The following is a 72,089-nucleotide window of genomic DNA, read 5'->3' as shown; positions in this document are numbered from 1 at the left end:
TGGCTAGCTTACGCTTTATTGATGAAAAACCGTACATATGTAACTGAGGCCGAACCGTTGGCATAAGAGCTCGAGACTGCGATGGATCCGGGGAGTGACCCACACGACATGTGGCCTTATTTGACTGAAGAGGAACTCGTTGCATTGAATTGATTACTGATTTCTCTATTTCATTACTTAGGATTTATATTTATTCATTTTAGATTATTTTCTATTTAATTACCATATTTGTGGAATGGATTGTGCTAGACATGAATTTACTGCTCATTGAATTGATGATTGATAGTTACATTGGAATAATGACCTCAGATGGGTGGGTCTTTGAATGGTTATAATTGTTTGGAATGAATGGAAGATGGTTCTTATTTATTGTGTGTGAATGATAGTGAATGGAACTTAGAACCAATATAATCAATGCCTCTGAATAAATTTGTTGGGTTAACTACACGGTGTATGAGCCGCAACATGGAACTCAGTTCTAGGATGTGCGCTCGGTACCCAAATTTCGGGTTGTGACTTTTCATGATGCTTCTTTTTCTTTTGCTTATTTGACAGATGTTTGGAATCATTGAATTGTACCAACAATGTGAGTGCAGGACTTTTATGTTAACTTCAGAACAACCCTTTGTCAAACAACCATTTACTCCAAAAGCTTAAGCTGTCAGATTGTGGTGTATCAATGTATATCAAGGGACTTTATTACTTCAACACTCCCCCACACGTGCGGGGTGGGAACTCCGGCTGACAAGGGTGGAGGGATGCTCACACCATAAATAGGCCAGACTTGATTTCCCGGTCCCTGGGCCGGACCTGATTTTCCTGATCCGCACCCCCCCCCCCGTGAGAATAATATATTAGCGAGGCATATTTGCTGTTCTCGACATTCGAACATAAGATCTTCCGCTTTGATACCATGGCAAACACCCATTTACTCCAAAAGCTTAAGCTGTCAGATTGTGGTGTATCAATGTACATCATAGGACTTTATTACTTCAACATCATGCATGTGGTCAGAGTCTAAATATGAGTGGGCAGAATTCTTACAATTTTCTGTTAACAAGTCTATATCTCATTAACTCTTTATGATTTATTCAAACTCTTTCGTTCGTAGAGACCAGATGCTATTGCTTGTTTTAAGCTTATACATCTAATCAAGTTGTGATTTCTGTGAGATCTCTGTATTTACTTTGTTCTAATGATGGGTTCTCTGTCAGCTTCCTGAAGAACGAAAAATGGACTTGCTAAAGAACCTTGCTGAAAGTTCACCTTATACAACACCAAAGGATTCATGCCAACTTTTTCCATCTATTGTTCAGCTGCTAAAGGTAGAGATATGCATGAATGATTTCGAGTAATAGGTAGAAGCATCTATTTATGCCAATGTTTGTGGACTGTGAACAAATTGCTTGTGAGCTTGCAGGCTCCATTGCTTTTACTTTTTGACATGCTTGGATCCTAGTTCTGTTAGTGGTTCAAAATCTGTAGCTATTCGAAGCCTTGTACCTGTCTCCTGCCTGTTCTGCTTGGAATTCATATTTTTCCATGCACATCCTCCTCCTAACAGCAGTTGAATCCCTGGGCAGCATCTTTGCTTCTATTGCAGATATTTTAATCCCTGCTCCATTTGTGCTAGTGTTTTTATCTACTGGAAGCTTTACATCTGTACATCACCTGTACTATCATGAGTCTGTAATTTTCATTGCTAGCCTAACAGCTACATTGTTTTCTCTGTTCCTCTTTTTTTTTTTTTAAGAAGCACATACCTCAGAGAAAAACTGGAGAAGAGATAAACTTTACTCACGTGGAATGTTTATTATATGCTTTTCACCAATTAGCTTACAAGGTTATTGAAATTCTTCCTCTGCCTTTTCCAGCTATATATATATATATATATATATATATATATATATATATATATTTTAATGTTAACCCATGTGAACAAATGCTAAATCATGTATGTGTTGCAGGTTCCCAACATCACGAATAGTCTTTGTGGCTACAGGATTGTGACTGGTCAACCATCAGATAGGCTTGAAGAGGATTTTTCAGACAATTATAAAGATTTCACTGAGAGGTAGTTCATATCAAATGCCATTTCTTTTCCATTTTTGATTGGTTGGGTGCCAGTGAAGTTTCTGTAACTTTCATCCAAAAAGTTATATGAGTTTCCAGTAAAAATTGCCTGTATTTTCCTTTTCTTGTATTCCAATGAGAAGCCATATCTTAAAAGTAGTAATCTTATCTTAGAAACCATTCCTTAAAATGCGAACTGTGGATCTTCAGAAAAGGGGGATGATTCTACCCGATGTTTAATTGTTATGTGGGGCTGATTCGGAATTGGTCAATCACCTCTTCATCCATTGCCTGTTTGCATCCAAGGTGTGTTATGGTGCCCTATCCAGATGCAATGTCCTTTGGGTCATATACTGTGTCCTATAGGCGAATTGTTAATGGCCTGGCATGGTATGGTTGTGGGGAAGGATTTGAAAGCTTTGTGGTGGCTTTGCTTGTTGGCAGGCCTTTGGGTGATTTGGGAGGAGAGAAATAGAAGGTGTTTCAGTGATGTGAGCCACATCGTTGAGTGGGTTGTAGGGAGAATTTGTGGCTTTGTCAGGAAGTGGGGCTGATGTAATAGTGGGAAGGAAGTGCATGCTGCTTCTTTGCTTTTGGGAGGGAGGTTAGCTGTTTTGTGCTTTTCTATTCTTTTGTCGCCCGTTGGCATTTTCTCAATAAATTTTTTGTCACCTTTTAAAAAAGAAGAAGAAGAAGAAGAAGAAGAAGTTAACAATCGTTGTGTTGGTATCTGATGTCATAATAATCTCTTCCAGAATGTGTAGGAATGATACTGTTATTATGCTATGTCTGTGTGCGGCTGTGCGCGCGCGTGTTAAATGATATATTTTAATGGACTGCATTATTAGTGGTGCAGTCCATCTCACTGGGACACTTGGACAGTCCAATTGACTGTTATACACAGTCCATAAGGCCCAACATACATTTCATGGGCTACAATGCAAAATCATGCCAATCAGACCATTCTAACTATCTCATGCCTATGAAATGTGCATTTATATACAAATATGCCCAATTAACAATTTGAGCCATGTGTTTGTTGGGGGCTCATCAGGTACTGCTTATGTTTCTAATCATTTATTTTTATAAGACGTTCATAAGCATCTCAATGATGGCTTGGAAAATGGAAGACCATAAAATGGAAGGCCAAGTTATTATGGATTGGATCATTTGATGGGTGTGGTTTTTTGTGGTAGCCTAAGAAATGCATGCTGGAACTAATGGATAGTCCAGATCGGTTGATCGGACTGTCCAATGTCCTGGTGAGGGTGACTACACCACTAATAGGGGTTTCGTCGACTATTTGTGATTGTTTCCCCTAGAGACATACACCCACACGGATGCATGTACACATACACACATAGCTAATGAAGGATGGTATTTGTTTCATCACAAATGGATTTTCCTTTGCCCTGAGCTTTTTTTTTTGAAATGGCTTGTCTACCTTTCTAGTTTGTCTTCTGGTCTCTTTGCTCATATCTTTCCTTCTAAATAAGCTTCCCTTTTCTAAGAAAAAAAGATTTTTGGGATCTCTTTTCTCTAAGTACCTTTATCTGATTAAATACACAATCTGATTCAAGGTGCTTGATGTGACTCCGTAATTAACATAGTGTGTGCATGGATAAAGGAGAAGAGATCACCGTCTTCTTCTAAAAAATAGACCTTGAATCCACATGGATAGAGAAATCCCTAAAAGCGAGAGATAAAAGTGATATTATTGATGAAAAGGCCCCATGATATGACTTATATAAACCCTAAGCCCTAAATTCATAACTTTTCCAAAATAGTTAACTTCCCTAAAATAGAAAACTTTCTGAAAAATAGTAAACATCTTTTAAACTGATTCAAACTCTTTCTCATGACTAGAACAAGGACTTTAAGCTATTATAGGACTCTTGAAACCCTGAAATATTAACCAGAACTTACTGAGCTTGTTGGTAGCTTTTCAATGATATATTATAACCAATTGCAAAGTTATGGCCATAGGAAGCTACAATGCGCTATGCCCTCGATCAAACATTTTAGCCCCGATTTCCTTTGATCCTTGCCATCCATGAGATGGTCCTTGACTTTGTCCTACATCAATAATATTTGGTACACAAAAATATTATGGAGTTTGCTGATATTTCATGATTAATCAATCTAATTTGGTCCAAAACATCAAGAAATTTCATGATATTTGCTACAACCAAATGCACTCTTAGGTAAGAATGTTCCTCTTGGAAATGTCACTTTATGGACCTTAGCTCCTATAACACTAGCAGCTATCTATTCCACCATGCCCGTGCTGAAGTGTTCCAGACACTTCATTGATATGAACCTTGCTCCAATGCCAACCGCCTTGACTTCTTAGTTCGGCCTTGGTTAGACCACCATAAATCAATAGAATAATTTTAACCGAAACCTATACCTAGACAATACACCAAAAATTGGTGTGCTAGACACCCAAACCATTCCAAATCCAACCATGTGCTCGTGGATGGAGGATGGCTCTGAGAATATATTTCTCTGTTATCATACCAAGTCTTTACATTTCCAAGGATTTGAAGAATATGCTTAATTAATCTTGATTGATTTCACCAATGGAATATCTTGGGAGAAGGGCCATCCGACCGCATGAAGCTTAAGTTTTATGTCTGTGATAATGCACTAATTTTTGGGAATCCTTAACAGCTGCCAATCCAACCAACTCATGCCACTCGATGCAGCCTGTGTTGCAGTTTTGGAGGCTGGTGGAATGTTTCAAGAGTAGCATCAATGATATTGTTGTTGATGGCGATGCAGGTTGACTAACCTTGGAGATCTAGCTGAGGCTACCATGAAGAAACTCACTCAGGATATGGCAGAACATGACAAGGCGATGGCCAATGCTAAGACGGATGAGGCAAAGGCGAGCATTGTGAAAATTTCTTACAGTCTCTCCATACACCTACCGTTAAACTATTGATTTCTAGCTCATTTTTTTATGAATATGTTACCTGCCCTGCAGCAAATAAAGAAGCAGAATACTATGACTGGGTTGCGGGCCTGCAATAATATACTGGCAATGACACAGGTGAAGGAAAGAAAGAAAGAAAATGATGGAATGTCCAATGTCGTTTTGGTTATGTTACTTAGTAACTAATCTCATGCATCCCTTTTTCTATTCAGCCATTGCATTCAAAATCTCTTTCATTCATTGGGGAAAAGATAATCACTCTTTCGTGGAGACCAGCCACAAAACCTTCACTGGCTTCAACAACTGCTGCAGCAGGGTAGGAAAAACGCTTCTATCCTTGTCTTGTTCAGTTTGTGTTTCCCCGATTGCTCATCTCATATCTGCTTGATTTCTAGTGACAAGCGTACTGCACCTGCTAGTTTTGGTGCAATGGCAACCAAAAAGGGACGAGGCGAGGGCGGTAAGAGTCATCTTGTAAACAGAGCATTTGAAGACTCATATCATGGTGGTCGGAATGGTGCATGGGGTCGAGGTGGCCGTGGAAGAGGACGGGGCTACTATTAGCTTCATCTCTGGACTCGTCCATGAGAGATGAACACTGTAGCAAAAGAATTGCTGAACATAATTCCTCAACAATGGTAAAGAATAAAGAGAGAATGGCCGTATGCATCAGTTGGCTTCTCTGCTTGGATTGATCTCATGCAGATTGATTTACATATGATGCAGGACATGGAAAATTAAATATGATATGCAAGATTGCAGGCTTAGATCACACCAATTCAGAAACAATCACACAAATTCCACATCCCACATGAAAATCCAAACATTCAATTAAAGGGGAATCTATGCGGGTCCAAGCCGACACAAGCTAGGACTGGACCAATAAAATTATAAACCAAACAATGTCAAAGGGAAATAAAATCAACTACTCATGCATAAAAATCAGTCCCTAATCCAAGGGATTCCCTAATTTCAATTCAAGGAACCCTAAGGTGATAAAAAGGGGCAAATCAATTAAGGATCATGTAATATAGGGTTAGGATTCATGAAAAAAACGGCTATGAGAGGATAAAAGAAGATAAAAACCTGAACCAAAAGATGATCCCGCGTGTGGACAGCAACAATGGTCCAGATGGACGTGTGTGTGATCCCGGCCGCACGTGTGTGGGGCCCACTATTCAGAAAAAGGCCACCTTGGCCCTGGTCGGCCAGGGATGGACTCCAAAACCTCTAAATTTCAGCTCGATCCGATGTACGGTTTGTGCGTGGTGCTCCGCCGAAGTTTCAGCTCTCTGGCCGAAATCTGGAAACCTGCTTCAATGAAGAAATCTGATGCAACAAAAGGACAAATTCGAAGTATGGATGGTGGGGGAAGATGGAAAAAAAAGATGATGGAAGATGGGGGTGAATTGGGATCGATGTGGCTTCGCACCACGGTAGTTAGCCCTTCGAAAAGGGAGGGCTTCACACCCACTTTTGAATTCTTCCACAACTCACGAAGAGAGCAGAAAAATAAAGCAGGAATTTTTTTATTAACTTCAATGAATGAAAAGAACTACAAAGGGTGCCTATTTATAGGGAGAACCCTATACCCAAAAACTCGCACCATGTGCGACACCTATTACTTGGCGATGAAGTAAACTAAAATAAAAATCAAACAAGGAAATCTAAAGCGTTCACGATGTTCTAAATAATAACAATAAACAAAACTTAAAATATAAAACCAATCCGACGAGTGGGCCACGATCATGAGATCCCATGGTGGGCTTTTCTTGACTATCGGGCCACTTTTCTGAACCAAAACTTGTCATCTAACTAGGAGGCCCTCCCTGGACGTCGTCATCGAGGCAGATCGATGGTGGGGTCCTCCATCTACGCACATACGTGCGTAGGGGTGGCGGCGTAAGTGCGCGTGTGCGCGTGATGTCCCCATCAATTCTCCCCGGCTGCAAAGATTTCGCCACTGGAGAAATAAAACTCCTGAACCGCTTCAGGATGTCAGGATCAAGTCTCTGAAGCTCCTCCTCAGTGAGCCACGTGCTGCCTGAAGCTGGGCTTAACTTCCATTTAACCACGTACTTCTGAAACCCGCCGTCCGACGTTGAAACTATCTGATGGTCCTGGATATCCTCTATTTTCTTTTTAGGTATGTGAAGGTTAGGTATGGGAGATAGAGGCTGGGAAAATGAGTCGGGAATGATAGGTATGGGAGGTAGAGGCTGGGAAGATGGGTCGAGATGGGTAAGTATGGGAGGTAGAGGCTGGAAACATGGGTTGGGATGGGTAGGTATGAGACGTAGAGGCTGGAAAAATGGGTTGGGAAGGATAGATATGAGAGGTAGAGGCTGGGAAAATGGGTTAGGACGGGTAGGTATGGGATGTAGAGGCTGGAAAAATGGGTCGAGAAGGGTAGGTATGGGAGGTAGAGGCTGGAAAAATGGGTTAGGACGGGTAGGTATGGGAGGTAGAGGCTGGAAAAATGGGTCGAGAAGGGTAGGTATGGGAGGTAGAGGCTGTGAAGAAAAGTTAGGAAAAGTAGATATGGGAGGTAGAGGTTGGAAAAATGGGTTGGGAAGGGGCCATGGTTCAAGGGATAAATATGAGGAATCAGGATGGGTGGGCGAAGGGCCAGACAAAGTATCGGTGGTCCTTTGAAAAGTAACTAAATCCTCCACATCGGATGTGAAACTAATTCCCATGAAAGGTGGAAGATCTATCTCATACACATTGAGACCGTTTCGTTTTATAATTTTGACGGGTCCAGCGCTACACGCGTGTAACTTACGAACGGCCCTCGAAGGATACCGCTCGGGCCTGATGCAGACCATCACAGAGTCCTCAATATTGAATCCTTTGAAACATTTATACTGGTCTGTATAAAATGTGCAATGTTCATTATTAGTCATGATCTTCTGCCTGATTTCTTGATGCCATGAATGAATGTGATGCGCAAAAGACTCTGCAGACTCTGACGGCCTATGGGACAGTGACATAGGGACAAGATCAATAAGTTTCCTAGGTTTATAATCAGTAACGACTTCACAAGGACTTAGACCTGTGGACCTATCGACAAACTTATTCAACGTGAACTCGGTTGTAAGTATTACGATGTCCCATATTCTGGTGTGCTCTATATCCTTCCTAGGGGACTCATCCGGTAGATCATCAGGAAAGATATCACATAACTCATCCATTACCGGAATGGCCTCAGTGGGTAACTCTACACTAGCCGTTGGTACACTCTCTCCAGCCACAAGGCCACACATGTTGTACCCCTCAAAATAGTGGTCTTTATATCTCTCATGGGGTGGGTGTCCGGGTGCACACCCATAATTGATTCCTTGACCAACTCCATTCATTAGTGTATCCTCCAGGCCACCTGCTTGAGATTGGACATCTACCCTAATGGTGGGGTTTGTCCTAGCGATGGTCTTTAGTCTGGTAATGCGTACATCAAGCTGTTCACAGCATTGGTCCATTTCCAAGCGCTTAATCATAGACTCCAACGTCTGAGATATCTTGTTTAGTGACTCTTGCAATTGTTCCATGTTTAGTATAGGGTGCAAACCGAAACTGCGACCCGTACGTGTGGGCATACACTGACTTGCTCAACCTAAGGACCTGCTATGACAACTATATGCGTCTAAAAACTAAATGACCCTACGAGACTCTATATGAAGGAGACTACACACTGTTACTAAAATTCAGCTATATATGATGGACTGAATGCATGAAGGACTCAAACAAACTAAACCCTAAATATGTGGTGAATTCCCCTATAAGAACCCTAGGCTCTGATACCAAATTTGATGCAGGACATGGAAAATTAAATATGATATGCAAGATTGCAGGCCTAGATCACACCAATTCAGAAACAATCACACAAATTCCACATCCCACATGAAAATCCAAACATTCAATTAAAGGGGAATCTATGCGGGTCCAAGCCGACACAAGCTAGGACTGGACCAATAAAATTATAAACCAAACAATGTCAAAGGGAAATAAAATCAACTACTCATGCATAAAAATCAGTCCCTAATCCAAGGGATTCCCTAATTTCAATTCAAGGAACCCTAAGGTGATAAAAAGGGGCAAATCAATTAAGGATCATGTAATATAGGGTTAGGATTCATGAAAAAAACGGCTATGAGAGGATAAAAGAAGATAAAAACCTGAACCAAAAGATGATCCCGCGTGTGGACAGCAACAATGGTCCAGATGGACGTGTGTGTGATCCCGGCCGCACGTGTGTGGGGCCCACTATTCAGAAAAAGGCCACCTTGGCCCTGGTCGGCCAGGGATGGACTCCAAAACCTCTAAATTTCAGCTCGATCCGATGTACGGTTTGTGCGTGGTGCTCCGCCGAAGTTTCAGCTCGCCTGCGGGCCGAAATCTGGAAACCTGCTTCAATGAAGAAATCTGATGCAACAAAAGGATAAATTCAAAGTACGGATGGTGGGGGAAGATGGAAAAAAAAGATGATGGAAGATGGGGGTGAATTGGGATCGATGTGGCTTCGCACCACGGTAGTTAGCCCTTCGAAAAGGGAGGGCTTCACACCCACTTTTGAATTCTTCCACAACTCACGAAGAGAGCAGAAAAATAAAGCAGGAATTTTTTATTAACTTCAATGAATGAAAAGAACTACAAAGGGTGCCTATTTATAGGGAGAACCCTATACCCAAAAACTCGCACCATGTGCGACACCTATTACTTGGCGATGAAGTAAACTAAAATAAAAATCAAACAAGGAAATCTAAAGCGTTCACGATGTTCTAAATAATAACAATAAACAAAACTTAAAATATAAAACCAATCCGACGAGTGGGCCACGATCATGAGATCCCATGGTGGGCTTTTCTTGACTATCGGGCCACTTTTCTGAACCAAAACTTGTCATCTAACTAGGAGGCCCTCCCTGGACGTCGTCATCGAGGCAGATCGATGGTGGGGTCCTCCATCTACGCACATACGTGCGTAGGGGTGGCGGCGTAAGTGCGCGTGTGCGCGTGATGTCCCCATCAACATAGAGGAGCTGAATGAATCCAGTTCGGGTAAGATGGCTCTTGAATTCAATCCTTCCGCCTGCAGCTCAGAAGGGACTGCGCTTTCCACACACGATCCCGTTGATTTTAAACCATCTAAAGAGTGAGACTAGTGTAGCTTACTTCATAGTTGAAAGGTTCAACGTTGCGGAACTCTTTGGATGGCCATTACTGGTGCATCCATTTGCAGAGCTACAAATCTTCATGCTGTGATGCATTTCGGCTTTTATTTAATTCATCAGCCTCAAACACAGAGCGATAGGGCTCATTTAATCAAAGCATTGGATTTTCGATGTTGCTCTACTGGACTATGCAGAGGGGTGCAAGATTTGAGAGCAAGACGGAACAGGTATGGTCTTGATCTCTCAAAAAACCATTATGTTCGAAAAGAGAACTGATTGCCTACAGGAAAATGGCACAACTTTGTGTGGGAAATGGGTAGCATAAAAACGATAGGGCCTTCCATGTCGATCACCCTTCTTGAAAATTAGAATGAACTGCTTGCTATGTTGGCCAGACCTGCATGTTGAGTCACATCCATGGATTTTGAACTCGTCCACGTCAACTCGCTTTCAGTTGAGTCCGATCCAGTTTCACACCATGAATCAACATCCAAAACATGCCCCTGATCAGCCTTACCATTTGGAGATCTCTGATGAGTGAGACTTTCATTTTCAGACAACTCATCACATACTGCTGGTTGTAGTCTTGGCCAACAACCTTTTTTTTTTTTGGTTAGCTTGTTAGTACACCCCACTGTCAGTTAACACGTCACTGTTAGCCACCCCCACTAGGGATCGATACCAAGACCTCAGTGTTGAAACAATGTATCTTTCACTCAGTCTACGGGCCCCATTTTTACAAGCATTTTGCCCATGGAAATCCAATATTTCAATGATAAATGTTTTAAGATACATTTAGAAACAAATGGCTAGTGCACGTGTGACCGGTTCTAGGCAATCCGTTCTCATTTTTAAAAGCTATTTTCCCTCAGAAAGGTGCTTTCAGGGGTTGTAGCATGGAACGGGTTGTACGTATGCTTTTAGAGATGCTCAGTCCTGAGTTTAGTCACCACTCGGCCTTGTCGTGCCCAATCACCCACCCATATTTTCAAATTCTTACTTGTGGTGCTGAACTGGATGGAACTTGACTAGGTCCGAGTCATCTCCGACGAGACCCGGGCTAGTCATCAAACCTTGGTTGTATATAATTATTCCTCTGGTAGGATATGCTGATTTGTGCGCATGCACGCAACCAACTGCATGACAGTACCTGGAACTAAATCAGTCAAATAGTACAACCTGTTTTACTTTGATCATGACCCAAAACTCAGGGATAATCCAAACTTGCTGATCACGCTTCGGACTGTCCATTGATTAGAGGACATGATCAATCTAATTAATTTTTGGGCCATGTGCTACGGGCGGTGGATGTTGTTGCAGGCTATCATTTTTGTTGCTGCCTCGAGACACCCAACAGTTCCCAACAATCTAATCCCAGTAATGTGGCGGACTCGTAATTGCACGTGTAGACGAGTTCCTCCGAGGGCACAGTGCACACGTGTAGGAATTAGAGGCCCCACCATGAACCGGCCACAGTGCAAAGATCAGACGCACATCTGACGATGGTTAGAGGTACAATTACGTGTTCTGTAAGTGTATTGCAAGAAACCCCATTATACACCGTATATACAGTATCCAGTTACAATACAATACCTCTAACATGCACCCATACAGAACACTATCCATTGCTGGTGACCGTATCCTGCGGACAACATTGATCTGCGTTGTTATGCTCGACATCGAGGCCATCTTCTCAGGACCGTCGATCCTTCAGCAGGCAGTCCCTGAGCCCGAACGGCCGATGGGAAGCAGGATCCTGGATTTCATACAGTAGGAAGCGATGGGGCCTAACGTGCACCTCCATAACGTTGGATCCACGACATCATGGAGCTCCAAAGCTGCATATACTTTGGGAGACGGCGGCCAAGGTTGAATACAAGGAGTGCACCAACACAAACACTAGTTACAATGAGGATGAGGGCCCACAAGGCACTCACACCGAAACTGTGTGTATTGTCTGCGACGGAGGGTGAGATCGAAGCACTTGGAAGAGGAGAGCAGTCCTTTCTCTAGCTCCTGCATCTCTCCGCTCAATGCTACTTGTAGGATTGCCTTCGAGACATTGGACACACCAATGGCGACCCCTTTGGAAACACCTATGGCGTTGGATTGAAAGGAGAATTTGGTAACACTAGTAACACTTACAAAATGGATTTTGCTTACCTCAAAGTTGGGCCATTGCCCAAAAGTCACCTCCATCGAACGATCCCGGTTGACTTATTATCTCTAACCATCTTTTTTAGTTACGCTGGTGTGCCATAATCGATACAACGGCTCGATTCAAATCAATCAACTTTGACCCAAGTGTACGTTTAATTTAAATGTATATAATAAGATTATGGGAATATCCTGTTATGGACAAATGTCTTAAATCTGTCTGTTGGTTTGTCGATGACATTGAAGCCAGTCGTCGATGACAATAAAGGTTGCTCAATGCCATCGATAATTGTCGAAAATTTTCACCCGTAGTCGTTAGACAATTTTGGTCTGTTTTCGATGACATCGAAGAGTTTACGTAGATTTTCTGTGGAAACGCAGATTTTGCAATTTTTGTTTACTATTCCGATTCCGTTTCTTTCGAAACTTATATAAAGGGGTGTATGCGGGATTGAGAGGTATTCTAAGGTTTTCTAAAGGAGTTCTAAGGGTTTCTGAAATGATTTTAGGGTTTTTAAAGGGTGTAGCAAGGGTGAGATTCAAGGTTGTTCGAATCGGGTAAGTCCTCTCTCTTTGTAATTAATGCTTTCATAGTGGAATTCTGTCGCTTTGTGCCGTGATTTTTTCCTGAAAGGGTTTTCCACGTTAAATCTACGTGTTCTCTTGTGTTTGCTTGGTGCCATTGTATTGCTATTCAGGATCTAGATCTGTGGGATTCTGCAGCACAAATCCCCAACAAGTGGTACCAAAGCAATCGTTGAGGTACAGATATGAATCTATAGGATTAGTAATAATGGCGAGCACTAGGTCTAAGATTGAGAAGTACTCAGGAAAAAATAATTTTGAGTTATGGAAGATCAAGATGATGAGTTCCTTAATCAAGCAAGGCGAAGATGGTGCTCTTGAGGAGCGAAAGTTTACTATGACTGATGATGATTGGAATACTCTTGATAAAAAGGCTTTATCATCGATTCGTTTATGTCTCATGGATGAGGTTCTCTACAACGTCATGAGGGAGAAAACTGCGACTAAGTTATGAGCGAAGTTAGAGGATGTCTATGTGAAAAAACTCTCTGAAAATCGCCTACACTTGAAGTGGCAGCGGTATAACTTCAAGATGACAGAGGGTGGAGATCTGGAGGCTCATGTCAGCAACTTTAATAAATTGGTTTGCAAGTTGCTGGATATGGAGGAAGTGATGAAAGACAAAGAACAATCATATATGTTGCTGAATTTTCTTCCGGCATCGTATGAGTCATTCAAGGACACTATGTGTAACACGAATAAAACCCTAAGTGTCGACACCGTTATCTTAGCCCTTCAAGGAAAGGCTATGAGAAAGCTAAATGGCGATATGAGAACATCTTCTGAGGAAATGTTTACGAGGGACAGAAATTCTGAGCAAGGTACAGGTTCTTTAGATTATAGATCGAAATCCAAGGGCAAGGACAAAGGAAAGGTAAAGCGTTGGAATTGTGGGAAGGAAGGACTTGTGAAGAAGGATTATGAAAATCCTAAATCGAAGAGAGAAGATTCCGAGGCTTTGTACAGGAAGGCCAATGCTGCCACGTCAGATAGATCGAGTGGATGTGATGGTAATGTTTTGTATGTGTCTACTATCAAGCGGCCATACGATGATCGTAAGGACGAGTGAATGTTAGAGATAGGGGCATCTTTTCACATGACTCCTCATTGGAGTTGGTTCGCCAGCTAAAGGGAGTGCGATGGTGGATAGGTGTTTATGGGCAATGGCTTTGCCTGTAATGTTGTGGCTATTGGTACGGTGCGCATTAGGATGTTTGATGGGGAGGAGCGTACCTTGACTGATGTCAAGCACTTTCCTAATTTGAAGCAGAATCTGATTTCTTTTGGTATACTTGAGGCAAAAGGATGCAAGTACATGGGTATTTATAGTGCTCTTAAGGTATTTAAGGGGGCACGGGTAAACATGAAAGCGCAACGACTCGGTAACTTATACAGGTTGATCAAGAGCACTTCAACAGGTGGAGCTGCAGTAGATGCAGCGGATTCCACCTCTGCATGTGTGTGGCATGTTGGGCATGGCCACCTGAGCAGGCAAGGCAGGAAAGCTGAGACGCGCGGACAAAAATACAGAGCCGGTAAAGCAGCCACCTGTGAGAAGAATCACACGGCATGATCGCAGGATATCAGCGTGGTACAAGGACGACTCCAATATCGCAGGGGATTCATCTTCTATTCTAATGGCTCTAGGTGAGCCTGGTGCTAAGAAATGGAATGTGACTATGGTCAATGTGATGGATTCGTTGTACCAGACCAACATATGGGAACTGGTGGAGCTTTTAGTGGGTCGGAAAGCAGTTGGATGCAGGTGAATCTTTAGGAGGATATAACATAGATACATAGCAATATTGGTAGCGAATGGTTATGCTTAGAGAGAAGAGATCGGCTTCTTAGAGATATTCGTGCTGACGGTATAACAGGTGTCTGTAAGATCCGTGATTGGCGCTGGTTGGCCAATATGATCTTGAGCTGGAAGGATAGATGTGGAGTTTGCACTTCTGCAAGGGAAAGTGAAGAGCAGATCTATATGAAGCAACCGGAGCGGTTCGAAGTTAAAGGGGTTGAGAAAAGACTTTGCAGGAGGTCGTGGTTCGACCTATCGCCTAGGCAATGGTTTGATTCCTTCATGGTGAGTCAGGAATTGATGACATATAAATCGCCAATTATGACATGTCTGAAATCAATGTACTGAAGACTTGGTTAAGTGAGACATTTAGGATAAAGGATCGGGGGACTGCAAAGATGGTTCTTGGCATTGAGACTGAAAGAGGAACAGGCTTTAGTAATCACAGGAGGAATACCTTGTGTGTAGGTATTGATTAAGGATGTGATGGGCCAGGTAAAGCCAGAGAGCCTTCCCTACGCGTCTCTCCTCAAGTTTTCCTCAGGACATGTCTCAAAACAGATGAAGAAAAGTAGGATATCTCATGAGCCTTATTCGAATGCGGTTGACAGTGTATGCCATGGTCTGGATTAGACTGGTTATTCTACAGGCTATCAGTGTTGTGAGCAAGTACCCCGGCAAACAATATTAGGTAGCGGTGAGATGGTAAGAAGACTACGTCTTTCCTTTTGAGAAGACAGGAACAAAGATGGTTGCGTACGTGGATTTTGATTCGACAGACATGCTCACCTAGATCGTTCCTAAAGAGAAGTTCAAGTTTTGTGCAACTTCTCTAAGCTTGACGATGACATAAAAGAAGGACGGAGTATCCACGAGAAGCTATGATGTGATGTAGAGATAAGAGAAGAGGTTAAGAAGCTACATGGATGAAGATTGAAGACATGGTGGATATTGTTATGGACAGATGTCTTAAATCTGTCTGTTGGTCTGTCGATGACATCGACTAGGTTCGATGACATCAAAGTCAGTCGTCGATGACATCGAAAGTTGCTCGATGCCATCGATAATTGTCGGAACTTTTCACCCCTGGTCGCTGGACAGTTTTGGTCCGTTTTCGATGACATCGATGGACCTTCGATGACATCGAAGAGTTTATGCAGATTTTCTGTAGAAACGTAGATTTTACGAATTTTGTTTCCTATTCCGATTCTACTTCTTTCTAAACTTATATAAAGGGGTGTATGCAGGATTGGGAGGTATTCTAAGACTTTCTAAAGGAGTTCCGAAGGTTCCTAAAAAGATTTTAGAGTTCTAAATGGTGTAGCAAGGGTGAGATTTGATGTTGTTCGAATCGGGTAAGTCCTCTCTCTTTGTAATTGATGCTTTCATAGTGGAATTTTGTCGCTTTGTGCCGTGATTTTTTTCCGAAAGGGTTTTCCACGTTAAATCTACGTGTTCTCTTGTGTTTGCTTGGTGCCATTGTATTGCTATCCAAGATCTAGATTTGTGTGATTCCGTAGTACAAATTCCCAACATATCTGTCACTCAGTCAGCCACTTATAAAATTTGATAATAATCGAGTGATAATTGGAGGGTGGGGTTCTTCCTTTGCTTCGTGCCTTTCACAAAAAAGAACTTTTTAAATATTAGTGCAAATCAAATAAAAGGAAAAATTGACAATCGATTACTAAGAGCAATTGCAAGAATGCATCTCTTGAAAAAAAAAACTATTTATATTGGATAAAGGACAAATATAACATATGAATATTGTTATTCTGAGGATAAGCTGAGATAAAGTAAATTGATAAGATAAGTTTGTTTGAATTGATTGAAATTTTGTTTGGATTCATTTTTCGCTGTCGAATTCCTCTACTATTTATAGATTTCCGTTGTATTTTTTCCAGATCCTTCTTCTATTATTGTAATGGTTATAGCAATACAAAAGTCTTTTTAAATTGATTTCTTTTCTAGATCACTTTTTTAGCATGTTTCTCTTTAGATGGTTTCACTTCCGAATGTTTCTTGGCTGCTTATTTCACTTTTGTCAACAAAAGCTGGTATCAGTTGCCTTTTATACCTCAAACAGATCAAGTGCGCTTCTTGTATATTGATCACAACACTCCCTCGACTATCCACTGACAAGTAAAACTTAACTTATGCCAACTGTAAGCAAACAAAAATTACTTTAAATATCTGAAGATATTTTTTATTAACTTCTTGTTACTCATACAATGCCACATGTCACCTTTTTATAAGCTTTCCCAAAATTACTAGAAATAGAGTACAACACCATTATATTTCAAAAAAACTGGGACAAAAGCGAGTCATTTGACTCAACAGACTCGCCAGACCTTTCAGTTGATTCAAGATCTGGAGTTTTAAAACCTTGTTTCAGGTGTGCCCGACAGCGCTTGGTGCATACCTTGAATGTCAGCTCGATCAATCCAATTGAATTCAGGGTTTGAGTTGAGTAAATGCCGGTGGGATTAGGAATAAACACGAATATTTGGTTCTTAGTGAGTTGGATCGAGTATATCGGGATGGAAATCTGGCCAGGTGGGGTTGTGATTAGGGAAAGTGGATGGGCCCAGGTCCCGGCCTGACACAGCCAGATTTTATTAGTTCATGTGGCGCTGGAAAGTATGTTTCACCCAACCGTGTAGGGCCACATTGATGTATTTGTTGTATATCCACTTCTTCCATCTGTTTTTCCATTTCATCTAAATAAGCGTTTCCCTCACCGTAGGGCCATTTTGAAGTATGTGCTGTATAACCATGCCATCCATTAGTTTTTCCAGTTCATTCTAGGGCATGTCTCACAACCAGTCATATCCAAATCTCAAGTGGATCATACAGTAGGGATTGAATGTTCACTGTTAAAAACTTCTCGGCGACGGTAGAAGTTCTGGATAAGATTATAGTTATGTTTTACTTTTGTCACCCATGTGTGACCTTATCAACAGTTTGGATGTCCAATAAACATTGCTGTGAGCCTTATAAAGTTTTTAACGATGGGCATTCAATGACCACACTGTAGTCTACTTGAGATATAGATTTGCTTTATTTTTGGACCATGCTCAACCTCAAGGTGTATCACAGGGAGAGAAACGTCCACTTTGGAGTGTCAGCCTCACCTAAACCATATGGCCCACCTTGATGTGTGTATTGTATATCCACTCTGTCCATCCATTTTGGCAGATCATATTATAGCGTAAGCTTAAAATGAAGCCTATTCAAATCTCAGGTGGACTAAAGTATAGGAAAAACTAATGATTAAATGCACATTATTAAAAACTACCAAAGGCCCTGCCATAATATTTATTTACCATCCAACCTCTTGAGAAGGTCACACAGACCTAGATAAAGGGGAAAAAGCAAAATATCAGCTTGTTCTCAAACTTTCGCGGCCCATAAGAAGTTTGTAACGACTAATCAACACTTTTTACTGTGGTGTGGTCCACCTGAGATTTGGATCTGCTCCATTTTTTGGTTCATGCTTTAAAATGAGCTAAAAAATGAAAGGACGGTGTGGATATACAATAAATACATCCAGGTGGATCCCACTGCCAGGGCTGCACCTAATATGCTCTCTTGAAAGTGGTTCCCACTGTTTCTGCCCCACTTGAGACTCGGATACGGAAAAATGAACAGATGGTGTGGATTAGACATATAAATCATTACGGGGCCAAGGAGATTCCACATTTCAACGCTCTGGGTTTTCTTTTGTCTTTCCCTGACCGAATATGCTGCCCCTCGCCACAAGCAATGGAATTTCTTGACGCGTGGAATTTATGTGGCCCCACGTGACCTATTTCTTAAGTTATATATGCATCTAAATTTTCATATCATTTTAGTATATTAGCTCAAAAACAAGGCAGATTCATAATTCAAGTGGACCATAGTACAGAAAATACTAGAAATTGGACGCCTACTGTTGAAAACTTCTTGAGGCACCAAAAAGCTTATCAAGTTGATATTTGTATTTTCCATTAATCTAGGTTCGTGTAATATTATGAATAGGTTAGATGGTAAATAAATCTCATGGTTTGGTTTAGAAAAGTTTCAATAATAGTTTGTTCAGTCTCCATTGATTCAAGTGGTGTGATCCAATTGCACTTTGGATGTACCTGATTTTTGGGCTCATGCCCTGGAATGATCTTGAAAATTTGATGTACGGTGGTGAACAGAAAGGCTCAATGTGGAAAACTTTCGAGCACTTCTCCATCTGTACGACACTATATCAACGGTCTTGATCACCAAAACACGAGATTCATAATACAAAACAGACACAAAAGGGCATCATTAAGATGCACGAGGACCATATATTTCATCATGTAGGTAGGTTGCATTAAGTCGGATCCTTATCTTGCTCCGGTGGTAGACTATCGGGAGTTTCAACATCCGGTCAAGGGTTCAAGTATCCATAAGTGGTGAAATCCCACTACAGCGTGAGTGGGTGTGTGTGTGTTAAAAAAAAAAGTTGCATTTAGCCTGGAAGAAACACATACATCATGATGGGGCCCACAGGCTAGCGTCAGTAGCCAAACCGTGTCCCAGAGAGAGCCGTATGCTAGAAAGCACAGAACCGAAAAGACATGGACGCCAACAAGCTTACAGTCACAGAAAAGAATTTAAATTAAATGGAGAGAATCCAACGGCTGGGCGCCTCTCTACCTGTGAAAAAAATGCCAAGGAGTAGCACCCAAATAAATGGGAACCCACCACATCTTTACAACTAAATAAATAGGTATCCTATATCCACAAGGAGGAACACAGCAAAATGCAGAAGCACATCTGCAAACGCCAAACAGATGTACACCACACGTGCTACCTTTACTCACTTATAAGAGACCTGGTTGAAGGCCTCTAGACAGTGTTGCACCTTGTGAAATGGGGCAACTCAATCACCTCGCTGTGTGGGCCATGATCATCATTGTTGTGGATCTTCCTGGGCCCCAAAATCTTCCCAACTCTCTGTCCCACCGATTGGATCTGAGGGTAACACTTGCATTGCCAATTCTTACGGAGTCGGTTTATAAGAAATAGAAGAAGAGCCAACGTCGACATACCGCCTGTTACTACGAAGAGGCCCCAAAAGCCATCTGGGCTCAGTCTGCCATTTTCGTCATCATCTTCAGGATCCATGCTTAAACGCTTGTGAGAAGAAAGTAGATTCTCCTCTAGTTTCCGCAATGTCCCATTTTCCCTCAGTCTTAGAATCTCATCGGAGACCTCTTCGACGAGATGTGAACCCTTTGGGAATACCTGAAGAAAGTATTCATGGCAATGGCACTGTGTAAGTTTTCTTTCCTTCATCTTACTATCTGGGCTTTTGGGCGCAACCATCTGTAACTGATAATGGGCCTCAATTAAAAGCCCAATTAATGAACTTCAACCCGTTAATAAGGGGATTAAAACCCAAATACGAGACTGATCCAACAACTTCGATGGCCTCGGTTCGTTTTCAATGGTGTCCATCCCATCCGACTGTTTCCTGCTGTGTGGCCCACTTGAGTAATGGATCGGTCTGATTTTTGGGTTTCACGTCCTAAGACAGACTGGCACAAATGATGGATGGAGTAGATGTACACACACATCACGGTGGGAACCACAGAGATCTTTCGTTGCGCGCGCTACCTTGGTCCATTGAAATAGAGGAAGGGACACGTGTGCATCAGCACATTTGCAATCGGGGCACATGTACACGAGATCCAGGCCATTCATCAACTATTAAGCATGCCCTGGCCCATAAATCAGACTGGTCCACTTATTGAGCGGGTTACACCCGGTGCACAGTATCCAACATACACGTGTTGGGCACTTGATTAATGGACAGGCCTTATTTCTGTATGGCGGTGCACGATCATAGTGCTCCCTACTGATGAATGGCCCAGATTTGACACGTGTGGCGCGAGTGACTAACGAGGGAGCAGTACACTTACAAAGGCGTATCCTCCAATTTCGTAGGTGGGCCCAGTGAGAGCAAAACCCTTGGGGTTCTCATCAAGGAAGAGTTGAATGGATGGGATTTCAAGGAATGCAGCTTTGATGGCCCCACTTGAAAGTGCTTGTGCGTACTGATCCGAGTTATACGTGTCCACGCATCCCGCGCTAAAGCCCACCACCTCTTCCAAGTACTTAGACATGAACGACCCAACGTCGCACCCCACCCTTGCTTTGCCCTTTAACAAGGACTCAACATCCACCACACTCGGTCTGAGTCGCCGGACAGTGAGCATTGAGGTGAGGCTAGCCGTGTAGCTCTGAGTCAAGACCAATGCCACGAACAGCCACACCACCATTGCCATTTTAGATAAATTGCTACGCAGCTTCTCCCCTGGAAGAAGAGAACAAGATCAATTTGGGATCTGGATTACCCTGTGGGACCCACCTAAAATAGCATGGAAACGCAACTGAGTCGTGTTGAATCGCTGAGTTTGAGTTTACTCGACTGGGATCCAGTTTACTTACCCAAGTTCTAGCTGATTCAACAAGGTTTAGAACTATTCTGCAGGCAACTGTACGTCCTCTTCTTTTGTAGATGCCATGTACAAAACAAATGAATGGTTAAGAAAATCTGATCAACCGTCTAGATTTTACACGTGGTCCACCAGAAGTCTAGATCAGCCCATTTCTCTTATGCATGGCATCCACACAGCGAGCTAACCAGATGAGCGACTCCAAGTTTGCCATTTCCATTTATGAGCCAGTACAAGCGGATTCTCTTATTGCTCAGCAAAGAGCTCCTTGATCCGTCCACATCCTACATACTCAATGCAGACACGTCCACTTAAGCTTCACCAGTAATAGATATTCCTTGATGGGCCACCTATAATTTGTGGTCCACCAGAATGATATGGGTAGATTCGTTTGGTTTCAGTGATCCCATTGTAGGTTGCACCTAACAGTGCATCTGATGCCCTTTTGACATATCACTATTACGGTTGCAACCAGTCTTGGTCAACCAAGCTTCCACTGAGAAATGCTTTGGGTACAGGCCCAAAGATGGATTGAGCCCGGGCCTGATCTTATATTCGATTGGGTGGGGTCCATGCCCAACATGCATTCTTCTGGCTCAGACTCATTTGAACAGTATCTGGCACGGTGAATGGCTATTGTACTGGCCTGGGCCTGAGACCGTTCGCCCTGATGACCATATCAATCTTTGGATCCCTACTTAATTACCGTGAATAGGGAAGAGGGTGGTGAAGGAAAGCCATATCAAATTGCCAAATCGATCGCAGAAGGAAATCTCTTCTTCATCATCAGCACTCTCTATTAACCACACGATTAGGCCATTGTAAAAGAAAATGGCCCCAGTTAAGGCCCACAATTTTGTCGTAAAAGGCTTTACGAATATCCAAGCTTTTCCTTCTTCTTGCTTCTCAAGCACCACCATTCTTGCTCCCAGTTCCGTGTAAGGTCTGGAGAATTCTACGTACTGACATCGCTTGGCCACTATGGATGTATCGCCAATAACTGCATCGAATTTCTTTAACACAAGAGAAACAAAGAGAAACCTTATGAAAATACAAATATGGGAAACAGAAAACTAATTTAACTGAAAGCCCAAAGTGCCCGTGTAACATACAGTATATATCTATGCTCGTCAGTTGTGCCTGCTCATGTTATACTATGTAAGCCAAAAATTTAGGTAGATCCAAAACCCAAGTGGGCGGCCATACCACATAGGAATCAGGTTGGAACCCCTACCATTGAAACCTTCTAGGGCCCACTCAAGATTTGGATGAGGCTGATATTTTGTTTTTGTCTTTATCCTATTGCAACCCGCCTTATAAAGGGCTTCAATTACATTAAAAAAAAATCAAGGTGGGTCCCATAGAGGTCTCAATGGTAGTCGTTTCATCTCTATTTTTATCAGCAGCTTTATCCACAGTTTTGGATACCTTAATTGCTCACAGCATAACATGCGCTTGCACAATTGATGAATAGAGTGGAAGTCATCACTGATAGGCTTCCTATAATAAGAAAATCAGATTCCGAATGAAATCACTCTCAGTGTCCATTCAAGTGTTTTGCATTTAACTCAAATCTTTCATATGGTTTTGGTTCCCCTAAGCTTTAGATGAATCTAGGTTTTAGGGCCACGTCCTTAATAGAAACTATATTTGATTTGAATCAGATGATTGGATCTACACGGATATTCCTTCCCTATAATTTATAGACTCTGATTTGTAACAATTAGATAATTATAAAATTTAAATTCACACTTTGATTTAAAATTTCCGTCAGTAATCTGCCAACCATCCGGAGGTAATTTGGGTGGAGACAGTTTGAAATGCTTGAGCACATACGCCAGATGCAATCAATACTTGTAAAATAGTGGAAACTATGTTCCAAATGGATCAATTTTGTCTTTTTACACTGATAACAACTCTCTTTTGTTAACTTTCTATCAATCAAAGTTAAAATAATTGTCTTTTCTACGTAAATCTTAAAGCTAACGTTTATTTAAATCATTAGTGATTTATTTTTATTTTTACATACCGACTAAATCATTACTGCTCATATAAAAAGTCAACTTTCTCAGCTTACACGACTTTGCCGAGTAATGGTACGTGGTGTGACAAAACCGCATACAACACGCAAGGAGGCCTGAAAAGACAAGGTGATGCTGAAAACCAACGTGTCGAACGGAATTCTTCGAAAGCAACAGCGTTCGACTTACAAACGATGACGAAGATCTTCAGTGTATGCATGCATTGGAAGAATACGTTCTACTGCATGGTGGGAACGCCTGACTGTGGGCCATCAAGCATGCGTCCTAGGTTTATTTATATGAGGTCGAGATGCGGACATGGGTAGATGATCCAAACCGTCAATAAGCTTAGCATTATACAGGATTTGCCTTGCTCAGAAAAACACACTTAAAGTATCGTCATGACAACCAATTTCTCACATTAAATCCGGACCTTTAAAAATTTTTTGTTTTCCGGCACTGACCAATTGAATGGTCAGTATCAACCACTACGTTTCGGTTTTGGATAATTGTCCATTCATTTTACCATCTACCAGATAGGCGACTCCAATGAGCAGTTCGTGGCTGCTTGCACAACAGATGTAATACAGGGGCATTTTACACCGGGTGTAAATGTGGGTGGCCTGTGGAATGCAAAGGCACACTTGGGGTGGGTACCCATGTGAAGCCCGTGGGTCACGTGAGGCAGGCCCCAGGCCATGTGAGGCCGGTGTGAGTAGGGCTGAAAGTCAGGTGGGTTCAACCTGACCGACCCGACATTGGGTTGGGCTAGGGCAGGATGTATCGGGTTTGGTCTTGAGCTTGGGCTATATAAACACCAGCCCGATAAAGGCAGGATGACTCCACAGTTTTGGATACCTTAATTGCTCACAGCGTAACATGAGCCAGCACAATTGATGAATAGAGTGGAAGTCATCACTGCTAGGCTTCCTATAATAAATGTTGCAGAAAATTAGATTCCAAATGAAATAACCTGCGTGTCCATTCACGTCAATACCGTTTTTACTTTTTATTTACAACAACCAACCATTATTTTATTTTATCAAATATCTAACGGACGAAAGAAAGCACCCAACTATATTGTTTTCAGTTAGAAATCCTTCTATTTAAAATAAACAAGGGATACACCACAAGGGACCTTAGGCATGTTTGGATTGATGGAAACCAAAACATGGATGAGAAAAGCTGAATCTCACATCTATTGGAAAAGAAATGTGCCGAGAATAGAGTTACTACTAATTTTGAGTCCACACCACAAGGGAACTTTTAAGTAAGGATTAGTGAAATGAACTCACCTTGAGGTAAACTTGCTGAATTAAAGAATCATAGTCGCCGTAATATGGAATGAACTTGTAAGACAAGTTGTTGTGCAGATTCTCCCAAACCAACCGGAAGACTTTAATGGAGTGGCCACTAAAACATCTCTCGTCCGAAGTCCAGTTACATTTCACCTTCACGAACTTGGGATATGCAGAAGTTGCCGGAACGCCGATTCGGAGAGTCTCTGCGCCTGTTGGTATGGCCCAATACCCTCCCATTAATGCAAGTAGTAGGAGGTGATGGAGGGGAGAAAGAGGCTGAGGCATATGTCCTCTTTTTCTGCTTTTTCTTCGTTTCCGTTTTACTTTTGCCAAAACACAACCGACGATCTTAAATAGGCCAAAATGCAATGGTTCATTGATCATTCAAGAAGCTCCAGATCTTAAAAAGATTTCCGGCCTCCTCACCCATTGCAAAATTTCCACTTTGGCAAGATTACGAGAATGCCCCTCCAACGACTAAGGAGATTCAAAGATATGATCGTAATTTTTAGACTAGATGAGGTTAGATTTTGTTGTTATGGCTTCACGGAAATTGCCTGGCGGTGCGACCAAGTCCAATTTTTTTTCTAGAGCGGGGGAGACCTTGAAAATGAAGCATCACGACTTGGTTGTCTGCTTGAGTTATTTATTTTATTTTATTTTATTTTTTTTAACGTTCACAGGCATTTACAAAGTCCAATATGGGTCCTCCGTTTGCGTCAAGCAGCAAATTTGGCGTTGTTGCAATCTAATTGTAGCGTGTGATTGTGTAATTGCATGGTGATTAAGATGGACCAATCACTATTCAGCAAACGACGAAAACAGCAGGAAAGTCGTGCTTTTGACAAGTCAAGTAACGCCCACGCTACCTACCGCATGTGACAGTGTGGCACACGGGTGAAATATCCAAGCCATCCATCATGTGCCTTACCCTGTAGATTCTACCACTCATTAGGTGTGCTGTGATAATGGAAATAAGTGGATGGGTACGGAGTCGAGTACTTGGGCCGATTTTCTTCACAACTATACATTTGTGTAGTTAATTGGGGGCCCACTTGACTAGTAGGCTGGCTTGATTCTAGGAAATCTACATCTAATCTGATGGAGGGTTTGGATATCACACCTGCCCGCCATACAAGTACATGTGGTGTTCATGCATTAGTTGACCTGTAGTCTGGTACACCATGTCGGCTTGCTTATACACCACGTTTGCAGTTTTAAGTAGCTGTGTATCATCCAACGTGCTTTGGCAGAGTATCAAGTTTTTCTTGATACCAGCGTTTCATATTTAAATTTTAATTCGGCCTTCAAACGACGTCATTAAAAGTTGTTCATTAGGAGGGAGGGAGAGAGAAGTTTATGCTAGAACAGCCGAACACCCAAGAGAGTAACACTGACTTGGTCAGGCCAGGATCATGGTCCGTTTTAATGTATGAGTATTGTATATTCATGCTGTCTATCCATCTTGCCAGCTCATTTTAAAGCATGACAAGAAAATAAAACTGATCCAAATCTCAGGTAGACTAAGCCACAGCAAACGGTGGTGATTGAGGGTCGTCCAGCTTCTTGTGGGCTGTAAAAGTTTTGGATCAAGTAAAAATTTGTATTTTCCCTTAATCATGGTTTGTGTGGCCATATCAACATGTTGGATGGCAAATAACCATTATAGCAAATCCTAAAAAGTTTTATTTTATTATTATTTTTTTTTTTTGTGTGCATTCGATCACTATTATTTTTTGTGGTATGGTCTACTTGGAAATTGGATCGACTTCAATTTTGGGCTAATGTCCTTAAATTAAAGCTTGTTTAGAACATAAGATTATGTGGTAATTGCATTTAGTCTAATATAAATTCCATCCAATGTTTGGAAGCAATGGAAAAGACAATGATTAAGCTAGGTATATATCATTTCATCCTCTTTTAAGATATAAGGTGGATTTTGAGCTCCACTACATGCAATGATACATTGTTTTACCTACACTGCCAATACATATATACGTGCCTTTTACATGTGATAATTGAGTTGCATTTGCATATAGGTGACAACATAAATTATGAAATTTGGTATATATGTTGATTAAAATTATGGTCCAAACATAAGTTTCGCAGGGTGGAGCACTGACTCACGTCTGCAAACGCAAGACACAAGCAACCCACATATGCCAACTTGGCTCGCATGTATGAAATGATGTCTGCTTGTCAAGTAAGCCCCATTGTGGGTCCCTACTCATGGCTTAGTGCATGGTAGACCCACAAGAGTTTCAACACTAAGGTCATGGGTCCTAGTATCCATTGTGGTGTGCGTGGGTGTGTGCGTTAAACAAGAAAAAGAAGAAAGAAGTAAGCCCGCCTGTGAAAATACCCTTGCTGAAAAATTTCACCAGTTCACTCATCCGGGGAGCTACACTAGTACGTTGAATGTGGATTGTGGGTTATCCATTTTTATCCATTTTTTTTTTTCACTCATATGGCCATCCGACAAGTGATTGACCTGATATTAGATGAATGGCTCTGATCTTTCATGGGCACCACATTTTCGCACTTGGGTTGGTTCTATTTGGAATTTGCGGATGCACGCTTGCAAGTAGCATTCCTCATGTACAGCTGAGCCAAAATCCAAGGCGAAATGGTAATATCAGCAAAAGCCCTCTACTGTCTAGACTGTGTTGCACCTTCTGAGATCGTGCAGGTCCATCACGTTCTGGTTTGGGCCAGGATCATCATTGTCGTGGATCTTGTTGGGTCGTGAAAATCAGCCCACCTTTCGCCCACCAATAGGATCCAATATCCAAACCTTCTGGGAATATCTGAAGCAAGTAGTTCAAACGATTCCATCTCTTGGATCATTTGCCCACATATAGACGGATTGGAAGAAAGCCCAACAAAAACAGTCTAGAATAGCAGTGCCAGTGGGGTGAACAGAGTCTCAATGTGGAATTTTTGAGCACTTTTCCATCTGGGCGCTTTATATCAACGGTCTTCATAAGCAAAATACAAAACAGACATCACGGGATCATTCAGAGGCATCAAGACTGTATATTTCATATAGTAGGTAGGTTGCCTTGAGTATCTCTTGCCTAAATAGGGAGTTGTTTCAAACCCTGGTGGAGTCTGACGCTTGCTAGGCAGGCACCAAGATATGGATCATGTGATATGCATTAAGTCAAATTAAATCGACTAAATATTAGGGTCGACTGCTTTAAGCAAAGTTCCAAAATCAGGTAGAATAACCCTAACCTCTAATTTCTAGACGCTCGTTTGTTGAAACGAGGCATTGAGTACGTTTTATTTTCAACCGTCCAATAAATGTCCATGGATCTGATAGTCAGCTAATCGCCTACGCGTAAGCTTCGGCTCATCGTACATGTCAATTGGGAGCCATAATTTTGACAGTTTACTTTGCTTACTTGTATGACAAATTCGCGACTTAGTGACTGTGTATCATCCATCCGGCTCTGCCAGAGTATCAAAGTTTTTCTCTTCGTACCCGCATTTTCATAGTAAATTTAATTTTATTACTTTGCCTTGCGACTATAGAGAGAGAGAGAGAGAGAGAGAGAGAGAGCACCGAAAAGACATGGATGCCAACACACTTACAGAAAAGAATATATATTAAATGGAGAGAATCAAACAGCTGGGCGCTTCCCTATCTGGAAAAAAACAAAAGGGCCGAGGAGGAGCACCCAAAGAAAAATACCGAACTACATCTTTACATCCAAATTAGCAAGTATCCACAGGGTACAACACAAGAAAAAGCAGACGCACATCTGCAAACGCCGAACAAAAGCCCCCCACATGTGCTGATACCTTGGCTCACTCATAAGAGATATGGTTGAAGGCTTCTAGACAGTGTTGCACCTTCTGAAATGGGGCAACTCCATCACCTCGCCGTGTGGGCCATGATCATCATTGTTGTGGAATCTCCTGGGCCCAAAAATCTTCCCAACTCTCTGCCCCACCAATTGGATCTGAGGATAATACTTGTATTGCCAATTGTTGCGGAGTCGGTTTACAAGGAATATAAGAAGAGAAAACGTCGACATGGCGCCTGTTACTACGAAGAGGCCCCAAAAGCCATCTGGGCTTAGCCTGCTATTTTCATCCCCATCGTCAATGCTCAAACGCTTGTGAGAAGAAAGTAATTTATCCTCTAGTTCCCGCAATTTCCCATTTTCCCTCAGTTTTAGAATCTCATCGGAGACCCCTGCAACGAGATCTGAACCTTTTCGGAATACCTGAAACAAGTATTCCACAGGCACTACGTAAGTAAAATGAAAACTAATGGTTTTTCTTTTCTTCATCTTACAATTTGGGTTTACATTAAAAGGCCAATTAATGAACTAGATTTTCATCCAACGCAATGTTTATATGACATTCAACCCGTTAATGAGGTGATTAGACCCCAAATATCAGACTCATCCAAAAACTTCCACGGGCCTGGGTGAGTTTTTAATGGTGTCCGTCCCATCTTACTGTTTCATGTGGTGTGGTCCACTTGTGTAATGGGCCTGATTTTTGGGTTTCACGTCCTAACACAGGCAGGCACAAATGATGGACCGAGTAGATGTACACACCCATTACGGTGGACACCACATGGATCTTTCGTTGCTTGCGCTACCTTGGTCCAATCAAATACAGTATGGAACACGTGTGCTTTAGCATATTTGCAATCATGGCACATGTACACGAGATCCAGGCCATTCATCAGCTACGGTGTACAGTAAGCATGCCCTGGCCGATAAATCAGACTGGTCCACTTATTGAGCGGGCTACACCCGGTGCACAGTCTCCAACATAGACGTGTTGGGTACTGTAGAACGGCACACGATCACAGTGGTCCCCGCTGATGAATGTCCCAGATTTGACACGTGTGCCACAAAGGACCCACGCGGGAGCAGTACACTTACAAAGGCGTATCCTCCAATTTCGTAAGTGCGTCCAGTGACGGTAAAACCGCTGGGGTTCTCATCAAGGAAGAGTTGAATGGCTGGGATTTCAAGGAAGGCTGCTTTGATGGTCCCATTAGAAAGTTCCTTCGCGTACTCATCCGACTTGTAGGTTTGCACGCATCCCGCGCCAAAGCCCACCACCTTTTCCAAGTACGCTGACATGAACGATCCAACGTCGCACCCCACCTTTTCTTTGCCCTTTATCAACGACTCGACATCCACCACACTTGGTCTGAGTCGCCGGACAGTGAGCATAGATGTGAGGTTAGCCGTGTAGCTCTGAGTCAAGACCAACGCCACGAATAGCCACACCACCATTGCCATTTTAGATAAATTGCTACGCAGTTTCTCCCCTGGAAGAAGAGAACAAGTTAAGTTTGTGATTTGGATTACTCGGTGGGGCCACCTAAAACAGCGCGGAAACTCAACTGAGTCGAGTTGAATCACTAAGTTTGAGTTAACTCCACCTGGAATCTGTTGACTCACCCAACTTCTGTGAACGTTAGTGAACTCGCTCGAGCGCACTTTGTAAGTGTGCTCGCGACCCAATTCAAAACAAGGCACACCTGTGTAAGAAGCAACTTGGATTCGCTCATCAGGCAAGCCCCTACTTGCAGATGCCACTTACAAAAAATGAACGATTAAAAAAAGCTGACCAACCGTCGCGATTCCATGTACACATGTAGTCCACCTGAAGACTAGATAAGCCCATCTCTTCTGCATGGCATCCACATAGCGAGGTAGCCTGATGAGCGACTCCCAAGTTTTGAGCTCGTACACATTCCAAATTCAGTCAAGCGGATTCTCTTATTCCTCAGCAAGAGCCCCTTGATCCGTCCATATCATACATACTCATTGCAGACGGTCCCACGTAAGGTTCACCAGTAATAGACATTCCTTGATTGGGCCACCTACAATCTATGGTCCACCAGAATGACATGGGTAGATGTAGGTTGCACCGAACAGAGCATCTCATGCCCTTTTGGCATGTTACTATTACGGTTGCAACCAGGTTGGGTCAGCCAACGCCCCATTCCCAGAGGCTTTGTGCTGGACTTGGGGTTATCGTACAGGCTCAGAGGTGGATGGGCCCGGGGTCGGACCTGATCTGATATTTAATTGGGTGGGGTCCGTCCATGCCTATGTCAATCAAAGGCCCTACAAGCATTCTTCTGGCCCAGATTTATTTGAAAATTGAGACTCTGCATGGCTATTATACTGTCCCCTGATGAGCATATCTTTTTTCTGTGTCCGTATTTACCGTGAAGGGGAAAGAGGGTGGTGAAGGAAAGCCATATCAAGTTGCCGATTCGATCGCAGAATGAGATATCTTCTTCATTGTCAGCATTCTCTATTAACCACACAATTAGGCCATTGTAGAAGAAAATGGCCCCTGTTAAGGCCCACAATTTTTTTGTAAAGGGCTTTATGAATAACCAAGCTTTTCTTTCTTCTTGCTTCTCAAGCACGACCATTCTCGCTCCAAGTTCTGTATAAGGTCTGGAGAATTCTACGTACCGACTTCGATTGGCCAGGATGGATGTATCACCGACCGCTGCATCAAAGTACTTTAACACAGGAGAAACAAAGAAAATCATATCAAAATACAAAGCTAAGAAACAAAAAGCTCTATGGTGCCAACCTTATGGCTGTGTAACATCCAATCTATTCATCACTAGTGCCAGCTCATGGTACCAGGTAATCCAAAAATTAGGTAGATCCAAAACCCAAGTAGCCCATACTACAGGATTAATGGGTTGGAACGCCTACCATTGAAAACTTCTTGGGCCCGTTGAAGATTTGAATGAGGCTGATAATTTGTTTTTCTCAATTGGCAGATTGCAACTCCACCTTATAAAGGGCTTCAATGACATACAAACATCAAGGTAGGTCAGGAGAAGTCTCAATGATAGTCGTCCTATATCTACTTTTTCCGATGGCTTGATTTGCCTGATATATTAAATCAGGAACTAACATGAGCTATAAGCTAGCACAATGGATGTGTAGAGCGGGGTCACAAAGACATCATGTGGGCGTCGCCCTGCTTTAATCTTGTCAGTGGGATCCATCAATATCACCATATTATTTTAATATACAACAGACAATGTATTTTATATTATTTATATCTAACAGCCTAAAGGAAGCACCCAACTTTGTTATTTTCAGTTAGAAAGTCTTCTATTTAAAATAAACAAGGGATCTAAGAGACATGCCTAGTGGGCGCCATGGGTCCCACAATCATTCTTTATGGCTACTCCGTTATGATGTGAAACATGGATATAAAGCAATCTTTTACGCTTGTTTCTATTGATGGAAGCCAAAACATGAATATAAAAAGCTGTCATCTTTTCAATGTGCAGAGAATAGAGTTACTAGTTATTTGGATCAGGAAAACAAGGGACTTTATAAATAAGGATTAGTCAGATCAACTCACCCCGAGATAAACTTGCTGAATCAAAGAATCATAGTCTCCGTGGTATGGAATGAACTCGTAAGATAAGTGGTTGTGTAGTTTCTCCCAAACCAACCGGAAGACGTCAATGGAGTGGCCGCTAAAACATTTCTTATCTGAAGTCGAGTTGCATTTCACGCTCACGAACTTGGGGTATGCGGAATTTGCCGGAACACCAATCCGGAGAGGCTGTGCACTTGTTGGTATGGCCCAGTACCCTCCCATTGCTGTTAGTAGTAGGAGGAGATGGAGGGAATAAAGAGGCTGAGGCATTTCCTCTTTTTCTGCTGCTGCTTTGTTTTCGTTTTACGTTCTCCAAAACACAACAGAAGATCTTAAATAGGACAGAATGAGATTTCATCGATCCATTCAAAGAGCCCGAATTGTCAAAACGATTTCAAGCCTCTCTAAATGTTTCAAGATTACGAGAATGCCCCTTAACCAAGTGAGGAGATGCGATGATATAATAGTAATTTTTAGGCTAGATGGGGGTAGATGTTGTTGGTATTGCCTCATAGCAATTTCCTTGCGGTGCGACCAATCTCCATAATTTTTTTTCTAGATGGGGGAGAATATTTGAAATGAAGTATAACTGACGACTTGGTCTACTGGAGCTTTGCTAAGCTCAAATGCGTTTACAAGTCAGCTAACGCGTACGCGCATGCTACCCATCACATATGCCGTATGGCACACGGGTGAAATATCCAAGCCATCCATCACGTGCCTTTACCATTTAGATCCTACTGCGAAAACATAAAGGTGGTCCACTCAGTAGATGTGCTATAATAATGGAAATAGGTGGACGGGGATGGGTTAGAGAACTAGGGCTGATTTTCTTCATAACTGTACACTTGTTTAGTTGATTGCAGCCCACCTAACTAGTGGCCTGGCTTCATTCTTGCGAGAGGTAATCTACGTAGTGGTACCCATCTGATGGAGAGATCGGATATCACACCTGACGGCGATGATAGGATATTTGGGTGCACGTAAGTTACCTGACTAGTAGTCTGGTACACGGTGTGATCTTGGCAAAGCTTTTGTGGCTGTAGTTCATCCTATGCGAAATGACACATGAGGTCATGCTCTAGAATAGAAGGGTAGACTACCGGCAAGAAACGCATACGGTAACCTCGGTACCATACACCTTCGTGGTTAACTGCTACGCACCTTGTATCTCTAACAACACACGTGGCTCACTCAAATGCTTCCAATACTACTAGCTATTGGGTTCAACCGACGACAATTCATATATATATATATATATAATGAATGAGATGCATACTTTCATTGGTAATATACCCCAGTACGGTAGGGTTACCCTACCATTCACCTGATTCTGGAAGGAGGTTTGCCAGGCCCATACTAATGTGCAGCACTCTGCATGTACATGCTGGAACACTCGCCAATACGGTACATGTGTACAGGATGGAGCTTTCGCCAATATGGCTCAATTGCCTAAATCACGTGGCCCATAAATCAGGTCAGTTCACTTTAAAAAAGTGGGACATGAGGGGCCCTGGTCATCCGCCTGGGACCGACGAGTAAACAACATTTATGCCTTTCCACGGATTTCTATGCTCTGGCCTGTATGAAGAGGTATCATGCCTGATTTTTGGACCTTATGATCTACCCAATGTGGCCTATCAAAGCTCAGATCTTGTACACATGTGGCATATTGACATTTGCAACACCCAGAACACGAGCAGGTATGCACATGCGTGTGGGCTTAGCAAACCTTCAAAAGAGAATATGCCAGGGTAAGTTTCACTGCCAAAGGAGATTCAGTACATTTATTATTATTATTATTATTATTATTCACCCTCTTTATCAACTAGTTTGGATGTATAACTATTTGTGTGAGAGCATTTTACACACACAGATATATATATATATATATATATATATATATATATATATATATATATATATATATATATATATATATATATATATTGAGAGAGAGAGAGAGAGAGAGAGAGAGAGAGAGAGAGAGAGAGAGCCATTAAAACTTAAAAAAGGATTTGGATATCATATATTACACACATCACATTAAATGAATTCTCAAAAGGCTTCTGATGGGTTCTCATAGGAGAATTTCTGTGCGCGCGTGGGTGTGTGGAAATAATCCAATGTAAACATTTTCACCACTTTATGGTGCAAACGGTTTGTGGGCCCCACCATCATGTGTTGATCGAATTCACTCCTACCATCAGATATGTCCTCCCTCTTTTGGCTAGATGCCTAAAAATTAGATCAATCCATGACGTAGATATGGATCGCACCAGTAAAAATACTTTGAGATTCGATGCCTACTCTCACCATGTTGTATATGCCATCCAATCCATTGGTATGAAACATCTGTCCCAGATGATGGCAAGCCTAAAAAATGAGGCTATTCTGAGACAGATATAGTTAGGGCTTAGCAAGACTCAAGGGTGGGCATCCCTTCCCAATTGTTCCTACTTGTGTGACTCATTTGAGTCATTGATTGCCTTGACATTGGGGCCATGGCCAAATGGGGAAAGGTGTGCATGATGGATGAGTGGATGTCATCACTACATCATGACGGACCCACAACAATCATTGCACGTGCTGTGGTGAAAACATGTGCACTGGATTATTTCCCGTATGTATATGTTGGTTTTGCATATCTGGGTAGACATTCGGTTAGCCTAATCTTGGATGAATAGCACGGATCTTTCACATGTGTACCACATTTTCACACGTGTTGCTTGTGTTCAGTAGCTGCAGATCCAAACCTGTGAGTAGCCTTCTTTATCTTTAAGTGAATTAATTGTTAATTTAATTTTTAAAATTTACGTATATAAGCATTTTTTTTTTGAAAACTTATATTTTAAAATTTTATGTTAAAAATTAAAAAAGTTAAAATATGATTTATATATAGAATCATTATTATATAGCCATTGTTTAAAATTTCACTAAGGAAATGATAGCCTAACGAAATGCAAAGCATTGAATGCATATGCACTATGGCACTTTAATAGCCTACGTACATGTCATGATGGGGGGAGGGGATCCACCCATTAGGCCAAAAGCCTGATTAGGTATATGGAATATCTAACAATCGTTGCATTAAAACTATTTATCTGATGTAGAGAGGGCAGCGTCCAATTTCATGGTCAAGATAAATCAGAAAAGGCTCGTTCAACGACAGAAGTGATCCAGACCGTCGGACTGATTAGATGTATCTCACAATTCGGAATAAATTATCAGGCGTAAAATATATGATTTTAGGGTAAAATGAACTACTTTAGCCAACCAACCTATGCTGGGTTGCGCAAGCCGGATTTGCGAAACACGCCTGGATCAATGGTCGTTTCCTTATTTTAATTCTTTTTTAAAAAAAAACTATAAATAGTAAGTTTTAGTTTGATTATAACTCTTCAACCGTTGAGCTTTAGGAGTTGTGTCCAACATGAAAAGGGTTTAGAATAATTAGGAGAACAACTTGGTTAATCCAAATAGGATATTATTTTTGGCCGAAAACCTTGCGCACTAGTACACATCACGACAGTCTATAAATAGTAAGTTTACTATTTATAGTAAGTTGCGAATTCTAAGAGTTTTAGTTGTAGTTTGCTTTTGATTTCTCTCCCATTGCTTGTGCGAAACACGCCTGGATCGATGGTCGTATCCTTATTTTAATTCTTTTTTTTTTATATACTATAAATAGTAAGTTTTAGTTTGATTATAACTCTTCAACCGTTGGGCTTTAGGAGTTGTGTCCAACATGAAAAGGGTTTATAATAATTAGGAGAAAAACTTGGTTAATCCAAATAGGACATTATTTTTGGCCGAAAACCTTGCGCACTAGTAGACATCACGACAGTCTATAAATAGTAAGTTTACTATTTATAGTAAGTTGCGAATTCTAAGAGTTTTAGTTATAGTTTGCTTCTGATTTCTCTCCCATTGCTTGCTACCCCTATTTAAAGGGTTGTGAACTCATTTATTTCATTTATTAATTAAATTTCAAATTTATTAAAATTTATTTCTATTTTCTTGCTTTCTTTCCTCGTGGATTCAAGAAGTCTTTGTGAAATAAATGATTTCAGAGAAGCTCTGTGGATTTGGAGTAGTTATCCTTGAGGAAGACGGTGATCGACCTCATCACGTTCATCCATGTGTCAATTAGTATCAGAGCGAGGATTCCCCTTGGGCCAATGACAAACAACGAAGGTATGAGTGTAAATCCTATTGACGGTGATTCAGAGATTCATTATCTTGCGGAAAGAATGGAAGCTTTCCACCGGGAGAGTCAGATGACCATGCAAGGGCTGCAAACAACTTTCAACCGTCTTGCGGATGCGCTACTTCCGCCCCAAGCTCTAGATGTTGCTCCACCACCCGTGGTTGCTATACTATACAACCCCGATTTCCGTAAAGCGCTACCAGTGGCAAACCGTAAGGCTATACCAGATGTTCAAGTTCTAGCGATGAGGACATTAACGAAGGTTTTGCCCAACGACCAATTCATGAAGGCGATCATCTAGATCGTACTGAAAGAGATTATCGAGGAATGGTTGAACTTCCTAGTTTTAATAGTTTATTACGCATAAAAGATTTTCTTAATTGGCTAGTTGAAGTAGAGAAATATTTTAATTATATGGACGTGCCAGATCCTAAAAAAGTAAAATTGGTAGCGTTTAAATTAAATCAAGTGCTTCTACATGGTGGGAGCAGTTACAACTCTCACGAGCTCGTTAGAACAAGGCGCCCATCTCATCATGACCACGGATGAGACGTCTTCTTCGATCACGATTTTTTCCCAGTGATTATGAGCAGATATTATTCCATCAATACCAGAATTGCCGATAAGGAAATCGAACCGTGACAGATTACACTGAAAAATTTCAGCGGTTGACAACACGAAATAATCTGTTAGAATCTGAGTCATAAAAAGTGGTACGATTTATAGGTGAGTTGGGACTGACAATTCAGGACCGAGTTTAGATATACCCAATCGGGACCGTGGATGAAGTAGTTTAATTGGCGGGTAGGATATAAACACAACTTACAAGAGTTCCTGCTCGGCCCTATCCTTCAACTTGACCCCCCATGAAGGTTCCCATGCACGATTCAGTGCTGGTACGAGTAAAAGATCCAATTGGAGAACGTCCTCAACCTCCTCAAACCACAAATCGTGATATGAAGAATAGCTCATCCAGACCTCAATGTGCAACACCCACAACAGCGGGCCCGAGTAGGATTCCAAATCCTTATACTTGGCCAAGGTCGAACAATTGTTACCGTTGTGGTCAACCAGACTACTTATCAAACACCTGTCCTCAACGTCTCGTAGCATACTTGACCATAAACGAAGGGGGCACTGAATATAAGGCCGCAGAAGAAGACCTTGACTTTGATAAACATGAACAAGCCACTGAGAAAATAACAGATGACGACGAAGTGACGGACGAGGATCGTGGTGAATCTCTAGTTATGAGGTGATCACTGTATACCCCACGGAAGGAATTACATTCACGGTGACACAATAGATTCCGTACGCGGTGCACTGTCAATGGAAAAGTCAGTGATGTGATCATAAACATTGATAGTAGCGAGAACATTGTCTTAAGAATAATGGTAGATAAGTTGCAGCTACTAATAATAAAACATCCTTCCCCGTACTCAATTGGCTGGATAAAAAAGGTGAACGAGACCAAGGTAACTGAATGATGCACTATCTCGTTTTCAATTGACAAAAATTATATGGATTAAATACTTTGTATCGTGGTCGACATGGAAGCATGCCATATGTTACTTGGTTGGCACTGGTAATTGGACCGTGATGCGACCCATCGAGGACGAGACAATGTATATATATTCGTCAAGGATAGTAAAAAAAATCCTTGCCCCTATGGCGCCAGAGAACTATCTTGAAGCCTCTAAAGTGGAGGGGAGTTCCCTCTTCACCATTCGAGATTTCATGGAGGAATCTCAAGAAACCGGCGAGGTATACGCTGTAGTGGTGAAGGGTGAGGAATCGAAACTCTCAAACATTCCTCCAAGTTTAAGACTATTGTTAAACGAGTTCAAAAAAGTTTGGCCTGAAGATTTACCTGATGGATTGCCCTTCATGAAGGACATTTAATATCATATAGACCTCGTCCCTAGGGGAAGCCTGCCCAACCGCCCTCATTATCAGATGAGTCCAAAGGAGTATGAGATACTTCAAGGGTAAGTGGAAGAATTGATTCGTAAGGGTTTCTTGAGAGAGAGCATGAGCCCGTGTACCGTACTAGCATTATTAACGTAAAAAAAGATAGAAGCTGGCACATGTGTGTTGATAGCCAGACAATTAACAAAATTATCATCAAATATCGGTTCCTAATCTCGCGGTTGGACGACATGCTCGAATGCTAGATGGGATTAAAGTGTTCTCTAAACTAGACCTCAGGAGCGGGTACCATCAAATTCGTATCCGACTCGGTGATGAGTGAAAAACGACATTCAAGACTAAAGAAGGGTTGTATGAGTGGCTGGTCATGCCCTTCGGTTTATCGAACGCACCAAGTACTTTTATGCATTTGATGAATCAAGCCCTAAAACCATTCACTGACCAAATTATGGTAGTATATTTTGATAATATACTGTAGTTAGAATGAGACCAAGCACAGGAAACTGTTCACTCCCCAAGTATAGGGTTGTGATGTAGTAATAAACTCAGTGAGACCGAGGTCGAATCCCAAGGGACTGATACTTGTACGTTACCTGAAACTAGGTAGAAATAGAACTAGCCTAAGATGAAATCTAAATCGAATATAAGTGAGGAAATAATGGTGAAATAGGAAACTAAATTTATAGAATTTAGGGAAAGGAAACTAGGGATTCAGAGAATCCACTTGTAGAGATCATGGAGATCTTATGCCATCACCGTGAAAATTAAACTGAACTTTCTTTAATATAGTTTTAAAGAGATGAAAGGTAGATGAATTAGAATGGATTCCATCACCAAACCATGCCCAGGAGACAAAGTAAACAACAGAATTAAACTAATTACCAACCAATCAATCAATGTATGAAGGTTAGGAAAGGTACCGTCATCCGACCATGCCTAGGAGACGATGGTGGACAAAAGGACTTTCTGACATCATAAACATAAAAAGAAAGGAACATGCTCAAAGCTATCGCAGACCCATTGTAATTTTAGTCACAACAGACTATTAAAAACTAAAAACATTCCCACAATCAGACAAATATCAAATTCAATTCCATAAAAAGCATAAGCACAAAGTTCTTCCCATCACGCTATAAGCTTCACCTCTTAGCCCTAGCTAAGAGGTTTAGCCGACCATGATTAGGCTAATTCTCAACAATCATATGAAAGGAAACATGAAAATAAAATAAAAAATCTCTAAAACAAACTCTCTTCTGCAGACGTCCAACCCCAAGCCTTCAATCCTTGCTAATTGCATCCCTCTCTCCCTCACTCTCTCTTTCTTATATAGGCCACGGAAAGAATCGGCTGAAGGGCTTCCTGGCGATGCGAGGACAGCCGGATTGCATGAGTTGATGCATGCGTGGGCTTTTCCGCAGCCAAGAAGATAGCCTCCTCCTCCCATCTGTCCGTTCGTTTCCTCTAAAAGGTCAACGTCTCCTGGGATTTTTTTGAACGCCCTACACGATGGACGGTTCAGATCATCCGTCCGATCGCCTCCAAGAATGTATAACATGCCGCAAAAGCCGGACAGCGTCCGGCTGCGAAACAGAGCCTGCTCCATTTGCGCAGTGCTGACGGTGGGGCCCAGTACATCATTTTTCTACAACATCCACTCCTTCCATTGAAAGCATGTTGAAAAACAAGCCAGGAAGGGTAAGTTTTGGATAGGTTTTGGTGTGGCCCACAGAATCTTTCTTGCTACCATCCGTCCTGCGTTTAAACCTTCATGTACATGTAACCTCTGAGGAACTCAAGAAGCGGGACAGGGGACGGTCGATTTTGGATGGGAAATAAGGTGGATGGCTTGGATTTTCCAATCGGTCAGTCCTGGTGGACCACGACTTCACCCAATTGGACGCCATCCGTTAACATAGCAGTGCCGAGGTTCTTTTGTTGCTGGAAATTGTGCATCCATACATGCCTAATCTCATGTGATTTTAGCTCGGGATTGGACAGGGGTGTGCCTTAAATAGGATGGACGGTCTGGATCATCTAAGTGGGCCATGATGGTGGCCCACAATATCTCTCAAAATGGATGTAGTTCGTCCACTTCAAACAGAAGAAAGCAGAAGGAAATTTGTATTTGAATAGGATTTGGGCCAGCTCTGGTTGACCGGACCGGTTGGTCCGGTGCAGCTCGCGTGCGTGTGCACTATATGCACGTCCAACTCAGGTGGAGTCCATGATGATGGATCTGGGAAATCCGCTCCATTCATCCATCTTATCTCCTCAGATAATGGGTTGAGACCAAATTTGAAGCATATTCAGATCTCAGGCGTGCCCAAAATTAATGGTTTATGGGCTGATCTTTGCGTTGGGCCACTTCCAGAGGGATCCAATGGCTGAAATTTGACGTGTACGGTTAGTTTTTGGTCCTCGAGCCATGTATGAAGTTTCGAGCCAAACAGATGATGGAAACCCAATGATCTTGCATTTTGGCTCACTTTCAGGCCGCTTGAGCTTCAGTTTCTCAATTTTCGCGGATCCCTGGCATGTAATTCCGTCGATCTTGGTTCCCTGAAGTCCCGTCCAATGCCTTGGTGATGCACGCATGTTAAATCCATATTTTTAGTGTCCTTTCCAGTCCACGCTCGTAGATTCACCTTGCATCACAACATGATTAAAATAAAGCATTAAATAGTATCATGCTTGTAAATACAGCTAATAAGTGGGGTCTAATATGTAATATTTGACCCTCAACAGAAACATCTCAGGCAGATGCTGTATGTCTTACAAATAAACAAGTTGTACCTCAACTTGAAGAAGTGTAGCTTTTTAATCGACAGCCTGTTATTTCTAGGATTTGTTGTAACGTCTATGGGCATCTGTGTGGACGATGAAAAGGTGTGAGCCATTAGGGAATGGCCGATCCCAATAAACATTCATGAGGTGAGAAATTTTCACGGGTAGGTGACCTTCTATCGTCAATTTGAGTAAATTTTTAGCACAATAGTCATGCTTATTACAGATTGCATAAAAAAGGACTGTTTCAGTAGACCGATGAAGCTGATAAGAGTTTTCATGAGATCAAGCATCGTTTGTCCACAACACCGGTCTTTGTGCTTTATAATTTTGACAAGTTATTTGAAGTTGAGTGTGATGCTTCATACATCGAAATTAGAGGATTATTATCACAGGAAGGCAGACCGGTAGCCTTCTACAGCAAGAAGCTCAGCGAAGCTTGAAAGAAGTAGTCAACGTATGGGCTTAAGTTGTATGCAGTTGTTCAGGCATTGCGACATTGGTAACATTATATGATTCAAAGAGAGTTTGTTCTATACACTGACCATCAAGCATTAAAGTTTATTAATAGTCAGATTAAAATAAATCGTGTGCATGCTACATGAGTTACGTTTTTACAGGAATTCACGTTCATTTTGAATCATAAGTCAGGGCAACAGAACAAGGTAGCTGATGCATTTAGTCGTCGTGCATCAATACTTGTTACGATGAGCAACGAGGTGGTCGGCTTTGACTATCTCAAGGAGTTGTATGCCGAGGACGAGGACTTCAAAGATTCTTAGATGAAGTGCCAAGAATGTCACCCCAGTGACCTTCATATACAGGACAGTTTCTTTTTTAAAGTGAATCGATTGTATATCTCTCAAAGTTCTCTGAAAGAGTAGATTATTCAAGAGTTACATGGAAGTGGCCTCGATGGACACCTTGGGCGAGACAAGACGCGAGCTATTGTGGAAGAGCGATATTACTGGCCGTAATTGGTACGTGATATGGGAAGAGCCGTACAACGTTGTCATGTTTGTCAGATCTCCAATGAGCAATCTCTGAATATGGGTCTCTACACCTTGTTACCTATGTCTGACGGTCATTGAGATGATTTATCTATGAATTTCGTGCTTGGTCTCCCACGAATACAACACAGCATGGATTCAGTATTCATGGTGGTATCGTTTCTCCAAGATGACGCACTTTATCTCATGCAAAAAGATCCTTGACGCAACACGTGACGAATCTATTTTTTAGGAAAGTCGTATGGCTACACGGGGTCCCCAAGACCATTACTTCTGATCGTGACACGAAGTTCATTAGACACTTTTGGCGCACTTTGTGGACTCGATTTGATATATGACTTTAATTTAGCAGCGCCTACCATCCATAGATTGATGGGTAGACCGAGGTTGTAAATCACACATTAGGAAATCTCCTTCGCTGTATTTCAGGAGAAAAATCGAAGTAGTAAGATTTGGCCCTGTCTCAAGTAGAATTTGCATTCAACAACATGGTGAACAGTCCGATAGGGAAATCACCGTTCCAGATTATCTACGGACGAGTGTCTCGCCACACACTTGATTTAATCCCTTTACCTAAGCTCCTAAGCACGAGCATTGTAGCAGAACATATGGCAGACAGGATCATGAGCATCTATGCGGAGGTGTAAACCAAGCTACATGCCTCGAATGAAAAATATAAGGAATAAGCGGACAAGCATCGGCGACAAAAAGTGTTCAAGGTGGGCGACCGCGTTATGGTTTATCTGCGCAAAGAGAGTTTTTTGACCGAGACGCACAACAAGTTGAAGAATAAGGAGATTGGACTCGTACCAATCATCCAAAAGATCAATGACAAAGCTTATGTTGTTGATCTTCTAGATGACATAGCGATTTCACAGACTTTCAACGTCGTAGACTTGACTGAGTATCATGAACCAGAGCGGGACGAGAACTCGAGGATAAGTTCTTTTGAAGTGGAGGGGACTGATGTAGAGCGGGTCGTGGACAGTTTTATGACCAAGATTGATCAGAAAAAGCCCGATTGATGATAAAAGTGATCCGAACCATTGGACCTAAGATCAGGCATATCTCACAATCCGGAATGAGTTATCAGGTGTAAAATATATGATTTTGGGGGTAGAACGAGCTACTTTAGCCAACCAACCCATGTCGGGTTGCGTAAGCTAGATTTGCAAAATACACCTAGATTGACGCGGTCATCTCCTTACTTTAATTCCGTTTTAACTATAAATTATAAGTTTTAATTTGAGTATAACTCTTCATCTGTAGGGCTTTAGGAGTTGTGTCCAACATGAAAAGGGCGTAGAATAATTAGGAGAATTACTTGGTGAAGCCAAATAGGATACTTATTATTTTTAGCCAAAAACCTTGCGCACTAGTAGATATCACGATCGTCTATAAATAGTAAGTTTACTATTTATAGTAAGTTGCGAATTCTAGGAGTTTTATTTGTAGTTTGCTTCTGATTTCTCTCCCATTGCTTACTACCCCTATTTAAAGGGTTGTGAACTCGTTTATTTCATTTATTAGTTAAAATTTGAATTTATTAAAATTTATTTCTGTTTTCTTGCTTTCTTTCCTTGTTGATTCGAGAAGTCTCTGTGAGGAGTCCAGAGACGCTTCGTAAATTCGGAGTAGTTATCCTTGAGGACGACGGCATCACGTTCATCCCTGCATCATTATCTGATTAATTGTATAATTAATCTCCTTGTACAAGAACAAATGAAAATACGTGCTCAAACTACTTCAACTTATATTTCTTTATTTTCTACTAGTTTTACACATCTGGAACTAAGGTCTAGTACTATATATGTATTCGCTGTGTAGTGTATAAGCTCGTTGAAAGACTGGAACGATTAATCCTGCGGTAGTGTAGCCGAATGCTTTGTACAAACGGAATGGGACTATCTTCAAGAAACATATGGTGGTACGCACTTTCAAGCTATTCTCGACATTCCATAAGTGTAAGAACGTTTTCTCATTTTATTTCCTATACAAAACACAACAGCAAAGGATGATCAGTTGAAGCCATTTAGACAGTGTTGCACCTTTTGAAACTGGGCACCTCTACCACGGCACTACGTGGGCCTTGATCATCATTGTTGTGGATCCTGTTGGTCCTGAATATCGGCCCCACATTCTGGCCCACCGATCGGATCCGAGGGTAACAACTGCGCTGCTGATTGCGGAGTCGGCCCACGAGGAATAGAACAAGAGCCAACGTTGACATGCTGCCTGTGATCACGAATAGTCCCCAAAAGCCATCTAACCCGAGCCTGGCATTCTCATTATGGTCCGGCTCAATACTCGAACCTTTTTTAGAAGAAACTAAATTCTCTTGGAGTCTCCGCAGCGTACCGTTTTCCCGCAGTCTTAGAATCTCGTCGGAGACTTCCTCCGCAAGTTTCGAACCTTTTGGGAAGACCTGAAGTAAGTTCAATGAAAACTAAGTTAACTATTCTTTCCTTTCCTCGTCGGAGACTTCCTCCGCAAGTTTTGAACCTTTTGAGAAGACCTGAAGTAAGTTCAATGAAAACTAAGTTGATTATATATTCTTTCCTTTCTCTAGCTATTTGGGCTGTTTGGGCCCCGGCCCGATGAGGCTCGTGGGTAGGCGTGCTTGAATCAGGCCAATGTGGGCCCACAAGCTAAGATCTCATGTTTAAGCGGCTAGCTAGTTAAGAGCGATGCAGGCAAGTCCTGATCCATGGGCCCCATCCAAATCATCCAAATCTTGGAAACCATCATGTATGGGAAAAAATATCCAAAATTTTACTGAAGGGATCATCCTGGCCATCTGACTGGTGTGAGTTTCCTGCGACACAAAGCCCTGTGGGCCCCACCGTGATGTCCATGCAGAATCCACTCCGTCCATCAGTTTCACCAAAATGCTACGCGATGAGAGCCCAAAATTGAACCGTATCAAAGACTCAACTGAGCCACACCAAAAGAAACAGTGAGGACTGAACGCCCACTACTGTTATTGAGGTCCACAAAAGATTTGGAAGAGAATAATATTATGTTTTCCTTTCATCCTGGTTGGAATGATCACCTTATGAAGGGGTTAGATGGCATATAAACATCACGGTGGGCCCCAGTAAGATATCAATGGTGGGCATTTACGGTGAGTTGCACAGTAAGCATGCCCTGACCCATGAATCAGATTGGTCCACTTATCGCGTGGGCCACACCTGTATGAGAAATATGGACGGTAGAAAGAAAAAATAAACGTCAAGAGCCCATATCCAACACACACGTGTTGCCTACTTGATGAATGAACAAGCCTGATTTCTGTAAGGGGGCACAAGATCACAGTGCTTCCCAACTGATGAATGGTCCAGATCTCACACACGTGTGCCAGCCTGGTCCATCTCACACGAGGGAGCAGTACACTTACAAAGGCGAATCCTCCAATTTCGTAGGTGGGCCCAGTGACGGTGTAACCCTTGGGATTCTCATCAAGGAAGAGTTGAATGGATGGGATTTCAAGGAATGCAGCTTTGATGGTCCCATTTGAAAGTGCCTGTGCGTACTCATCCGACTTGAACGTGTCCACGCATCCCGCGCCAAAGCCCACCACCTCTTCTAAGTACTTTGACATGAAAGACCCAACGTCGCACCCCACCTTTTCTCTGCCCTTTAATAACGAGTCGGCATCCACCACACTCGGTCTGAGTCGCTGGACAGTGAGCATTGAGGTGAGGCTAGCCGTGTAGCTCTGAGTCAAGATCAGTGCCACGAACAGCCACACCACCATTGCCATTCTAGATAAATTGCTTCGCAGTCTCTCTCCTGGTACAAAAGAAAAAGATCAATTTGGGATTTGGATTATATGGTAGGGCCCACCAAAAACAGTGTGGAAACTCAACTGAGTGGAGTTGAGTCTCCAGAGTCCGAGTTGACTCAATGAGTTTTAGAACCGTGTCACGGACCACTGTCCTTCCTTCGGCTTCTGTATAGGAAGGGCCATGAAAGAGGGACCGCAATCCTCTGCAACACTTGTACGTGGGGGTAAAACAACCAACTTTTCTGGAGCCCACCGTGTTCTAGGTGCGACATCCACTCCATCCGTTAGCCGCGCACACGGTTTGGTTCGTTCCAGTTTTGGGGTGAAACCCAGCTCCAGGAAAACCAGAACCAGAATCAAAACCGGACTGTTTGCACCCTAGAACTGAATCGGAACCAGACTGTAAAAAACCAGTTCAGTTCCGATTTACGGTGTTGGGCTTTTTATAATCAAATCCAGTTGCATGGTTTGTTTTTATAATGCAGCCCATTGCATGGTTTTTTAATAATATAGTCCAATTGCACAGTTCTTGAGAGACAGAGAGAGGCCACGGAAGAGGGGGCAGAATAAAGGAAGATTATGGTTTTTTTTTCTTAATTTTTAACATTTTATGTTTTTAAAAAAATTAAAAATTAAAAATTTAATTGACCGAAAGGTCCGTTTCCAGGTTCGGATCCAAGGTTCGGTTCTATGATCCGGTTCAGGGTTTACTTCGGTTCTATGGAACCCCAAACCGAGAACAGAATCAAACTATCCGTTTATTTAATTTTTGAAACTAAAACCGGAACCGGTCCACTTCAGAACCAGACCAAACTGTGCAGTCTGGCCGATTCCAGTCCCATTACCGGTTCCACTGATTCCGTGTGCACCTTTACCATCCATCAGGTATGCCTTCTCATTTTACCATCATTGCAATTAAAAACCCAGGTGGACCTCACCATGGGTACATGATGATGATTTTTCAGGCGGCTTATTTAAAAAATTGGTGCCCTGTGGACTGGTGGCTGGACCCACGGATACTTAGATCTGACTGGATTTTAATGGGTCCAGATGCAATTCTTCAGGTCCATTTATTAGATTTCGGATGAGGCTCAGATTCACGTGGGCCCTGCTATTGACTAAATCATTCTCTCAATTCCTACTTACCATTAATGGGAAAAAGGGTGGTGAAGGAAAGCCAGATCAAGCTGCCAATATGATTGAAATAGGAGCGCTCTTCTTCATCGTCCGCCCTCTCCATATACCACACGATTATGCCATTGTACAAGAAAATGGCCCCTGTTAAGGCCCACAGTGTTTTTGTGAAGGGCTCTACAAAGATCCAAGCTTTTCCTTCTTCTTGCTTCTCAAGCACCACCATTCTTGATCCTGTTTCCGTGTAAGGACGGGAGAATTCTACTAACTGACATCGTTTGGCCACTATCGATGTATCGCCCACGACTGCATCGAATGTCTTTGACCCAGAGAAAAAAAATCCAAAGCAAGTATTAGAATCTTCTTAAAGGAGGGAATATTTTAGAATGGTACCTTCATCAGTGCAAAATAAACTGGCAAAGTACAACAAATGAGCAGCTGGATTGAGAAAATTGATTGGTTTTTAATTATTTGATCTATTTTGGGTGCGTTTGGATGCGATATCTATTTGAATTACAATTTATCTCATGAAAAGGAAGCAACCAAATTGAGCGCCTGGGCTCTGAATCTCAATCTATTTCAAGTCGGATAAAACATAACTATAATTTGTGGGGTACCTTCTCATCATGAATACTAAGAATTACGCCGTTACTGCAATAGTATCAGCTGAATTTCGCAATGTTTTTACCTCTACCTGAGAGCTAAAAGCTCAAACATTTTAATATCCAGCAGAAGGTGGGAAAACTAAACAGCCCCCAAACTGAGCAAAATCCCAAATTTGAATAGACCAGTCCTGACCAGTTCATGGTTCGCATCTGGGACGTTGCCATGCTAGAAAACTGCCGCACTGGAGCGGAAAACATATTTAGAAACCTCTGTGAGCTTACTGGTACTGTGAAATGATAATATCTTATTTAGCGACGTTTTATAATATGTAATGGTGATCGCTAATTAACTATATTTTGCGATAAGCTATTAGGTCGTCGTAAATAATTAACTTATTTAATGTTGTATTTACAACAAATTTGGCAACGTGCAACACTCGTCATAAAAAAACTTTTGTGACAAGTTCGAGGTTTTTTGCGACGAATTGACTTGCCGCAAAAAGTCTAAATTATTATAGTGATGTGTCTGCACAAAAGGTAGGCTGCACAATGATAATCACTATTGGGCTGGCTACCTATTGATGTTCTACATATGTGATACATCTGTGGAAAAGGACTTACAACACAGCTGCTGCATGTGATCATTTCTGATAAAATAAGAGCTGAGTTGTGGAGACTACTCCAGTGAACTGACCTTGTGATAGACTTGCTCGACCATAGTGTCGTAGGGGCCTTCGAAAGGAATGAACTCGTAGTCTATGTTGTTGTTTAAGTTCTTCCAAACCAACCGGAAGATGTCGATAGAATGGCCGCTGAAACATGTATCGTTTGAAGTCCAGTTGCATTTTACGGTCACATACTTTGGGTATTGAGATTTCGCTGGGACGCCAATTCTGAGAGTCTTAGCGGTTGTTGGTGTGGCCCACCCTCCTAATGCTCCAAGCAATAGGAGGAAATGGAGGGGAGGAAGAGAATAACGCATTTCTTCGCGGGTATAGATTCTTGTTATTTTTCTTTTGATTTTTTTTCCCCTTTACGGCGGTCGAGCGAAAAAGCTTATATAGGCCATATGCAATAGGCCAATTCAAGCTTTTGGGAAAAGCCTCAGATTTCAAAGTTTCTAGTGATTCCGTTCAACCCACGGCAAAAATTTCCAATTTCATGAGATTACGAGAATGCCCCTCTGCTGATTTTCACCGGAGGAATTATAGGGTCCTGCAAGTGTAGAGTTTGGCGGCACGCATGATGATTTTGTGAACGTGTGGCCATGGTTGAGTAATCCAAACTGTTCCTACGATGAGATAGACAGTTGATGGGGGTTTACTTGAAACTCTACAGGATTTGAAGATCCTAACCTTAGGAACAGTGGTTGATATTCAACACTAAAACATTCCAAGAGTGGTTGTTGGAATACTCCAATTAGGGATATTTTTATATTCATAGTCCATTCATGGTGGAATGCAACACACCAATGGTCAGGATTACCCATTAGGGGCCTCAATTGTCGAAGTTGACAACTTTGGTAGACCATGATGGGTCTTCCAGGAGTGGTCGGTGAGAGTCCCAATTAGTAGGGAGGGCTTTGGGGGCATGGTCCATCCATTCATGCTGGAATTCAACCGACCAATGGTCTGGATTACCGAACCACCAGAACCACCCAAGTCATGGGCCCTCTTAAGAAATTAAGATGTGTTCGCTGAACACATCTTGACCATAATATGTCTAGATCATTTTAGAACATTAAGAAGAAGTTTTTAAACGAGCCATATTCTTCTTCAGAAATCAGATGGCGGGATCATCACAGGACCATGATAATAAACAGGCTGCTTGGCTATTATGGTACCAGAAATATGGACGACTCAAGTCGTCAGATCATCTTAGCATGTGGGCCCAAATGGGCGACAGATTTTGGTGATTCTCAGTCGCGACAGGAACAAAACGAATTCTAGTAGTATACACTGAGCGTTCCGTGTATATACATTCGTCTTCGCGCAGCATGGAACGAGTGGCAAGGGTATGATCGTCATTTGAATGCTGGACGAGGTAGTTTCAGACGGTATTGCTCAAGGAGAAAATGCCAAGTCTGGGACAAGATTATGCATGCTGTTCTAACCTCCCTTAGTTTGATTCAAAGGAGAATATACCATTCCTGGATGTATCTCTGACTGCCCTTCACCTAAACACGCTGTCAACGGACTGGGTCTGGGTTTACCTTCTGCTCGGATTTTAAACTGTTCATGCCGGCTTGAGGGGGCAGGCCTATTCAAAATTTTGATTTTTATTGGCGGCCCCAACATCAGCAATTGGATCACATATAAAAGTATTCTTTGGTCGTTACTTAAAATTGATTTCGAACAATCATTATGTAGTCACCGGATACCCTGCAAGTGTTTGTAGAAAAAGCTTTTTACCGCAGCTCTTATTTCCCTGTGTGTAAAGGTTATTGACATGTTTAACGCGGGTGGAAATTTATCACTTGCATGAAAATGTAACTTTTTATGTGGGGTTCCTGGGTTGTGTACCAAGGGAACCCAATCATGATAATCAGATGCCTCCAAATCATATCTATGCAATCATTACATAGGCCAAGCTGCATAACGTAATGGGCATTCACGGGAAAAGAACTTTTAAAATCACGTGGTGGTTCACATGGTAGTTGAATTAGCTTTAATTTTTGGGCTCTTCCACTTTTATGGTGGGAAAACCCTTCTGGTAAGGTTGGATTCCATGCACAAACAGTGATGATCTGTCTCTCTCTCTCTCTCGTCTTTCCTTTATACAAACCGTGGAGAGTATCTTGCAATAATTATGCATTATGGACTTTGGTAAAGATTAAAATAAATTTGATAACTCATAAATAAGTTATAATATCTAATACATAATTATTATTAACTAAAATGAGAATAAATTATTTTAAGCGGCGAACAAATAAAGCCTATGGATTTCTATCTAGGAAGATTTTGTTGGTCTATCTGTTTTTATAGCCCAATTTAGGACACTTTACCAAATATTAAGCACATCCAAATCTCAGGTGAACCACACTGCAAGAAACAGTGATGATTAAATGCTTGTCATTAAACCCATTGATAAAGTCAACTAAAGTTACCTGAAGGGGAAGTATGAAAATTAGTTCGATTCAAAAAAGTTTGTAACGGTTATTCACTACCTTTTCTAGTGGTGTGGTCACAGATATTGCGTCTTTTAAGTTTTTGATAATATCCTTGAATGAGTTGAAAAACAGATAAACAGCGTGGATATGAAACACATTCGTCAAGGTGGGCCTCACATGGTAAGGGCATATAAAATAGAGGAAGAATTTGGTTGATACTCGGAAAACTTATCGATTCTTTTCACACTTTCGAGTGCAAAAGTTATCTCACGTTGAAAAACACAGTTTTCGGAGAATATTTATAAAGCATTAAACTTTCTTAAATACATAAAAATAATACTAATAATAATAATAATAACAATAATCACATAATACTGTATCTCGTATGCATGCAAGAATATTGTTTTCATCTATATACGAGCACGTGTGCAGTCAACTACATCACACGCCATTACGCATGCCAACGCGGTAGATAGGTGAAATATCTAAGCCATCCATAGGGTGAAGTCCAGTGTGTGGATGATACTGACCAAAGGTAAAAGAGGTTCATTCATCAGGATTGCAGTGATATTAGAAATAAGTTAACAGCGGCTGATTTTGTCGCAACCGTACATTTACTCAATTAAGTGAGGCCACATCTGACTGGCTGATCGATTTGATTCTTGGGATAGATTAGGTTCTAATGGATGGCTTTGATTGCAGCTGTTTTGCCAAGCTGGCATATGTGATGGGGGATGCATTAGCTGACTTGTACATGCATGTGAGCATAATAAAATATGTGGTGATGAAGACTATTGTTTTAGCGTTATGCTCTGCTTGACGGGCCATTTAACATAATAAAATATGTGGTGATGAAGACTGTTGTTTTGGCGTCATGCTCTGCTTGATGGGCCATTTAACAACGGGCCTAAAAAATAAAAACAAACGGTTGCAGCAGACGCGGATTGCCCCGTGGGGGCAGTTTTGTAGTCGGGGCCACCATGATGTATCTGTTTATCCCCACCATCCATCCTTTTTTTTTAAAAAAAAAAACTTAAGAAAACAAAAATAAGGCAGATCAAGGCTCGAGTGGATCAAACCAAATAATAAGCTTGGTTGCATTAAATGGACAGAGTATTAAACGTCAGTTGCATTAAATGCAAGAGTCATCTGTGGTGTAATTGACCGTTAGATCCGACTCATTTTTATTTTCATACGTTAAAATTACCTAAGAAAAGAGATGGACCGCATTGTATAAACAAATACATCACGGTGGGCCCGCCCACAGAACTGCCCGTTTGGGGATAGAGAGTGGCCGGGTAGGACGCAATCCGCGTCAGGGAGGACCTGTCCGCACTCTTGACGGGGATCGCATGCCGCGTCCAGCTAGAGGAAAATCCCTGAAGCAAAATGTGGCCTAAGCTCCATGGGCCCATTTTAATACATGTATTTTATCCAAGCCATCCATCCATTTGTTGGCTTATTTTAGGTAAAATGAGGTAAACTTAAGCTCAAATGGACCACACCACACGAAACAGTAGAGATTGGACTCCTATCATTAAAACTTTTTCAAGGGCTATAGAAGTTTTGGACCAAGCTGATATTTGTATTTTCCATTCATCTCGTCTGTGTGATCTTATAACAGTGGGCGTCATTATTTTCACTGTTTCTTGCAGCGTGTGGTCCACTCCAGCTTGGAGCCTGCCTCATTTTTGGACTCATGCTTTAAAATTAGCAGACAAAATTAGTAGACGGCATGGATAAAACAGATACATCACAGTAGGCCCTACAGAGCTTTGGCCAGGTCCTGCTCTGGGTATATTCCTCCTGACAGGTGCTACGTGCAGTCCGCATCCATTGGGAGTAGTGTATTGAATACGAATTTTAGCACATCCCATGTGGCCCACTAGATCAACAATCTCAACCATCAGACATGTACCACATGTACCCTGACGAGGGAACTCCATAGAACTTCTATGCAGCCACCGTTTTCTTTTTACAGCATTCCTCAACTCAAATTTCTGAGGAAAAAAAATGTTGAAACAAGTATTTGATAGGTCGTCCAATTTTTGTACACTGATGCCACACCTCATGAGTAAAAAACGGAAAGAAGCGTTTGCTACGTTCCAGTCTGGGCCCGCACCTAATGCGTAAATCCGCTTGATTTTTAAATAGCTCATCTAAGAAGGCGTGGCCCCACCTAATGGACTGCTAAGATATTGCATCGTGTATAAATTGGCACCTGCTCTGGCATGTGTAGATGGGAAGGTTATACCGCGTGGGCTTAGCGTTAGCAAACCTAAAAAATATTATAAATTTGTGAATATTTTTGTGTTAGCTTAGCATTAGCAAATCTAAAAAATATATGTGTTTGCTTCGATGCTAAGTATGCATCTGATTTCCACATTCATATTTTGTGGCACAGTGACATTGCAGCTACACACCTCTATGTTTCGGATAAGAAAAAAATTACTAAAAAAGACATGAAAATTACCTGTTCAAAGTAGACAAATTACCATGGAGGATTACTTTTTCCAAGGTTTTGGTCTTTTTCTTTTGACATAGTTTTTGGGGGTGAATTTTAAGGGAGCTAACCCAACACAAAGTTGTAGGGCCCACCATGGTGTTCATGTGGTCATCCATGAGAAGAGCTAAGGCTTAAAACTCACGGATGAGGATCTTCGGGTGTTCAACATACATAGACGTGCAGAGTGGACAAAGGTTGAAGTTGGATATCAAATTTAGGAGTACATCTTTATTGGGTACGAGAAATGTGTTAAGGGCTATAAACCTTGAGATGCTGACTTGCAAAAGATGGTCATTACCAGCGATGTCACCTTTGATGAGACATCAATGTTGAAGGCCAACAAAGACGTTGCAGGGAAGTTGAAAAAACATGATGCGACTGAGATATTGTCGGTGCAGGTGGAGTCAGTTGAGCTGGCTATTGAAGGTGAAATTCAATAGGTACAAGAAATTGAACAAAAATAATCAACATGATACGTAGGTAAGTATAGCCAGGAATAAGGAGAAAAGAACCATTAAAGCCTCAGTTTGAGGACACGATCTCTTTTGCTTTATTTATAGGGAGAGTGAAGATCTATCCACCTTTCAAGAGGCAAAATCTGAAAAAGATGACGACAGGTGGATGTCATCCATGGTAGAGGAGAGGGAATATCTACATAGGAATCACACATGGGAGTGATAGAACTTCCAAAAGGTCAGAGGGCTATTGGGTGTAAATGATTCTATAAGAAAAAAAAGGAAGCATTAAAAGGGAAAGAGGACAAAAAGTATAAGGCGTGGCTCATAACAAAGGGGTTCTTATAGAGGGAAGAAATAGATTACAATGAGGTTTTCTTTCCAGTCGTGAAACATATTTCAATTAAGGTGTTACTGGATATGGTAGTGAAATCCAATTTAAATTTGAAACAACTTGATGTAAAGACAACATTCATTCATGAGAATTTGGAAGAAGCAATTTACATGACGCGGCCAGAAAGATTCGAGGAGCTTGATAAGAAAGGCCACATGTGTAGGTGGAAGAAGTCATTGTATGGGCTGAAGCAGTTTTCGAGGTAGTGGTACAAGCAGTTCAATTCTTATATTGTGGAGATTGGGTATAACAGGTGTGAGTACGATTGTTGCGAATATTACAGGGTGCTTGAGAACGAGTATTATATTTTATTGATATTTTACATTGATGATATGTTGATTTTCACAAAGGATAAGAAGGAGATATACTTGATTAAGTTTTTGTTAAACATGGAGTTTGATATAAAGGATTTATGTGTTGTGAAGAAGATCCCAGATGAGATACATATGGACATAAAGTTCGGAAAGCTACGGCTTTCTCAAAAGAGTTATGTGCAAAAGGTCCTAGAGAGGTTTTACATGAAAGGTGCTTAGCCAATTAACACACCTCTAGCAGATCACTTTAAATTGTTAGCCAAGTCATTTCTAAGTACAGAAGGAAAATTTTCAAAAATGTCACGGATGTAGTATACGAGTGTAGCAGGGAGTCTCGTGTATGCAATGGTTTGCATGAGTCTAGATATCTCACAGGCAGTCAGTGTGATTAGCAGATATATAGTAAATCGAAGGAAAGAGCATTAGAATGCTCTTAAGTGAATTCTCACGTATCTCGGGTGCACAGATGACACTAGGATCATGTTCAGGGGACATGACGCTTTAGGAGGAGTTGTAGGTTATGTGGATTCAGATTATGCAAGAGATTAGGACAACATGAGATTCACTATGAGATATGTTTTCACATTAGCAGGTGAATTGGTATGTTGGAGATCTATGCTACAATCTACAATAGACTTGTCTACAACCGAGGCGAAATTCATGGTTGCGATGAATGTGTTAAAGGAGGCATTATATTTGAAATGTTTGATAAGAGAACTTGAGTTAAAGAAAGGGGTGATTCGGTTATATTGCGATAGTTAGAATGTTATTCATTTGTCATTGAATCATGTGTATCACACGCGAATCAAGTATATCGATGTAAGGTTTTACAAGATACGGGAGCTCATTACTTCAAGAGAGATTTTATTTCAGAAGATTCATACAGACGAGAATGTCGTAGACATTTTGATAAAGCTGGTGACCATATAGAAGTTCAAGCATTGGTTGAGCTTAATCAATCTCGTCAACCATTGATGAGATTGAGCACCCTTTATAAGGATGCAGATGGAGTTGCATTCTAAGTGAAGAATGCATGAAGCAGTTTACGCTCAAGGTGGAGGTTGCATGAGAGGTCTTCAGGGTGACTCGAAAGAATGCAAGTCGATGTGAAGATTATTATGCAAGATGCCTTGGATTCTGTCAATCTGTTGTGCAGAGATGTCCTGATTCGGCTCGACTGAAACCCCAATTTTGATTATACCGAAAATTGGTGGATTCTCAGGTTGCTCGCTGTGAAGTTATGGTTGTTTTCGATTCAATCGAAAAACAAAATTGGGTCATTTCGGTCTAACCAAAGGTTATTTTTAGTCCGATCGGACTTATTATGCATAGAGTTGCACAAATCGGGCCATTTAAGCCTAATCCATTATTAGGGCATGTATTATTACAAGTGTTCTCTCTAAGGGTAAGGGTTTTTGTGAGATGAGAGGGTTTCTGACACTTGTAAGGGCTTGGGAAGGGTTTTCTAAGAGTTTCACATCACAATGGGAGATTTGATACATCTGTAAACGAAGAAGGTGGGTGATGTATAAATTAAAAGTTTTGACTATATTAAATTTTTGTCGCTTTGTGCCATGATTTTTTCTCGCAAGGATTTTCAAATATCTTGTATTTTGTAAGTTCTTGCTTTATTGTTTGGTTATTCTGCTTTTTTATTTTTATTTTATCATCGTTTTACATGCTTTCACAAAGTGCACAGATTGACATTGGTATTAAATCTATATTTCTAATGCCTATGGTTGATTTGAGTTTGTTGAGAGGTCTGAATCTTAATAAAAATCATGTCTAAACACTTTAAATTCACATGTTGTGGTCCATGTGTGTAGCGCCCCGAAATTTGAGGGCTGAGTAGCTACTCGGCTCCCAAATTTTCGAGTGCCACGTGTGCAATAATGAGTCACGGATGCATGCATTTAACAAGTATTAATAAACAATGATGAATTAATCTAAGTATATTCAATTTCTAATCAGGTGATTAAGATCTAAGTGCCACTAACCAACTGAAATTTCATAAAAAGTTCTCATCTACCATATCAACCTAATAAATTTAATTCAACAGTTATCCATAGATTTAACCTCAAACATTCATCAATCCCTAAAATGACTTGGGCTCTGGCCCAGTCTCGCCAACATCCACTGAGCTAATAAGGATCGCCAAACTCCTGGTAGTATGCCGGCTCCTCATCGTCGTCAGCATCGACATTGTCCAGGGCGTGCTGCTCCAGGGTACCTGCATTTATATCGGGTTCTGCTTAGTGTTTTAGAACACCGTCTCAGAGTGGGAGTGAGTAATCAACTCAGTGGTACCATTAGTAATATGCATCAAATTATCATGTATAAAATACATTTAATGAACAACAAACAACATAGATTCCTAAACACTGTTATTAATGCAAGTGCTTGATTATGATATGATACATGCTCCTCACAAAAATCAGCACTCCTTCAAGTGATGATATCTGATGTTTGCAATAAAACGACACTCCTTCAAAAGTGACCTCGACTGCATAATCGTCAACAGTATAAATGCAATGTCATGGAACATATTAGCTAGGTTGATTAATTAAGTCTATTCGTCCAGCAAATTGAGAAAACTAGAATACCCTTAGTGGAGTTATTGCCCTAACCTGATCGCGCGGCTCAAAGACCGTGGTTATGTGACTCACAATTCTTAGCCCTATTTTGGGTTCATCAATACCAAATAAAATATAACATAAACAAAATCAAATGGGAACTTAGATGTCCCACTTGCTGTCACTGCCACCCTTGCACACACTGACACTTGCCTTGTTAAGGGTGCAACACTTCTTTCCTCTAGCTGGGATCAAAGAACCCTTGATGAGCTTCCAGTGTTCATCAGCAAAACGGCTTTCATAACCATTATCATTCAGCCTTCCCGTCGACATCAAGTTGATGCGAAGGTCTGGGATATGCCTCACATCCATGAGAACCAAAATGCAGCCTACATCGGTCTTCACACAAATATCACCGACCCCTACGATCTTTGATACACTAGAATTTTTCATATTCACAGTCACAAAGTCACCTGACTTATAGGTTGTGAAGAAGTCTCTGCGTGGAGTCACATGAAACGAGGTTCCCGAGTCCATCACCCAGTCGGTGTCTTGACTCGTAGCCATGAGATAAACATTATGATCTGCTAAAAGAATAACTTTAACGTCGCCATCTGAAGCGACCGCAGTAGAATATGATTCATCTTTTTCTCATTTCCTTTTCATTTCTTGTCGTTCTTATTCTTACGACATTCATACTTATAGTGGTCATTCTTGCTACAATTTCAGCATTCAACATCCCTCTTGGTACTCGACTTGCCTCTTGATATATCTCGGGCCTTCCCGCATTTTCTATTCTTTCCTCTCCCTCGTTCTTGTGTTACAAGGGCCTCTTGCTGAGTGGACCCCTACGATTTTCTCCTTGTCTCCTCATTGAAGAGACAACTGGTTACCTATTTCATGGATACCTTTCTGTTTGGTGCGGAGTTACTTAGAGACACCACCAATGTCTCCTAACTATCAGACAATGAGCTAAGCAATAGTAAAGCTTGTAATTCATCATCCATGACCATCTTCATAGCGGAGAGTTGGTTTAAAATATTGCTAACCTCATTCATGTCCTCAGCCACAGAACCACCATTTTTGAACTTGAGATTCACAAGTTGTTGTATCAGGAAAATTTTATTGTCGGTTAGCTATCTTCCTCTCATACAGCCTTTGCAGTTTCAGCTATAAGCTAGCTGTTGAGGTCTCCGTAGACACATGATGGAATACGGAATCATCCAACCATTGTCTAATAAACCCATCGCCTTCTGGTCCAATTTCTTCTAATCATCATCTGTCAAATCCTTTGACTTTGTTGATATGCATTGAATTTGTTAATACAAGTCGTTCTAATAAAGCAAGCCCTCCATCTTAGCCTTATATATGGTCCAGTTAGAACCATTGAGGCTGATCATCCTTGATAAGCCACATTCCATAATTCAAAAACGATCTCACTCCGTTCAACCAACTTGAATGCTCTGATACTACTTTGTTGGGGGCCTTGCACAAAACCTTAGGATCTAGCCTCCCAAAAACACCAGAATTATGGGATAATAAAGCAATGAAATAAATCAAAGCATAAACCACACGACACAAGAGAATTTTACGTGAAAAACCTTCAAAGAGGTAAAAACCACAGGACCTCGTCCAGATCAACAATTCACTATGAAGTAGAATGTTACAACCAATCACAAGCACACACCATTTGATCAAACCTTTTTCACTCACGCAGGAATGGATAAACAATAAGAGAATAGAGAAAAACAGAGAGATCTCACCAATTACGAGGACATAGAAGTGCTGAGATGTCGAGTGCATAGTAGATCACCTCTACAAGAAGAACTTCTCTTCTACAAGCTTCTTCTCTCTCTCTCTCTCTCTCTCTCTCTCACATACACACACACACACACATACACACATACCTTTGATAGCCCTAAACGCTTTAGCAAACCTTTGTAAAGCTTTAGGAAACTCTCTTGTATTACCTAAAAAGCCCTAAGTACTTCCTATTTATAGTTTAGGAAACTCCCTTTCGCATAGGTGCGAAAACCGCCTCAAATTTCTGAATCCCGCACATAATTGAACTAGAATCTATGTAAACTTGACCAGTTGAGTAGAGTCCTCGACTGGTCGAGCGGAGCCTCGACCGGTCGAGTAGATTCCTCGACTGGTCGAGTAGCCCGTACAAATAAAAATAATTGGTCGCTGGACTTTGAGTCGAACCCCACTCCATTGGTCGAGCCAGGCTCTCGACTGGTCGAGCTTGGGAGGAAAAATCCCATCACCATCCCGTACCTACTTGGTTCTGGTAGGTACTGAAAAAGCACCCATCATGTTGTAGGATTCTTATCTACGTTGTCAATCCATTTTTCTAGCTCAATTGAGGGCATAATCCCAAGAATGAGGTAGATCCTAATCTCAAGTGAACTACTCCATTGTTAAAAACTTCTTAAGGCCTACTGTAATGTTTATTTCGCCATCCAACTTATTAACCAGTGGACGCATACCGGATCTAAGACTTTTGTGGCCTTCAAGAAGTTTTTAGTGGTGAGCATTCAATCAAAGCTGTTTCATATGGTAATGTCCGACTAAGATTTGGATTTGCCTCATTTCTGAGCTCATATGCTAAAATGATCTATAAAATGATTGAACGGCCGGATAAAACACACATATCGTGATGGAGCGCACACAGCTTTTTTTTCAGCGACTACCAGTGCCTGCGGGTACTGGAGGATCACTACAAAATCCGAGTCCAATATCCGGTGTGAGAGAGAATTGCGACATGTATACATTCGCCAGGAGTACATGCGCATATATGAAACACACGTGAGAGATCTGAGCTTTCCATAAGATGCAAAATTATTATTAAATATTCTCCCACAAAAAAAAAAATAAAAAAATCAAACAATTCTTAACCCTTGAGGTGGGCCACGATGAGGGTGAGCTTTTTTTATTTTTATTTTCTAGCTATTTGGCTGTATTTGGCTATTTTGATATGCCGGCGTGAAATGGTTTAATTTTCATAACAAAGAGATATGAACAGCATAGCTCACCTGATCGACAGCTAACATCTCACACACTTATCACGTTCTTGAAATTAGAAAGCCTCCCCTTAACGGGATAAATGTGGAAAATATCGCCCAGATTTCGGAATCTCTCGGTATCATCTTGAAAGTTATACCGTTTAATGTATTTTTCCCGATAATTATTGTGAGATTTCAAAATCATGGCAGAATTTAGTAAAAACTTTAGAATAAAAAATGAGGATTAGATGCCTTGAGGCATGTGCCTAATCTCAAGCTCGCTATAATATCATAAGCTAGGTCTAAGCCCAAGCCCATGGTGGTGTGGGATACTTACGCACTTCAGCATCTCCACACATCTACAACTAGATGCATGTAAGATAGGGGTAAAATGAAGAAAACGGACGGTGTTTTCTAGCATAGGGTAATTTGGAATTGATCTTTGAAGTAAAGGAGAGTTATCTGTAATAATTTAGAACGGAGGGGTGATGTATAATTATCATAAAAGCAAGGTAGGTGCAGTTAACCCATTTCAATTTTATTTTATTTTTTAATTTCTATTTTTTTTTTTACCCAAAAATCCATTTTTATAACTTCTCAGTCATCTGACCCGACTTTGCTGTGTACTGGCATCGAGCATGACCGAACTGCGTACGCGGAGCATTGACATGACCGAGTCATGCAAGAAAACCACGCCGCTGGGAAGAAAGTCCTCTTAGAAAGCAACAGCTAGCTGACCATTAACATAGGGCAAACGATCGAAGTTCTTCTCTTTACGCGTCTATCCGAAGAATACGTTCTGCTGCATGGTCGGACTGACTGACTGTGGCCCATCTAGAATGCGTCCTAGGTTGTTGAGATGCAGACATGGGTAGATGATCCAAACCGTCAATAAGCTTAGCATTATAATGGATGGGCCGTGAACAGAAAATCGCACTAAAAATATTGTCAGGACTGCAGTATTTCTCCCATTAAAAGTGAGCCTTTGAATGTTATGTTTTCGTAGATGGTCGGTATTATCTATTAAGATTTGGTTTCCTATCTTTGCCGATTCATCTTACTGTCTAGCAGATGGGGGATTCTAGTGACCAGTTTTAGGCTGCTTGTGGGCTCCATCAAACAATGGATGTGATTACTCATAAGTGGCAGCAGCTGAAACCGGTACTAGCTGATCTAGTGGGCTCTGTGTATGGTAACTCTTCCCATGCACATAATTGTAAATTGGACTTTTTGGTATCCACATTAACTATCTGGACCATCCATCAATTACGGTCCACTCTTCTTCCATTAGCTATAAAAAGGAATACAGCCATGTTATGGTCCTAAACATCAGTGATTAGATCTATATTTTACAAACGATATTCTACATCCAGTTTTGCATGCCATTGAGTGGATGGTTTGGATTATCTTGTCAATATAATTTTTCAAAATTAAAACAGCCTATGAAGAGTGGTTCATGCAAACAGACGGTTCAGATTGATGACATTGATCATCCGCATGTCCAAATCCAATTATGTGCATGGAAAAGTTCCCATGCACAAAGCCCACTAGATCTTTTTTTTTCAACAAAGTCGTCGAGTTCGTTCCATGACATATATACTCTTTTAAGTTTTCCACGAAAAGTGGTTAAGTACCTTACATGATCTATTTATTCAATGGGAAGTTATTTGATACTCTGGCTGCATATCAGGCTTGATACACTGGCACTTAGAAATAGTATGCATTGCATATATTAACTCAATCTCTAAGTTACAATATAAAAATCAGATTGGTTGAATAATATCCTAAATTCCTATTCGTGGACGCCTGTTCTTTTAAATAAGACCATTGGATTTTTTTATTTTTTATTTTTTATTTTTTATTTTCATTTTTAATGATCACGTAAATGTCCGTCAATGTAATAGTCGGAAAACGAGACAAAATTAATTATTGGTTCGTAATATATCTAAGATAGTACTTATAATTTGGACGGTTTAGTTTGAATTTCTTATATGCTACATAAGTTGTTTCACAGTAATTTTCAAGTGCCTGCCTATCATCCATCACAGTCTGCCAGAGTACCAAAGTATTTCTCATATTAAATTAGTTAGTTTTGCGTGTTTTGAGACTCACGATCAGCAGCGTGTCGTTCCATTGGGTCCACGTACGTGAAGAAATGGTCCAATGATTCTACCTGTCCAAGTTCTGGGTCCTCTCCTAAACAGGTCAAAGTAAACTTGCCTGGAACGGTGACTCTGACCGTTAAAATGTGGACCTCTGATTGGGATCGTTCTTTCAGCATGATTCTTTGATGACATGACAATTTTTCAGAAGATGGACAGTTATGATTATCTGCCCAGTTCTGTATATGGGCCTCTTGCGGCTGGCGATCTTGAGATCAAAATAAACTCTCATCTTCAGTGGGTAAACATTCAGGCGCGGCTCCACGTAGACAACCCTTGGTAAACATAAAGTCTGTGTAAAATTCGAGTAATTCAAGAGGTAGCCCCAACGTATGCTTCAAGTGGCTTGGATCTTACAAGTGTCTCACCATGACTCTGCCTATATTCATTTTTGGCATCCTGACGTGGGCCAATCAAAGGCCACCATGTGTTGGCACCACATGATTGTACTAGTGTTAAATATAATCACGGCCAAGAGTATCATTGTTTGATCTTCCTTCGGTAATACACATTCAGTTATAAATATGAAGGCACGAATCCTTATACTCACTTATACGAGAATGAACCAATGCATGCTACGTGGTCACATTTGGCATGACCATAAATGAGGCAACATGCCCATAATGTATATAAAAGATCAACCGAGAGAACAAATCTATCACGAATTTGGCTATAATATTCTCGGTGAGGCCGTCTCTCACAGTCTTTTATATTATCTTCTATTGATATTTTTTAATATAGATTAGTCTAGTCTAGTTTTACATAGGTACTACTTAGCGGCTTCCACTAAAGTACTTTAAGGCTTCCACTAAAGTACTTTAAGGGTAGAAGTAAATTTTCTCTAATATTAAGTTATAAAATCATTATCTTCTAAGTTCTAATTTAGTTGATCACACCCTTGGATTGTCTGTTCCAATAGACATATAATAATCTTTTTCCTCTTCGTATATTCATTTGGTTGTCTTACAACTTGTCGATTGTAATGAACATCATTTCTAAATATTAATGAAATTGGTAACATTTTGTCTTCTTTAATTTGCATGCATATCATCCCTGTTCTTTTGAGAAATATTAAACCGAGGGTGGTGGTAAAAGAATAAGTCCTTAAGTTCGTAGACTCACATCTATTGTCACAAGGCAAAAAGGATCCATTTGTGAAGGTTAACTCTTACCATTTTATAAATTGTCTAGATATAAGCGTAAATATCAGTGGTTGAGAGGACTCTAAATCTTTGATCCCAATTTCTAATTTGTTCAACTCGACGTAGGAGGATATTAATGGTTCAGTCAAAGTTTGAGTCGAATAGACTCTAACACACCCACACACTTTATTCGCACACGGAAACCAAATCTAGGCCCTCAATCACACAAGTTGTCCAATTTAATAGAATTCTTCGTCACAAATCACCTTAGCAATTTAACAACAGCTTGGACGAGTCCCCACTCAGCATGAGATAAACGAGTTCGTTGGAATCACCAGTCTTTTCACCATAGTCAATAATCTAAATCAATGATCTGATGGGTATCATTGTTGATGGGGGATGCCCCAAAAATCTCCAACAATAGATGATCCTAACCCTTTCATAGGTTTCCTTCAAATAAATGGCCAAGAGAGCATACAACAATAGGCCGCCACGAAAAAAGCTAGATAGTAGATGACCAGAAACTTTTCTATTAGCAAGCTTTATGTATTTTCTATCATCATGGGGCCAATGGGTGAATGGTCTGGATCAGCAAGCCATGGCCCTACTTGCACGTACGAATTGGGCCATCAGGACACTCATCATCATGACGTACCCTATAACATGCCTCTGAACGCAGATTAGCTGCAACCCGGGATCCAGCCAGGTAGATGCCACCCTGACCGTGGGGCCCACCTTGATGCGTGCATTGTATATACATGCTGTCAATCCGTATGGTCCCACGTATTTGTATGTGTGCTCGCTTTGGATGTGTATGCATGTACGTGTAGAATTAGCAAACCTCCGTATAACTTTGAGAAATGATCTGGTGGACCCTTGGCATTGGCATTGGCATCTTCTATCTAAATCGTCCATTAGGTCTGGTCCACTTTTCATAGGCTGACTTATTAGGTCTAGTCCACTCTTGATAGGCTGACTTAGAAAAATCATACGGATCGGATGATCCAAACCATCCAGTCAGTCACGTGGTAAAAAATGACTTGTTAGGCAATTCATATACATGCTACCGTACTTCAGAATCGCACACGAGGGTGAGATTCATCCAAGCCATCTACCACATGGGCCCAAACATATAGATCTTCTGCCCAGATTATCAGACCTCAGGAATAAGCCCACAGCTTAGAAGCCCACCAAACAAGCTGATCATCTGCCTGATTCTCGTTCTAGAGAATCAAAACAATGACCCACGTGATGGACATCATAGATCTCATGCTCGTTGGCCGTGCGTGCTGGCACATGTCGTGTTATGTAGATGAGATACCTTATACTGTGAATAATCTCGAAGGAGAACGACTAGGAAATTTGTGGGTCCCATCGTAGTCTCGGTTGGGCATCTTGTTGGGGACCCCATCACTGCGTGGCCCCAGGTGATGCAAATTTGCCGTGCCATATCGGCACATGCATCACAGGTCATACATGCATGAAAATATCAGCATATTTTTTGTGCAATCACAATGGCCACTCATACAACCGCTCGCATATGTGGCCTGTTCTCAATAGCGGTCATTTTTAAGTACTTGAAGGCACTTTTAAGACATGTATATATAGGCTCCCCCTAATACTTTCATCATACAGTGGGGGTGACTAGCAGTGGAGTGTGTACTAACAAGCTAACCCAATATATATATAACTCCCCCTAATAGTTTCATCATACAGTGGGCCCACTAAGATTGCACCACAGAGAACCGTGTGCACATCGGGCTTGAAAGAAACATAAACTGGGCTAGCTTGAGTATATGCATTCATGGGCCTGATCAATTCTCGGTTAGTATGTGTGGGTCCCACCATGCATGCATGTAACTCATTAGCACGTGATGTGCCAAGAGCAAGACCTTGATATGAGACATCTAGCCCACTTAATGCACACGTGGCCCTCCTACAAACTAGAATCAGGTCCATCTTTGTTGGGGCCTTTAGTAGTTTCTACAGGTGCTATCCATGGTGCTTTAAATGAACCCTCTAGTTTCCGTGGTATCACCAACATAAACGGTTCATATGGGCCAAAGAGCTCTGTCTAAAAAAATCCAAGGCCCAGAAGACTCATTGACAGGGCCAAAAACAAAACAGCTATGTCCCTGCCTATGCAGCTTGAAACAAGGGGTAGCATCAGTGGTAGCCATCAAGACCAGGACTGCCACCATGCGCAATCAATAGAGCCTGGTTTAAGGCGATCATGGTTGCTAGGATTGCGCCAACCATGTGTTGGAACATATATATGCCTTTTAGTCCAATGAATTATATATATATGTTTCATTAATTTTTATTTTTATTTATTTTGCTTATTATTATTGTTTACATATGATATGAGTATGATTAGGACAAATTTAGTGGAGAGACTTCATTTAAAAAATTTATGCCTTCAGGGAATGAATTAGGACAAGTTCAATATAAAATATACTGAGGCATAGTTGTTTGTAAATCTAGAATATTGTTGTGGCTGACAAATAAGCCAGAATAGCTAATCCATGGTTTAATATTATGCATAGTGTGACTGTTGGGTATGTTGTAAGTATTTAACAATGTTCCAACACGTGTAGGTTTGTACATGCGTATATATTGACTCCCCACACACATGTAGGTGTTTACATGTGCTTACATTTTCTGGTTTAGAAAGTTAATTTAAATTTAAATGTATCTTGTTGAGCGTATCTGCAAACTTGAGAGGACCTCTGAATTTGATTGATTGCAGTAATATGTGAACCTTTGAGGTGGATCATGAGTTGGATAATCAATTATACTCTTACAAGAATTAAGATTCTCAACTAATTAGGATCTATTACTCTTAGCCTTACGTAAGAAATTAAAATAATCAATCAACATAGCAGGTTAAACTTACTATTATTATTTATTTCAATAAATGGATAGATGGTGTGGACGAAACCATACATCACGGTGGTCCCTTAGAGGCAGCCGGCCTAACCTTGTGTGGAGCTTAGGACTGGTAGGGGAGTACCCAATCCGCATCTGAATGTAACAAGGTCTATCAATGCCATTGATAGACCTCTCGATCCCATTGAGCAGATGAGGATGATGTTGATGCCATCGATAGTTCGCTTGATTCCATTGAAAAAATCTAGAAAAAAAAGTCCAAATTGATTATTGAACAATTTTAGAAGTTGCTACTCAATATCGAAGGATCTTCGATACCATCGATGGAGCTTCAATATTTTTCGATGCCATCAAAGGTCCCATAGAGTGTGCATGCAGAGTTGCAAAAGTGTGGGATTTGTTTCCTATTCTGGTTGAATAGTATATATACCAGGTGTAATCGGGAATAGGGAGAGGACTGGTGTGATTAGGGCTTTTTAAGGTGTTCTAAAGATTTTAAGGGCATAGCTAGGATTTTAAAAGAGATTAGAGGGGTTGTTTGAATTAGTAACATCTTTTATCTCTTGTAACTTTGCTTTAAATACATATTATCCATCAATTTGTGCCGTGATTTTTTCTCACAAGTGTTTTTTCGCTTAAAATTCGAATTACCTTCTTACTGGGTTTGTTTGTGCAATTATGTATACTTTGCTTGGTTGGCTGTGTGTTTCTTCGAGTCCCAACAGGAGCACCCAGAGAAATGTACCTCAATATTTCCAGCCGAGTAAAGCAGGCATGCATGGAGGTACCGCAAAAAGCAGATGCACATCTTCAAATGCCAAGAAGAAGCACCACACATGTGCCAACTTGGTTCACATATAACAGATCTGGTCCGCACGTAATGTAGGCCTCATTGCGAGCGTACCCCTTTCGAAAAATCAGGCTAGCCCTAGCTACACTTGTATTTGAATGTGGATTTGGGTAATCCATTTTAACCATTTTTCTACTTTTTACTTTAAATTTTTTTTTTTTTTAATTATTTAAAATTTCTTTTACAAGCGACCATCAGAGATGTGATTGGCCTGATCTTAGATGAATGGCTAGGATCTTTTGCATATCTACCATATGTTTACATGTGGGTTGCTTATATTCGGTAGCAGCAGATGCAAGCCTGGTACGAGCATTCCTCATCTACAAGCGAACCAAACACTACGGTAAAATGGTAATCAAGTGAAGCCATCTAGACTGTGTTGCACCTTTTGAGATCCCCCAACTCCACCACGGCGCGATCTGGGCTCTGATCATCATTTTTGTGATCCTTCTGGGTCTGTATATCAGCTCTACACTTCGGCCCACCGATCGGATCCAAGGGCAATACTTGCATTGCCAATTGTCAAGGAATCAGCCCACCAGAAACAGAAGAAGAGCCAACGTCGACATGCCGCCTGTGATCACGAACAGTCCCCAAAAGCTTGTCGAACGCTGAGCCTGTCATTCTCATTGTCGTCGGCCGCCACACTCGAACGCTTGTGAGAAGAAAGTAACTTCTCTTCCAATTTCCGCAGTGTCCCGCTTTCCCGCAGTCTTAGAATCTCGTCGAGACATCTTGCACATGATCTGAGCCTTTTTGGAAGATCTGAAGCAAGTAGTCCATGAGAAGAGTGTTACTTCAACAAATAATAATAATTAAAAAAAAGAAAAAGAAAAAGCAACTAAGTTATTCTTTCCGGCTTTAGAGCGACGCAGCGAGTCTTGGCCCATGGGCTCAATCCAAACCATCTAAATCTTGGAAACCATCAGGTGAGAATGGGACGGGAGTTTCCTACAACATCTGTCACAGGGAATTACTACAACAAAAAGCCCTGTTGGGCGCACCGTGATGTCCGTGTAGAATCCACTACGTCCATCAGTTTTGCCAGCATGCTATGATGAGAACGCAAAAATAAAACAGATTCAAGGCTTAGTAAGCAACACCACAGTGAGGACCGAACGCCCACATTGAGATCTTATAGGGGCTGACAGAAGTGTCAATGATGTGCGTTTCCATCGTCACTGTTTCCGGTGGTATGGCACAAATGGAAATTTGGATCTGCCTCATTTTTGGGATCTCATCCTAACATGATATGGAGAAGCTGATCGAGAGAGTGGAATGTACACGGACATCGCAGTAGGCCCCACAGAGCTTCCTGTTGCAGGAAACTGGCAGCCCGTAAGAATGAGAGAGAGTCCAGTGTCCAAAAAATTCCCTTGGAAAAATTCGACTAACAAGAGAGGTTAGAAGTTAGAACCACTCACTCAATCTGATTTTCCAGGCCCACGATTTCGATGGTTTTGGATTAGGTGCATATGCGCCACGTGTGTTGGAATTGTCATTTCTGCCTGAGTATTAATGTTTTTTTTTTTTTTCATAAAACGGGGCCTATGGCGCACATTTGCCACATCCAAGTCATTCATAAAGTAAGGCACACGGTAAGCATGCCGTGGCTCATGAATCAGACTGGTCCACTTATCCAGTGGGCCACACCTGGATGAGGAACATCGACGGTAAAATATCGTCAAAAGCCCATATCCAACATTCACGTGTTGCCCAATTGATGAATTAACAGGCCTGATTTCTGCACGAGAGCAGACTATTACAGTGCTTCCCAACTGATGAATATCCCAGATCTTGTCCACTTCACACGAGAGAGCAGTAAACTTACAAAGGCGAATCCTCCAATTTCGTAGGTGGGCCTAGTGACAGTAAAACCATTGGGGTTCTTGTCCAGGAAGAGTTGGATGGATGGGATTTCAAGGAAAGCACCTTTGATGGCCCCGTACTCATCCGAGTTGTACGTCTCCACGCATCCCGCGCCAAAGCCCACCACCTTTTCTAACTACTTTGACATGAAGGAGCTCTTGTCGCACCCCACCTTTGCTTTGGCCTTTAACAACGAGTTGACATCCACCACACTCGGTCTGAGTTGCCCTACAGTGAGCATTGAGGTTAAGCTAGCAGAGTAGCTCTGAATCAAGATCAGTGCCACGAACAGCCATGCCACCATTGCCATTTTAGATAAATTGCTACGCAGCTTCTCCACTGGAAGAAGAGAATAAGGTCAGTTTGGAATTTGGGTTACCACGTGGGGGCAATCTAAAACAGTGTGAAAACTCAACTGAGTTGAGTTGACTGCCCACAGTCCGAGTTGACTCAACGAGTTTAGAACTGTGTTACGGACCACGCTCTTTCCTTCGCCTTCTGTGGGAAGGGGCATGAAAAGAGGGATCGGGATCCTCTGCAACACATGTACGTGGGGGTGAACACCCAAGTTTTCTGGGCCCACCATGTTATAGGTGTGACATGCATCCACTCCATCCATCTGGTATGCATTCTCATTTTACCATCATTGCAATAAAAATCTAGGTGGGGCTTCATTGGGACATTATAGGCTCAGGAAAGTCGTCTGCCAGTTGTTTTTTTTTTTCCTGTTTTTTTATTGCAGTGATTTTTGGCCTAAATAACATCTGGGACATTAAGTGTGGGGCCCACTGTGATGCATGATCCTTACATCCACACAGTCCATCCATTTTGACAGCTGCATGATCCAATAAATAAAGCAGATCCAAATCTTAGGTGGACCATACCACAGGGAACAGTTGTGATTGAATCCCCACCATTAAAAACTTTATAGGGCCATCGGAATGTTTATTTCCCATCCAACTTGTTGATAAGGTCACAAAGAGCTGGATGAGGAGACCACACAAATATCAGCTTGATTCAAAACTTTTGTTGCTTAGGAGAAGTTTTTTATAGTTGATTACCACTATTTCTGTATTATGGTCCACCTGAGATTTGAATCTGCTTCAATTTTGGCATCATGCCCTAAATTAAATGAGTTTTCGAACGGTTGAACAGCATAGATATAAGGCACATATATCATGAGGCCCCACGTTCAAGGTGAATGAGGGGATCCATATAAGCTGCACCCTTACATGGACACTTTTTTTATCCTGTCGACCAGTAGCTGGGCCCACAGGTACTCAAGGGGTCTGCCTGGATTGAATCCAGATCCACCGCTTGCCAGAAATAAAGATTTTCTGTTTTTCTGTATTGTAATGGGCCACGTTGTCAGCACTGCTGTATTAAATGGAGTCTACTATGATATGACCCAATCACATTACAATAAACATGAAACTCTTGTTTGTGCAAACAAAGTATCCGGCCTCAGATTTTAATGGGTCAGGTTCAATTCCTCTTTCCATTTACATGTTGGATGAAGTTTAGATTCATGTGGGCCTAGGCCTTCTACTAACTGCATGACTCTCTCTATCCCTAGTCACCGTGAATGGGAAGAGGGTGGTGAAGGAAAGCCAGATCAAGTTGCAAATATGGTTGAAGGAGAAGCGCTTTTCTTCAACGTCGGTGCTCTCTATTAACCACACGATTATACCATTGTACAAGAAAAAGGCCCCTGTCGCTACCCACAATGTTCCCGTGAAAGGCTTTACAAATATCCAAGCTTGCACTTCTCGCTTCTCAAGCACCACCATTCTTGCTCCTGTTTGCGTGTAAGGTCGGGAGTATTCCATGTACCGAGTTCGGTTGGCTGCGATAGACGTATCACCCACCACCGTATCCAATTTCTTTGATCCAGGAAAAAGAAAATCCAATGAAAATGTTAGAATCCAATTTTTTTTTTTTTTTTTATACACCCGCACTCACATTAGAATGGTTTTTCACTACAATGGATACTCGAACCTATGACCTCGTGTTCAAACTCTTGTGAGTCTACCACTACGGCATGAGTAAGGACCCATTTTAGAATCCTAATAAGGGAGGGAATTTGGTATGGTATCTTTTTCATTAGTGTAAAATAAACAAGTACAATACAAGAGCAGCTGGATTGAGAAAATTGACCGATTTTTAATTGGTTGATCTATTTAAGGTGTGTTTGGATGCAGTATCTATTTGAATTGCAATTTTCTCATGAAAAGGAAGCAACCAAATTGAAAATCTGATCTCCGGATCGAAATCTCTATCAAGTTAGACAAAACATAACTGCAACATGTGGGGTAACTTCTCATTATGAATACTATGAATTTTGGCTGTTATTGCAATATCTGCTTAATTTCGCAATGTTTTACCGTTAGCAGAGAGCTAAAACTTCCAACATTTTAATATCCAGCTGAAGGTGGGAAACCTAAACAGGCCCATGCTGGCAATTCAATTCACTGCTCTTGCATATGCATCTTAAGAATGCTAGATCAGAACTATACTACGCATAGAATGAGTTCCCTCTCAAAGTTCTTGCAGGGGGTTCATCAACGGTTGTGGTTGAATCATCTGAACTTTGATTACATAAGGAGTATGTTTGGAAGTGTTTCAAGTTGGATTTTACAGCAACCACCTAAGCGTTGCCGAAGAAATGAAAGTGGGCATCCCTACTTTCTACCCAAAGACTGATACATTGTTTGAAAATTACTCAATGGAATTCTTATTTCTCTAAGCAAGATCAATCATATACAGTGCTGGGAAATGGGTCCAGCCAATCTGGACAAAAGGTCCACTGCACCATGATAATCACCCTACATACAATCAGGCTGATTAACTAATTGGGTGGGCCGCACCACTACATTAATTAGTAACACCATCAGCTTTTGATTGATGTGGCAAAAAGACAGACGATACAGCCCCTGTATGTGATCATTTCTGGTAAAATAAGGAGCACTTGCTGAGACTAGTAAAATGAACTGACCTTGTAAACAACTCGGTCGATCAAAGTATCGTAGTGGCCTTCGTAAGGAATGAACTCGTAGTCTTGTTGTATAGATTCTTCCAGACCAACCGGAAGACGTCGATGGCATGGCCGCTGAAACATGTCTCGTTCGAAGTCTTGCATTTTACGGCCACATACTGGGGGGTATGGAGATTTTGCTGGGACGCCGATTCTGAGAGTCTTTGCGCTTGTTGGTGTGGCCCACCCTCCCAATGTTCCAAGCAATAGGAGGAGATGGAGGGGAGGAAGAGAACGTGGCATTTCTGCAAGGGGAGATTCTTTTCCTACGTCTTCTTTGCTTTGTTTTTTTCTTTTTAATTATTTCCGAATGCCCCAAGCTTATATAGGTCAAATGCAATTCTCATTGATCAATTCAAACTTCTGGTAGAAGCCTCAAATGTCAAAGATTTTAAT

General features: G+C 41.4%; 5 protein-coding genes across 6 annotated transcripts in view; 1 reads left to right on the top strand and 4 right to left on the bottom strand.

Moving 5' to 3' along the window:
* LOC131241087 (apoptosis inhibitor 5-like protein API5) overlaps positions 1 to 5,680 on the top strand; it is a 14,625-nt gene extending 8,945 nt beyond the window's left edge. The window contains exons 10-16 of one of the 2 annotated variants that reach the window (XM_058239726.1): positions 1,215 to 1,325; positions 1,754 to 1,843; positions 1,968 to 2,074; positions 4,858 to 4,972; positions 5,063 to 5,128; positions 5,224 to 5,327; positions 5,407 to 5,680. In XM_058239726.1, coding sequence (XP_058095709.1) covers positions 1,215 to 1,325; positions 1,754 to 1,843; positions 1,968 to 2,074; positions 4,858 to 4,972; positions 5,063 to 5,128; positions 5,224 to 5,327; positions 5,407 to 5,575 — 762 coding nt within the window. In that variant the 3' untranslated portion in view covers positions 5,576 to 5,680. Of the gene's footprint in view, positions 1 to 1,214; positions 1,326 to 1,753; positions 1,844 to 1,967; positions 2,075 to 4,857; positions 5,129 to 5,223; positions 5,328 to 5,406 lie in introns of those variants that run through there. The other variant, XR_009168950.1, reaches the window with a different exon arrangement.
* Positions 5,681 to 19,227: 13,547 nt separating this feature from the next.
* On the bottom strand, positions 19,228 to 24,951 carry LOC131241086 (glutamate receptor 2.5-like). The gene is made up of 4 exons (XM_058239725.1): positions 24,520 to 24,951; positions 21,910 to 22,216; positions 20,667 to 21,061; positions 19,228 to 19,989 (listed from the first exon to the last, which is right to left on the bottom strand). Exons 1-4 carry the CDS (start codon positions 24,907 to 24,909, stop codon positions 19,591 to 19,593), a joined length of 1,491 nt encoding a protein of 496 aa, XP_058095708.1. The 5' UTR covers positions 24,910 to 24,951; the 3' UTR covers positions 19,228 to 19,590.
* Positions 24,952 to 28,160: 3,209 nt separating this feature from the next.
* Positions 28,161 to 29,912, bottom strand: LOC131238746 (glutamate receptor 2.8-like). The gene is made up of 2 exons (XM_058236353.1): positions 29,433 to 29,912; positions 28,161 to 28,760 (listed from the first exon to the last, which is right to left on the bottom strand). The coding sequence occupies exons 1-2, from the start codon at positions 29,796 to 29,798 to the stop codon at positions 28,368 to 28,370; spliced, it is 759 nt and encodes a 252-aa protein (XP_058092336.1). The 5' UTR covers positions 29,799 to 29,912; the 3' UTR covers positions 28,161 to 28,367.
* Positions 29,913 to 43,894: 13,982 nt separating this feature from the next.
* On the bottom strand, positions 43,895 to 48,401 carry LOC131239147 (glutamate receptor 2.5-like). Its single transcript, XM_058236705.1, has 4 exons — positions 48,083 to 48,401; positions 46,796 to 47,102; positions 45,260 to 45,654; positions 43,895 to 44,287 (listed from the first exon to the last, which is right to left on the bottom strand). The coding sequence occupies exons 1-4, from the start codon at positions 48,368 to 48,370 to the stop codon at positions 43,895 to 43,897; spliced, it is 1,383 nt and encodes a 460-aa protein (XP_058092688.1). The 5' UTR covers positions 48,371 to 48,401.
* Positions 48,402 to 70,015: 21,614 nt separating this feature from the next.
* LOC131241084 (glutamate receptor 2.6-like) lies at positions 70,016 to 71,951 on the bottom strand. Its single transcript, XM_058239724.1, has 2 exons — positions 71,655 to 71,951; positions 70,016 to 70,542 (listed from the first exon to the last, which is right to left on the bottom strand). Exons 1-2 carry the CDS (start codon positions 71,934 to 71,936, stop codon positions 70,186 to 70,188), a joined length of 639 nt encoding a protein of 212 aa, XP_058095707.1. The 5' UTR covers positions 71,937 to 71,951; the 3' UTR covers positions 70,016 to 70,185.
* Positions 71,952 to 72,089: the final 138 nt, after the last annotated feature.

Source organism: Magnolia sinica, chromosome 3 (assembly GCF_029962835.1).
Source record: "Magnolia sinica isolate HGM2019 chromosome 3, MsV1, whole genome shotgun sequence".
Taxonomy (NCBI): Eukaryota; Viridiplantae; Streptophyta; class Magnoliopsida; order Magnoliales; family Magnoliaceae; genus Magnolia; species Magnolia sinica.
The sequence above is the reverse complement of the archived record's forward strand: the minus strand, read 5'-3'. Positions and strand labels throughout refer to the sequence as shown.

Excerpts from the sequence above, each read along its gene's own strand:
- LOC131239147 (XM_058236705.1), bottom strand. The coding sequence starts at position 48,370 with ATGCGTTATTCTCTTCCTCCCCTCCATTTCCTCCTATTGCTTGGAGCA. Across the intron at positions 47,103-48,082 it reads TCGAGCAAGTCTATCACAAG|ACATTCGATGCAGTCGTGGG; the intron begins GTCAGTTCACTG and ends TCTGGGTCAAAG. Across the intron at positions 45,655-46,795 it reads CACCCTTTTTCCCATTAATG|GAGAGAGACTGCGAAGCAAT; the intron begins GTAAGTAGGAAT and ends CTTTTGTACCAG.
- LOC131241086 (XM_058239725.1), bottom strand. The coding sequence starts at position 24,909 with ATGATCAATGAACCATTGCATTTTGGCCTATTTAAGATCGTCGGTTGT. Across the intron at positions 22,217-24,519 it reads TTCAGCAAGTTTACCTCAAG|AAATTCGATGCAGTTATTGG; the intron begins GTGAGTTCATTT and ends CTTGTGTTAAAG. Across the intron at positions 21,062-21,909 it reads CACCCTCTTCCCTATTCACG|GGGAGAAGCTGCGTAGCAAT; the intron begins GTAATTAAGTAG and ends CTCTTCTTCCAG.
- LOC131241084 (XM_058239724.1), bottom strand. The coding sequence starts at position 71,936 with ATGCCACGTTCTCTTCCTCCCCTCCATCTCCTCCTATTGCTTGGAACA. Across the intron at positions 70,543-71,654 it reads TCGACCGAGTTGTTTACAAG|AAATTGGATACGGTGGTGGG; the intron begins GTCAGTTCATTT and ends CCTGGATCAAAG.
- LOC131238746 (XM_058236353.1), bottom strand. The coding sequence starts at position 29,798 with ATGGCAATGGTGGTGTGGCTATTCGTGGCGTTGGTCTTGACTCAGAGC. Across the intron at positions 28,761-29,432 it reads AAATTGGAGGATACGCCTTT|GTATTCCGAAAAGGTTCAGA; the intron begins GTAAGTGTACTG and ends TACTTGTTTCAG.